Raw genomic sequence first — 71,478 nt, 5'->3', positions numbered from 1 at the left:
TGTAATGCAGTGTTTCCGCTGCACTCATTTAACTGTGGCGCTGTGCCACGGCAAGATCATTGCCGCCACGCCCCAAAAATATGAAACATAAATATTTCTGTCGAGGCACACTTTGATTTACTTTTCCCCTGCAAACAAAATGTAATGACTAGACAAATCAGATAACCGCATAGTAGAATAGTTAATCTATTTCCGTCTTGAGATTCATTCATGTTATGAGTGCTATAGGGAGGGAAACCTGCATTCTGACAAACGGATGCACAACAATTCTTGCAATCACAGAGAAAAAAAAGTTTTAATGGCCGTTTTAATGGCCTTTGTTAAAAAGAGGATGTTGCCAGCTTTCCATTCCTACTTTATTTATTAACTCCTGAATATGTGCGAACTGCACCACAGAGGTTTTAGCAGCATCATGGTTAAGCACATTATCACTGTAATTTGCTGTGACTGTATAGGGGAGAGTGGGGCTAAATGTAACACAGTCAATTGTAAGGTACCTTGGGGTGAAACACCACCCTACCTCACTTGTTTTTGGGGGGTGACAAAAACAATTGTGCTGAAACAGATGCCATTTTTAGTTGAGCAAGAGCAGTGGAAACAAGGGAAAGTGTTGGGGGGGGGGGGTGACATGAAGTGGTTTTGGTGAGAAGTAGAGGCGTTACCCCGGGTGGCGGAATACCCCAAGTTACCCTAACAGGTAGGCAGGGCTACATTATATTCACTATTTATGCAAGTTCTTTGGAACATACATTTCACTAATGGGATGCTAACTAGTTAAAAGATTACATTTGGGATCTAGCTAATGATTAGCCCAATAGGGTAAATGCAGATAAGCAACCCCATGCTTCAGCCTATTTATTTCTAGCCACTATGCTGCATCAGTTGGGCTACAGGTGATAATGCTTATTGCTAATAGCATACCTGATCATATGGACCATGCATACGCTATATGCATGGTCAAATAGTTCATATCTTTTTAACATATGTTATTGGGTCTCCCTCCAATGCAGTATTCCAGAGAAAATACTGTTGTAATGTGTTGCCTGACCAGCTGGAAATAACTATCTGTTGGTTAATATCGGTCACGTGTTTCTGCTATGAGATTGAGAAAACACATAAGTGTTTATTGTTTACAGTAGTAGGGGCCTATGTGATGTTCCGTTTCTGAACACATACCTTTTTTCCACTTGCAAAATGAATCCTACTGTACCTGAGCTGGTGCAGATAGTGGTACATATTTTACCACTACAACTTGAGTTCATCACAGTTTGGTTTGGAAGGCTTAAAGCGTGCTAATTAGGTATCCAAAATATCTGGTCCTGGCTGGCTTGTACTTGGTCAGTGATTTCTGTGTTGGGTCAGGAGGAACCACTGGTCTTCCCGGTGGTGGTACTGAAAAGCTTTTATGTGGGTCACCGAACAGAAAAGGTTTCGGAACCAATTTCTGCAAACTGGGCTGTGCCTCTTAGAGGTACGCTAAGCCTAATGCTGTTGTAATGCCACTTGACATGCATCATTTGCCCATGATTGCTATCTGATGGTTTACGTGGCATCGCAGTCTGCCTGGCCAAGCAGACTGCGAGGGTTGGAAATTGCCAGGGACCTCACAATACCATATTATCGCCATACTTTGGTGCTGATACTATGTGTATTGCGATTTTGACACAGATTTTATTGCGATTTGAAGTTCCAAACATATTGCTCAGCATATGTCCGCTGCAGAGGCACTAGAGGGCCATGAGAGTTTTGATCAGTCATGGAAATAAGTGCTGAAAACAATTGGTTCCCTATTTAAAATGATTGAGAACAAGCTATGGAAAAATACTGGAGTTTTGTTGCATGTGCAGCCAACTAGCCCAAATAATATTGCAACATTGTCAAAACGGTAAGAAATATCATCAAAAAGAATATCCTGATATGTAACTATATACACTGCTCAAAAAAATAAAGGGAACACTTAAACAACACAATGTAACTCCAAGTCAATCACACTTCTGTGAAATCAAACTGTCCACTTAGGAAGCAACACTGATTGACAATACATTTCACATGCTGTTGTGCAAATGGAATAGACAAAAGGTGGAGATTATAGGCAATTAGCAAGACACCCCCAATAAAGGAATGGTTCTGCAGGTGGTGACCACAGACCACTTCTCAGTTCCTATGCTTCCTGGCTGATGTTTTGGACACTTTTGAATGCTGGCGGTGCTTTCACTCTAGTGGTAGCATGAGACGGAGTCTACAACCCACACAAGTGGCTCAGGTAGTGCAGTTCATCCAGGATGGCACATCAATGCGAGCTGTGGCAAAAAGGTTTGCTGTGTCTGTCAGCGTAGTGTCCAGAGCATGGAGACGCTACCAGGAGACAGGCCAGTACATCAGGAGACGTGGAGGAGGCCGTAGGAGGGCAACAACCCAGCAGCAGGACCGCTACCTCCACCTTTGTGCAAGGAGGTGCACTGCCAGAGCCCTGCAAAATGACCTCCAGCAGGCCACAAATGTGCATGTGTCAGCATATGGTCTCACAAGGGGTCTGAGGATCTCATCTCGGTACCTAATGGCAGTCAGGCTACCTCTGGCGAGCACATGGAGGGCTGTGCGGCCCCGCAAAGAAATGCCACCCCACACCATGACTGACCCACCGCCAAACCGGTCATGCTGGAGGATGTTGCAGGCAGCAGAACGTTCTCCACGGCGTCTCCAGACTCTGTCACGTCTGTCACATGTGCTCATGTGCTCAGTGTGAACCTGCTTTCATCTGTGAAGAGCACAGGGCACCAGTGGCGAATTTGCCAATCTTGGTGTTCTCTGGCAAATGCCAAACGTCCTGCACGGTGTTGGGCTGTAAGCACAACCCCCACCTGTGGACGTCGGGCCCTCATACCACCCTCATGGAGTCTGTTTCTGACCGTTTGAGCAGACACATGCACATTTGTGGCCTGCTGGAGGTCATTTTGCAGGGCTCTGGCAGTGCACCTCCTTGCACAAAGGTGGAGGTAGCGGTCCTGCTGCTGGGTTGTTGCCCTCCTACGGCCTCCTCCACGTCTCCTGATGTACTGGCCTGTCTCCTGGTAGCGCCTCCATGCTCTGGACACTACGCTGACAGACACAGCAAACCTTCTTGCCACAGCTCGCATTGATGTGCCATCCTGGATGAACCTCACTACCTGAGCCACTTGTGTGGGTTGTAGACTCCGTCTCATGTTACCACTAGAGTGAAAGCACCGCCAGCATTCAAAAGTGACCAAAACATCAGCCAGGAAGCATAGGAACTGAGAAGTGGTCTGTGGTCACCACCTGCAGAACCATTCCTTTATTGGGGGTGTCTTGTTAATTGCCTAGAATTTCCACCTTTTGTCTATTCCATTTGCACAACAGCATGTGAAATGTATTGTCAATCAGTGTTGCTTCCTAAGTGGACAGTTTGATTTCACAGAAGTGTGATTGACTTGGAGTTACATTGTGTTGTTTAAGTGTTCCCTTTATTTTTTTGAGCAGTGTATATCCCCCCATCACTATGGCTTTGGAGGTTGAAACTTTAAACCCTCAGACGTGGACAGTTTGACCGGAGAGCGGGTGGCCCTGAGTATTCGTTGGTCTGTTGAAATGAGTCCGTGTCCACCTAGACTACGGTGTCCGCTGTAGTAGAACAGGTATTCCATCCAAGGCCCCACATTTACACCCAATCACATGTCCTAGTCCATAATCATTCTGCAATATTCTCAACTGAAGATTTGCAAGGATTCGTCTTTACAATATAGCTTAGGCCAGGGAAGGAAGCTGGGACCTGTTGCTATTGAAAGCGATTGTTTATTTTGAACTGTTTCCCCTTCCCCACCACTCCTGTGCAACTCAGACTTAGTTAGGCCTAGACTTCAGCAAGTTCTATTTTTTGACTCCAGGATCTTTTCGAAGAAGAGCTGTTTCATGTAATGAACTTAGGATATGAATTAGAACTCATTGTTACATTCATTGGATATCTTGGTGCTCTATTCAATCCACAGTGCTGGGCAAGTCAGTTAACTTTTTATGGCTGCAGGGGCAGTATTGAGTAGCTCTGTTTAAGGTGCCCATTTCAAACGGCCTCGTACTCAATTCTTGCTCGTACAATATGCATATTATTGTTATTATTGGATAGAAAACACTCTCTAGTTTCTATAGCCGTTTGAATTATGTCTCTGAGTGGAACAGAACTCATTCTACAGCACTTTTCCTGATATGGAGTGAGATTTCAGAAATCTTGGCCCCTGCTCCCAGGTCAGTTCATAAGTCCCTGTGAATGCTATGATGCTACAAACACTGCCTACGCCTTCCTCTAGATGTCAGTAAGAGGTGACAATTTGAATGGAGTCGATTGCGCAATCAGGGCCTGTATAAAAGGCCAAAGACCGGATGTACCGTTCTTTTCCTGCTGCGCCTGACGCACGATGTACGTCGGACCTGCTCTCTTTCCAAGCTTGGGTTTAGCCAGTAATATTTCGCCGGTCATGTTTTTACTCGTTATAGGTGTTAAAAACATCATAAGGTAGTTAATTTAAACCGTTTTATAGCAATTTATATCCGTTTAGTGCGATTTTGAGGCATTGCTGTGTGTTGCACTTTGAAGCGCCGGGCACATTTCGGGGTCCCGGTCGAACGTTAGTGGGCATTTCGACGGACAAGAGGACATCTTTCGACCAAAAGAAGATTAGACCCAAGAAAGGATACATTGCCCAAGATTCTGATGGAAGATCACCTCATAGTAAGAAATATTTAAGATGATAAATCGTTGTTCTGTCGAAAAATTTTAAACGCATATTCCGCCATTTTCTTTGGTATAGCTTCGTTTGGCGAACCCTGTATTGCACAGTAAGGATAATTTTAGAAATGTAATTCAGCGATTGCATTAAGAACTAATTTGTCTTTCGATAGCTGTCCAACTTATATTTTTTTAGTCAAGTTTATGAATAGTTATGCATGAGACAAGATCACTGTTAAAGATGGCGCCCGACATTTTCAGGCTAGTTTTGCTAGTATTGTCATTGTATAACCACGTTTTTTTGTGGCTAAATATGCACATTTTCGAACAAACTCTATATGTATGTTGTAATATGATGTTACAGGAGTGTCATCGGAAGAATTCTGAGAAGGTTAGTGAAAAAATTAATATATTTTGGCGATGATTACGTTATCGCTCTCTTTGGCTTGAATCAATGCTCGGGTAACGTTTGCACATGTGGTATGCTAATATAACGATTTATTGTGTTTTCGCTGTAAAACACTTAGAGCATCTGAAATATTGTCTGAATTCACAAGATCTGTGTCTTTCCATTGCTGTGAGCTGTGTATTTTTAAGAAATGTTTTATGATTAGTAATTAGGTAATTCTCGTTGCTCTCTGTATTTATTCTAGTCGAGTTGTGATGGTGGGTGCAATTGTAAACTATGATTTATACCTGAAATATGCACATTTTTCTAACAAAACCTATCCTATACAATAAATATGTTATCAGACTGTCATCTGATGAGGTTTTTTCTTGGTTAGTGGCTATCAATATCTTTATTTGGCCGAATTGGTGATAGCACCTGATGGAGTAAGAAACTGATGGAGTTAGAAAAGTGGTGTCTTTTGCTAACGTGGTTAGCTAATAGATTTACATATTTTGTCTTCCCTGTAAAACATTTAAAAAATCTGAAATGGTGGCTTTATTCACAAGATCTGTATCTTTCATTTGGTGTCTTGGACTTGTTAATGTGTGAAAGTTAAATATTTAAAAAAAATATTTTTTTGAATTTCGCGCCCTGCACTTTGAGCTGGATGTTGTCATAGGTGTACCGACCTCGGGCTTGCAGCCATAAGAGGTTTTAAGAACACATTCTTATTTACAATGACTGCCTACCCCGGCCAAACCCGTACCACGCTGGGCCAATTGTGTGCTTCCCTATGGGACTCCCAATCACGACCGGATGTGATACAGCCTGGATTCGAACCAGGGACTGTAGTGACGCCTCTTGCACTGAGATGCAGTGCCTTAGACCGAAGGGCCACTCGGGAGCCCATGCTGTTTGGTTTGCGTACTGTAGACAGCATAGAGCTTGTTGTTTTCTGTTCTGTGCTCAGTCTTCACCTCTTCCTCCCCTGGTTGTATACTTTCCAACTCGTCCTCCCTGAATGCATCTTCCCATGGGGAGTCAGGGGGGACGTTTCTCTCTCCTTTGACTTGCCAACCGTTCCCCACTTGGACTCAACTGAGATGTATGAAAGGCTTCTGCATTGTTATTGTATTGGTAATGTATCTCTGTTTATTTTGTTACCATTCACTAAGATATACCCTACTTAGTTGATTTACACTAGTCATCACAGCTGTCCTGCACAAGATGCTGAGGCTGTAGGGCGTAGGCTAATATCACTTTCAGTTTATCAATATGGCTTCAATGACCCTAATTGATATTGTGGGACTCGTACATACCGCTTCTAGTCTTGTCTGGATCAGAACCTGATCTGTGTTTGATTTGTGTCCGTTTTCCCTACACCATCAGCTGATCACTTTGAAATACCTTAACTCTGGGTGTGCAGGCTTTTGAATGTATGACATTCTCCAGCTTTGATTAATTTACATTCTTTTAATTACATGAATGTCATGAACATGAACTCTGTCTTGTGTCAGAGTGTGACAACGCTGTCTGCTCTGTTCATCTGTCTGAAAACAATGTGTCATGAATGAATAGGTGGCGGTGCTGAACATGATTGACATTGTGACTAGAGGTCGACCAATTATGATTTTTCAATGCCGATACCGATTATTGGAGGACAAAAAAAGCCGATACCGATTAATCGGCCGATTTCTTTAAAAAAAAACTTTTTTCTATATATATATATATCATACACACACATTTTTGTAATAATGACAATTGCAACAATACTGAATGAACAATGAACACTTTTGTTTTAACTTAATTGAATACATAAATACACACACACAGCTCTGAAGTGACAATGATACTGAAGAGTCTGCTTAGGAGACAAATACTCTCAACTGTTTGAATAAAAATAGAGTTTAAGTTACCTGTGATGAATGTTGAAAACAAAAACTTTAATTTCTATATGCAGGAAATCCTATTTTAATAATGGGCATGGTAAGAATTGACAACCAAAGTGCGAGTCATAATTCCCATGACACCTTCTAGCAAAATCTGAAAAGTGGTTCCTTCATTTATTCCATAGGATATTTTTAGATTCACTTAAAATAAGGTCTGTGTTTCGTGTAGGCTTACATCACCGTGCCAATTTTATAACTGTGTAGATATCCATAGGACAAGGTAACTCTGATCAATATTGGCTAAATATAAGCGAAGATACATTTTTTTGTAGAGTGGATATATGAAAATATGTTGACAAACGTTACCTTATCCTAGTGAGATTTACACGGGTATCAAAACGTTGAGGCGGTTTAAGCCTGCACGAAACACAGACCTTATTTGAAGTAGATCAAGACATTCTCTATGGAAGACATGAACGGTAAAATAACGAAGGAACCCCTTTCAAATTCAGCCGCAAGTTATTACAGGAATTATAACGCGTCGTCTATTTCTCTCTAAACCATATACCTTTGACTAATTCGGAAACTATCACCTCGAAAACAAAACGTTTATTCCGTTCCGTATTTTATCTAACGGGTGGCATCCATGAGTCTAAATATTCCTGTTACATTGCACAACCTTCAATGTTGTCATAATTACGTAAAATTCTGGCAAATTAGTTCGCAAAGAGCCAGGCGGCCCAAACTGTTGCATATACCCTGACTCTGCGTGCCATGAACGCAAGAGAAATGACACAATTTCACCTGGTTAATATTGCCTGCTAACCTGGATTTCTTTTAGCTAAATATGCAGGTTTAAAAATATATACTTGTGTATTGATTTTAAGAAAGGCATTGATGTTTATGGTTACGTACACATTGGAGCAATGACAGTCATTGATTGATTGTTTTTTATAAGATAAGTTTAATGCTAGCTAGCAACTTACCTTAGCTTACTGCATTCGCTAACAGGCAGGCTCCTCATGGAGTGCAATGTAATCAGGTGTTAGAGCATTGGACTAGTTAACTGTAAGGTTGCAAGATTGGATCCCCCGAGCTGACAAGGTTAAAAATCTGTCGTTCTGCCTCGTTCCTAGGCCGTCATTGAAAATAAGAATGTGTTCTTAACTGACTAGTTAAATAAAGATTAAATAAAAGGTGTAAAAAAAAAAATATCGGCGATTCGGCGCCCAAAAATACCGATTTCCGATTGTTATGAAAACTTGAAATCGGCCATTCCGATTAATCGGTCGACCTCTAATTGTGACTACCGTGTTGCATGCTGCATCTTTGAACATGTTCAACTGGATCTTCATATATTCAGGGAGGGAGATGTAAGAGCCTTTATATTGCCATTCAAGCTGTGTTTTCCCCCCCCCAACCACCAGGCTTCATTTATGTTGGACTCCATTTACCTGCATGACAAGCCTATTTGGTTTCCACGTCTTAGCCTTGCCTGTAACACAGGGCTTTAGTTGGAGAAGTTGTCAGTTGAAAAAAGTGTGCGCTGCAGTAATGACGTTTTGTCTGTGTGTTAATTATACTTTAGATAGAAAAGTGAATATCAGCTTGTCATGACATCTGACTGTCACTTAGTAAAAGCACTGCATTGTTTGTCATTTCAGTGAAGTTTCCCATCAACACTGGTTTGGTTTTGCTATATTTTCAGAATTGATTAGCAAATGCATGCATGAGCTAATAGGTCTTCCACAGGGCAGTCTAGGTTTAGGCTGGTCATCCACTGGGCGAGGGTGGTCTAGGTTTAGGCTGGTCATCCACTGGGCGAGGGTGGTCTAGGTTTAGGCTGGTCATCCACTGGGCGAGGGTGGTCTAGGTTTAGGCTGGTCATCCACTGGGCGAGGGTGGTCTAGGTTTAGGCTGGTCATCCACTGGGCGAGGGTGGTCTAGGTTTAGGCTGGTCATCCACTGGGCGAGGGTGGTCTAGGTTTAGACTGGTCATTCACTGGGCGAGGATGGTCTAGGTTTAGGCTGGTCATCCACTGGGCGAGGGTGGTCTAGGTTTAGGCTGGTCATCCACTGGGCGAGGGTGGTCTGGTCATCCACTGGGCGGTCTAGGTTTAGGCTGGTCATCCACTGGGCGAGGGTGGTCTAGGTTTAGGCTGGTCATCCACTGGGCGAGGGTGGTCTAGGTTTAGGCTGGTCATCCACTGGGCGAGGGTGGTCTAGGTTTAGGCTGGTCATCCACTGGGCGAGGGTGGTCTAGGTTTAGACTGGTCATTCACTGGGCGAGGATGGTCTAGGTTTAGGCTGGTCATCCACTGGGCGAGGGTGGTCTAGGTTTAGGCTGGTCATCCACTGGGCGAGGGTGGTCTGGTCATCCACTGGGCGGTCTAGGTTTAGGCTGGTCATCCACTGGGCGAGGGTGGTCTAGGTTTAGGCTGGTCGTCCACTGGGCGAGGGTGGTCTAGGTTTAGGCTGGTCATCCACTGGGCGAGGGTGGTCTAGGTTTAGGCTGGTCATCCACTGGGCGAGGGTGGTCTAGGTTTAGGCTGGTCATTCACTGGGCGAGGATGGTCTAGGTTTAGGCTGGTCATCCACTGGGCGAGGGTGGTCTAGGTTTAGGCTGGTCATCCACTGGGCGAGGGTGGTCTAGGTTTAGGCTGGTAATTCACTGGGCGAGGATGGTCTAGGTTTAGGCTGGTCATCCACTGGGCGAGGGTGGTCTGGTCATCCACTGGGCGGTCTAGGTTTAGGCTGGTCATCCACTGGGCGAGGGTGGTTTAGGCTGGTAATCCACTGGGCGAGGGTGGTTTAGGCTGGTCATCCACTGGGCGGTCTAGGTTTAGGCTGGTCATCCACTGGGCGGTCTAGGTTTAGGCTGGTCATCCACTGGGCGGTCTAGGTTTAGGCTGGTCATCCACTGGGCGAGGGTGGTCTAGGTTTAGGCTAGTCGTCCACTGGGCGAGGGTGGTCTAGGTTTAGGCTAGTCATCCACTGGGCGAGGGTGGTCTAGGTTTAGGCTGGTCATCCACTGGGCGAGGGTGGTCTAGGTTTAGGCTGGTCATCCACTGGGCGAGGGTGGTCTAGGTTTAGGCTGGTAATTCACTGGGCGAGGATGGTCTAGGTTTAGGCTGGTCATCCACTGGGCGAGGGTGGTCTGGTCATCCACTGGGCGGTCTAGGTTTAGGCTGGTCATCCACTGGGCGAGGGTGGTTTAGGCTGGTAATCCACTGGGCGAGGGTGGTTTAGGCTGGTCATCCACTGGGCGGTCTAGGTTTAGGCTGGTCATCCACTGGGCGGTCTAGGTTTAGGCTGGTCATCCACTGGGCGGTCTAGGTTTAGGCTGGTCATCCACTGGGCGAGGGTGGTCTAGGTTTAGGCTAGTCGTCCACTGGGCGAGGGTGGTCTAGGTTTAGGCTAGTCATCCACTGGGCGAGGGTGGTCTAGGTTTAGGCTGGTCATCCACTGGGCGAGGGTGGTCTAGGTTTAGGCTGGTCATCCACTGGGCGAGGGTGGTCTACGCTTAGGCTGGTAAAGGTTTTTGATGTGGTTAAACATCAGGCTTCTGAGGACCCACTAAACCTCTTCCTCCTCCACCTATTCTTCTTCTTCCCTGTCTTCCTCTCCTCCTTCTCTCCATCAGCGGACACCAACCACCGTCTGAATCTGTTCTATCTAGCCAATGATGTAATCCAGAACTGCAAGAGAAAGAACGCTTTCGTCTACCGCTCAGCCTTCGCTGAGGTGCTCCCCAACGCTGCACTAATGGTCAAGTGAGTGAGCTGCGCTGGATTATATGAATATTGTGAGGCATATCCTAACTTCCATTTGAGGCACGTTTTAATTGTCAATGGAGAGACTAAGTGAACATCTGATTTAGGTGGAAGTTAGGATTAGCCCATGTATGATGAAATTTACCACCAATCTCTTGCTGACTGAATCTGTGCCCTTCTAACCTCTTGCCCTTTAACCTGTTGTCTTGCCAGAGACCCGAAGGTGCGTAAGTCAGTGGAGCGGATCTTCACTATTTGGGAGGAGAGGAACGTCTATCCTGAGGAACTCATCACCCAGCTCAAAGCCAACCTGGCCAAGAAGGAGAGAGAGAGGGAGAAAGAGAAGCCTCCTCCGCCAGGTCAGTCTCCTATTTCTTTCTCTCCTCTGTCACCATCTTTTCCTTTTGCCGTCTCTCTCTATTTCTGTAACCTCTGAGTCTGTATGAGTCAACAGGTCAGTGTGTTGTGGTTTTGTTCTGTAGCCCCAGTCAACCCCAAAGCTGCCCTGAAGTCCAAGATTGTGGCTGATTTCATAGTAAGTGTATTTTTTTCTGTCCTCTACTAAATTGCTTTTACCCTTTTAAAGGGGTAATCTGCAGTTGCTACATCCATTTTTGGTTTTGATAAATTAATGATTTGTACCCATTGATTCTTGAAGAATATAACTTTTATAAATGCCTCATGAGCTTAGTTCAACTGTCACACCCCATCAGAACCCCAAATATAAGCTTGTTTTACTCCAATATTTGTAAACAACAAATGTAAACGAACACTATATAGACTCCAAACATGGTTAAACTGATAATGTTGGTATCATGGATGGTCAGTCCTTGTATCCATAGCTCTGTCTATGAATTTGAGTGGTTACATTTCTTCAGCCCTATCCCTCAGCTTATTACCCAAACAGTGGCGGGGATGATGCTTTATTGTTTCAACTGATGATTGGCCCTCGATGGAGATGCACACAATAATACTCTTTCCCTCCTTCCCCACGCCCTCCCTCTTTCCTTCCCCCTCTCTCTCCAGCCCCAGTCGTTCATCGAGCAGCTGGCGGGCTTCAAACGGGTGGTGGAGGAGGAGGAGCTGAGGGAGACCCAGCTGACAGCTCTCAGAGTGGACGTCTGCAGCACGGAGGCCCTCAAGAGACTCAAAGGTCAGTGGTCAAAACAGGGTTAAGGCCAGGGTTCATGCCTAGGGCTGTTACGGTGACCGTATTACCGCCACACCGGCAGTCACGAGTCATGACTGCAGTGAAATTCCATGTGACCGTTGAATCACAGTAACTAGGCGTCTCCAAAACTGCGCTCTGATGTCCCCTATAGTCATTAGTACCCTACCAAACGTGCTAATGGCCTGGTATTCAGCGCTCTATTGACCCTCAAATCACTCCGACATCAATGCAATGGAAAATCAAATGGAACACTTCATGAGAGCCCTGGCGTTTAGAGTTTGAGGGGAATAGGATCACCCGTAGTGTAGCAAGAGTCAGCTCATAGTTGGTTGATGCATAGAATAAAGTACATGTTCCTATAAGCCCATGTTGCACAACATTTCTATAGGCTATGCTATTCAATTGCGTGAGAAAACAGAGTTTTGATGGCCTCTAATAAAAAGAGGAGAATCCCATCAGCTTTCTATAGTCTAGGCCTCCTATATTTATTTCTCAACTTTCCTAATATTAAGCACATTGCTTTGCTTTACAATCAGAGTAGCCCTCCTGAGTGGTGCTGCGGTCTAAGACACTGGTCAGTGATCGAGGCGTCACTACAGATCCGGGTTCGATCCCGGGTTGTGTTGCAGCCGGCCGCGACCGGGAGACCCATGAGGCGGTGCACAATTGGCCCAGCGTTGTCTGGGTTAGGGGAGGGTTTGGCCGGCTGGGATATCCTTGTCCCATCGCGCTCTAGCGACTCCTTGTGGCGGCCGGGCACATGCACGCTGACTTCGGTCGCCAGCTTTGCGGTGTTATCTCCGACATATTGGTGCGGCTGGCTTCTGTGTACTCTTGTTTAAATTACTTATTTTACTCTAGTTCTCCGTCCATCTCTACCCCAGACAAGGCCGGAGGGAACAAGTTTGCCAAGGACTTTGAAGAGGGCAGTCAGAAGCTGCAGGAGTTTGTCAGTTTCCTGGAGAACCAGATGCCTGTAGGGCCCCCTCTGCTGGAGGCTCTGGGAAACGCAGACGTCTTCTATGAGATGCAATACAAGGAAGTCAAGATCGTGGCCAGCGTGAGTATCAACCAATCATTCAGGCAATCAATCTGATCGTCATCTATCAAATAAATAATCTAATCAAAATCTAATACATCTAATTCTATGGTTCTAATTTTCAAGGCCTACAAAACCTTTGCCAACCGCGTGGTCAACCTCAAACGTAAACTGGATGCAGTCAAGTCCTCCCTTCCCGGTCCCGAAGACTCTCCCATCCCCTCCCTCTCTGAGGACGCTCCCTCACCCACCGGCTCTGACTCCCCCTTCCTGGGGCTGGGAGGAGGCCGAGGGGGTAGGCTGGGCTTTGACCCGGACCTGGATGGGAGTGCCATGGACGAGAGGGACGTGGGGGTTGTGAGAGAGGGGGACAACAGAGATGTGGAGGACATGGATCTGTCTGAGGAGGACATGGAGATAGCCAACACAGGTGAAATGGCAGTAGGGAATTCTCAATGAGACTAAACCTTGTCAAAATAAACATTTTAACCCCTTGTCAAAATAAACACTTTAACCCCTTGTCAAAATAAACACTTTAAACCCTTGTCAAAATAAACGCGTTAACCCCGTGTCAAAATAAACGCGTTAACCCCGTGTCAAAATAAACGCGTTAACCCCGTGTCAAAATAAACGCGTTAACCCCGTGTCAAAATAAACGCGCTAACCCCGTGTCAAAATAAACGCGTTAACCCCTTGTCAAAATAAACACGTTAACCCCTTGTCAAAATAAACGCGTTAAACCCTTGTCAAAATAAACGCGTTAACCCCTTGTCAAAATAAACGCGTTAACCCCTTGTCAAAATACACACTTTAACCCCTTGTCAAAATAAACGCGTTAACCCCTTGTCAAAATAAACACTTTAACCCCGTGTCAAAATAAACGCGTTAACCCCGTGTCAAAATAAACGCGTTAACCCCGTGTCAAAATAAACGCGTTAACCCCGTGTCAAAATAAACGCGTTAACCCCGTGTCAAAAGAAACGCGTTAACCCCGTGTCAAAAGAAACGCGTTAACCCCGTGTCAAAAGAAACGCGTTAACCCCGTGTCAAAAGAAACGCGTTAACCCCGTGTCAAAAGAAACGCGTTAACCCCGTGTCAAAAGAAACGCGTTAACCCCGTGTCAAAAGAAACGCGTTAACCCCGTGTCAAAAGAAACGCGTTAACCCCGTGTCAAAAGAAACGCGTTAACCCCGTGTCAAAAGAAACGCGTTAACCCCGTGTCAAAAGAAACGCGTTAACCCCGTGTCAAAAGAAACGCGTTAACCCCGTGTCAAAATAAACGCGTTAACCCCGTGTCAAAATAAACGCGTTAACCCCGTGTCAAAATAAACGCGTTAACCCCGTGTCAAAATAAACGCGTTAACCCCGTGTCAAAAATAAACGCGTTAACCCCGTGTCAAAATAAACGCGTTAACCCCTTGTCAAAATAAACACGTTAACCCCTTGTCAAAATAAACGCGTTAACCCCTTGTCAAAATACACACTTTAATAACCCCTTGTGTTTCCATCAGCTGAGAAGCAGTCATCAGCCACCGTTTCCAAGGTGACCAGCTCCAAGACCGCAGCGAAACCCGCCCCTGTCACACTCATTCGAACCTCCACCGAATCCCCTCTCAAAAAGGCAGCCTCGTCTACCCCCACGCCAGTGACCCCCAGCACCCCTACGAGTGCGGGTGTGAGTGGTCCTAGCGGTCCGACCGCTCCTCTGGGAATGAACCTGGCCAACGTGGACCTAGGCAAGATCAGCTCCATACTGAGCAGTATCACATCAGCCATGAAGAACACAGGTGTGTGTGTGTATGGATTTAAGTTAATATATGGATTCTGTGACACACTGGTACAGAAATGTTATAACATGTTTGCATAAGATTGTTCTCTCTTTGTCTCTCTCTTTCTCTCTGTGTGTCTCTGTCTCTCTCAGCAGCCAGCCCTGTGTCTCGCCCCTCCCCTGGAACTCCCACCACCCCCTCTGGCCAATCATCTTCCTCCAAAACCCCAGTTGGCCCCACCCCTCCTAGCCCAGCCCTGGCCAGCATCCTGTCCAGAGTGAACGTCACCCCTGAAGGCATCCTCAACGCCCTGTCAAAGACCCACACACAGAGTGAGACACACATAAAATAGTAAACCAGACAGGCAGATTTATAGACAGACTTTGAGATGAGAAATGCAAGGCTTCTGTCGGAATTGTTTTGAGGGGCACTTTTTATGTTGAGTAACTTGTGTATCTGCTGGTGTAATTATCTCCACCCACCCCACTTTTTCTCTCTCTCCCTCCCCATATCTTTGTTTCTCTCCATCTTCTCTTCTCTCTCCTCAGGTCTGTCCTCTCTGCTGAGGCCTGGTAGCTCCTCCTCCCCTGCCCCCTCCTCACATGCCTCCCCAGACTCCTCAGCAGCCAAGGGCCCCCCCACACCCACCACTCCGAGCAACACCAAACCCCCCCTGACCAACAGTCTCAAACGAGACACACCTGAGAGGAGCAGAGGAGCCAGGGATTGGGAGAAAAACCGAGAGGCTTCCCCTCCTCCTCCTCCCTCTCTCCCTAGCCGCTCTGTGTCTCCTCCCAGCCTAGAGTCTAAGATCAACCGTTTCCTCCAGGGGAACCCAGGGTTCAGTCTGGGCCTGGGGGATGGGAGCCCTCTGCTGGGGGGAGACGGGGTAGACGGGACCCCCGTCAGGGATGAGAGCGGGGGCACCCCCACCCAGGACGAAATCATGGACACACCAGGGGGTGTCTCCTCCGACCCCCTTGGCCTCAACAGTGACCCCAAGAGCTTAGGCTCATCCATAGGTCATGATCTTTCACCCACGGCCTACCGCAGTGACCCTTGGGACGCCGTCATCACCCCAACAGGAAGCAGCAGCGACGTGGACTTCCTCTCTTCCTCTTCTCGTTTCCAAGGCTACGGAGCGGGGAAGAAGGCCGCCAAGCTGAAGGAGGAAGATTCGAGGAGGAAGATTAGCTCTTCATCACTGGGAAGCAGCAAGGTCAAGAAGGATGGACAGAACAGTCACGGGAAGAGTCACGGGAACGACAGATCAGTCGAAGGAGAGAGGAGAGCGTCCATAGGTTCTCGCAAGACCAGCAGCGGGTCAGAGGAGGGAGGAATGAGTGGAACGAGGGATGAAAAGGGAAAGAGGGGAGGAGAGGATGGTGGGGGCTCATCTGACGGGGAGGGGGGGCAGTACCACCGTATCGAGACTCTGGTGTCGCCTTGCACAGAGGGAGCACCTTTCCAATCACTGGGGGGCTTCTCAAACCGCCAGCCAACTGGAGAGCGCATCCAGACGGTGGAAAGTATACGCGTGATTGGCCAAGGGCTGCGTCGCGGTGGTGGAGGAGAAGGGGGGAGGCCAGGCGGAGGGATGTGGTACGATGAGGAAGGGTACCTGGATGCCCAGCCCCCCTCACCTTCCCCTCAGGGTGGCTCTGACGACATGACTTCACCCACCATGCCCCCCCCGACCTCACACCACCACCTTCCTCCTCATCCTCATTCTAATCACCCTCATCCGCACGGCCCCCCACCCCAGTTTCAGATGCCCCCCTACCATGGGGAGAACCCCCAGGGTCCCCTCCCCTCACACCTCCACCATCACCCCCCTCCTCCCTTCTTCAACTCCCCTCCTCCACCCATCCCACGCCCTCCACCCCCTCCCATGCCCCAGCTCCCTCCACCCCCGCGCAACTTCCTTCCCCCCTCGGCAGTCATGGTAGGCGGGGTTCTAGTCCCCATTGACCGCCAACTGCCCCTCCCTCCCCAGGTCCGCCCAGACGGAGGAGGAGCCCGAGGGGGGATGGGAGGGGGACCCAGGGGGGGTAAAGGTAGCCCCACTCCCCTCATGTCCTCTCTGTTAGGGGAGCCCCCTAAAATGCCTCGTCCCGGCACAGTTAAAGAGCATTTCGCTCCCCGCCACGCACCCCCTCTCCACCGCCCCGGCACCCCCGGTGCCCCGCCTCCCTTATTGGGCCGTGTCAAGGATGGCATCAACCTTCCTCCTCCATCCCCCTCTCCCTCCTCCTCCACCCCTCCCTCTCCCTCAGGCGACCCCCTGCTTCCTCGCCCCCAAGCTCCTCCGCTCCAGCACCCTCCAGCTAGCCCGCCTGCCCAGCCCCGACACCCCAACCCCAACCATCCCCACTGTCCCTCGCCCCCCCTCCTTCGCCTACCCTCCCCCAACCCCCGCCCCCCCATCAACTCCATCCCCCAGAGACCTCTACTCCACCCTCGCGGCCACCCTGTCCATCCGCACCTATACCGAGAGCCACCCATGTTCCGCGGGGGCAAGCGTCCTGGCCCTCCATTCGGCGGGGGCCGAGGAGGTCCCTTCTACCCCCCCAAGAGACCTTTCTTACCCCCACGCTATTGAAATGTTAACCCATGCTGAATGAAAAGCAACCCACACACCTAGCTACCCGACACGGGGAGAAGATGTGTAGAACCCTTATGGTATGAGCCCAGTCTGTCCTCACTATGTTAATCCTAGTGGAGTCATTTGTTTTACTACATTTAGTTGATCGCACCTTGACACAAACTAGCTCGTCACCTCACCACAATACAGTACCAGCTTAGCAATTATGCACAGTGTTATGGATGAAATAGGTAACCAAACCAAATCTTCCTCCCCCTCCCCTCCTCCAATCCCCAGGAGCGACAATGTTCTCTGCTTCCCCTCACTAAAGCAGTGAGGGAGTAATGGAGGTGTGAACTAGAAGGAAGACGACAAGCACAGATCAAATAGAAACAGGTGGTTATTCTATTTCACTAAAATTCTACTGACCTCCGGTATTGTGTGAATAAACTGATATAAACACTTTCAGAGAGAGAGGGAGAGAGGGATAGATTAGATGGGATGGATGGATAGATGGGATGGATGGATGGATGGAGGGATAGATGGGATGGGCTGGAGGGATGGATAGATGGGATGGGCTGGAGGGATGGATGGAGGGAGGGATAGATGGGATGGGATGGATGGAGGGATAGATGGGGTGGGATGGATGGATGGATGGGATGGATGGATGGAGGGATAGATGGGATGGGCTGGAGGGATGGATAGATGGGATGGGCTGGAGGGAGGGATAGATGGGATGGGCTGGAGGGAGGGATAGATGGGATGGGCTGGAGGGAGGGATAGATGGGATGGATGGATGGAGGGATAGATGGGATGGGATGGATGGAGGGATAGATGGGGTGGGATGGATGGATGGAGGGATAGATGGGATGGGATGGGCTGGAGGGATGGGATGGGCTGGAGGGAGGGATAGATGGGATGGGATGGGCTGGAGGGATGGGATGGATGGAGGGATAGATGGGATGGGATGGATGGAGGGATAGATGGGATAGATGGGGTGGGATGGATGGATGGAGGGATAGATGGGATGGGCTGGAGGGATGGATGGAGGGATAGATGGGATGGGATGGATGGAGGGATAGATGGGGTGGGATGGATGGATGGAGGGATAGATGGGGTGGGATGGATGGATGGAGGGATAGATGGGATGGGCTGGAGGGATGGATGGAGGGAGGGATAGATGGGATGGGCTGGAGGGATAGATGGGATGGGATAGATGGGGTGGGATGGATGGATGGAGGGATAGATGGGATGGATAGATGGGATGGGCTGGAGGGATGGATGGAGGGATAGATGGGATGGGATGGATGGAGGGATAGATGGGGTGGGATGGATGGATGGAGGGATAGATGGGGTGGGATGGATGGATGGAGGGAGGGATAGATGGGATGGGCTGGAGGGATAGATGGGATGGGCTGGAGGGATGGATGGAGGGAGGGATAGATGGGATGGATGGAGGGAGGGATAGATGGGATGGATGGAGGGAGGGATAGATGGGATGGGCTGGAGGGAGGGATAGATGGGATGGGCTGGATGGAGGGATAGATGGGAGGGGGTTTGATTGAGGAACAAAGTTGCTCCCTGAGAGTGTCCTAAATACAACAATTTTTCTCAATAGGATTTGGTTATCCAAATGAGTGCTGACTTTATGATCAGTGCTGTTGTGGAGTTTCTCCACCATAACCCCAACGTGCTCCCAGTGCATCGTATTGGAAATAATAACCTTGTTTCTCTCCTAGAGGTTTTCATGCTTAAGTCTCTCTTCCCTCTGTATATTTCTCAGCTTTTAAATGTATAGACTGAATGAGTTGGCTGTGTTGCGACTATTAAACCTCAGTTGTTTGTGTAAAGAGCAGAGTCATCGCTATTCGCTAACTTGTGATTGACGCCATTGTGAAGAAGCCTTAGCTTTAGTTACACACCGAGGCAGAGATGTTCGTGCTTCTTATTGCTCGAACAAAACACCACTCTGTCCATCTCCATTTTTCCAATCTGAGGGGGGAGGAGAGTGAAGAATCGTCCAGTGTAAAGACGCATTTAACTGATAATGATGAGTTGTGGAGACTCAGTAGTTGAAGCGGATGCTTTAGAAGTTGGAACTATGAGCCCGCTGTGTCTCTACTAGGCCATCGCTACCTGTATTGTCTTTAATAAAATCCAGTTTCAACCCAACCAAGGGGAGGGTACTACTTTCTTTGATACTGTCATGGATACCGGTAAGACCAGTCGCAGCAGTTGTCATGGCTGCTGCTGTATGATAGATGTTATTTTGGTCTAGTTATTCAAAGCTGAATTGAAATGCTGAAACATTACTTATAACAGTACAAACAATGTCATTTTTTCCCACAACTGCTCATTTGTTCTGAGTTGTTTTGGATTTCTTGCTGTGATTTTTGTTGTGGCTGTAACTTCATGTCAGATGTAAAATATCTATACTCGCCTATGCATGTGCAGTGCACTGTCTGTCCAGTCCAGAAGTTTTTGTTTGTTTGTTACTTTTGACCTTTTCCCTTCGCTACCTTTCCTAGATTTAGTCTCTTCTTTCCTTCCTCTGACGCTGTACATTTACAACTGTAGAATACCAAATAACACCAATGAAGAAGTGATGAGTGAATTATCTGTAAACATTCATTACTCATTAAGATAATGGAAAACTATGTAAATGCTCCTCTAAATTTCCCATCAGTGTTAGTTTATCAGTTTTATAGTGTTCTGCTATACATTTCTGAATGGAAGCGATGCTGTTCTGAATCAATGCTACAGAGCAGATCCTACTCTCACTCTGACTGTATGGTGTGATGCTTCTCTCTGTCACTGCTGATAATGACCAGATTAACGCAGGCAGGTTGGTTTGTGCACGTTTCCCTGCTGTACAGTAGACTAATGACTTCCCTTCTAACTCATACCTCAGTTAGACAGAGATAGCCACCAGGATGGATTCAGAGATGTAATCATTTTCTTTGAACAGTTTGTTTAAATAATATTGTCATTCAATGTACTCTTGAGTTTGAAATATGTTTGTTTGAATAACTTTTGAGTGAAAATGCTTAAGATTTGAGGAATCTAATGGTGTATGTGTGTATAGTATGCATTAACTATGTAATGATTCAGTCATGAAGGGGGTGGTTGTGTTCTCCTTGTTTAGATGCATTGCTATTCTTTTTATGATCATCAATGATGTTCTATCATTAATCTTTTGAGTGTCCAATCCTTTCCGATGCTACTGCTCTCCTCTCTCTACCACTGAGCCATCCTGTAGTTCAGGGATTTACTATGTTTACCTATGACTGTCACAATTTAGACATACAGCCAGGCATTTACTTCATATTAAGACTTTACAGTTTAAACCACACTCCATGGAGTCCTACTGCATGTGTTTTTGTTTTAAAGACGGCCTCTGCAATTATGAATATTCAATTCATAATCTCAACACCTTGGCCTTACCTTTTAGGCACTTGTCAATCTGGGAGGATTACATACGTGTAAGCCAATCAGAGGCATGGTGCAGCTATTACCGTATTGCACCTATCCAATCCTTTCATATACGTGAAGTGTGTAGTAGAGACTAGGGGTTGATTTGGTGACCGGAACAGGCCACAGAGCACTGACATGAAGACAGTACTGGACCATATCGGTTAAGACCAGTGGTGGCTGGTGGCACTTTAGATGGGGAGGACGGGCTCATAGTAATGGCTGGAACGGAATAAATTGAGTGTTATCAAACACCTGGTTTTCCATGTGTTTTATACCATTCCATCCATTATTATGAGTTGTCCTCCTCACCAGCCTCTGGTTGACTGAGGTAGTCACTGCCATGCTATTACACCCATTGTGAATTTAGTTATATTATTAAGTCTGAAGATCCTAACCCAGAAGTGGGTTACCATTTTATTGTTTTCTATGCACACACACACACGTGATTCAATCCAACAGCATCTACCATACCCATCTGCATTCAACCTTTTCGATTGACACTGATTTTCTTGGTTGTGTAGCTCACATCCTTGCACAGAGCTCTAGTCCACATGTCTTTGCTGTCACATCCATAGTTCCTCCCAAACCAGTCCACTGCATGTATGACGCACCTTGACTGATTTCACGGTCTGGCGTTGAAAGCATTGAAGTCTGTAACCCACCCACCCAATATTCAGTGCAGTCACTGCACAGTACTTTAAATGTATTACCCCTATCCCATTTAATGAAAGGCAATTGAGATCATATTGTAATATTACCACATCTCAAAGTGGCTTCCTCTCATCACCTTCATATACTGTTCTGAGAAGACCGGATAGGTGAAAGCAATGTGGGGGAAGTGTGCTAAAAGTATTTATTTCACCGGTTTCCTTCATTCAGATCAGTGTAGATGAAGGAAAGGATGCGATGAGAGCCATTGAGATGCTCTTCATACAAACATAAATAGGTTTCACCTTATGAGAGTACACACGTCTCTTATCTGTGTGGTGGTGGGTTTCCAAGTATGAGATATTTACGGTGAACAAGTATTTAATTGTGCTTCATAATGGTCCATATTTCAGGTAGTAGCCAATGAGAAGGACATTGCCCCTAGACACTGATCTAATATCATTTTGGAGTTTTACCCCTAATGAGATTTTGGAATCAGTATTTGGGGTAACCTGTGAATTTTAGAGCAACCTGATTTCTAGGGCTTTAACTCAATTTGTCTTTCTGTGATTCCTTGTGTCCTATCTCCTCACCCCTCAAATGTATTTGAGGAGAAGGTCCAAGGTCCCGCTAGAGCATTCTACCCAGGGACCTACCCATTTCAGTGACACTTTACAGGTGGTCCTAAATCCCCAGTTAAATTACTCTAGCGCCCCCAAGCGTTCTTTCAATGTTTTTTCTTATACAAGCCAGTCTGCGTCACTTGCAAATCCCCTTTTCTCTAAAATCATATTGACGTTTGTTAGTACATCAACACTATGTAACTCTTTGAAGTATATTTTACTTAAGTTATTTACATTTATGTAGAATAAATTAAACCATATTTACGTGTATATCGGTCAAATAAAATGACCAAGTTGTGTCTTAACTATTATACACAAAGACGTCTACAACCACTTTGAGCTTTGAACCAATATACCTTATGTGGAAAGAAATAACGAAACCCTATTGATCATATCACCACGCGCTCGTTACTGGTGTCTTGAATGTACGAATTGAGATGCCAGTGGCAAGGCTTCTCAAACTAATCCTAGTTATATGCTACTTTATATTAAAACAATGTAAACGAAATAGGCTATTCATACTATTCCTTCCAGAAGTCTGTTGAAAGTAGCCTAATTTATGCCCCACGTCAGAGGCGAGTACTTTTGAGCTATGTGTGTGTAATAGCCTAATAACGGTGCTCTGAGCTACAATATTCTCTGCTGTTCCTCTCTCTTCATGCGGCCAATCAATGAATGGATGTGTGTTACTGGCTGGTTCTCACAGGGACCAACCCGGTTGCCTCACCGTTGATCAATTCTCTTCAGGCGCTGCACAGATGCAGTGATCTACTCATATTGCGATGGGTTTCTTGAACACTCCACTCTTGATCTTGGGCGTAATTTGACAAAATGTAGAAATTGAGCATACCTATGTTAAATAGATTCAGGTCATTTTCATGGAAAGTCGGTTTTAGATTAATGCTGTGAAGTTAGTCTCGTGTACCTGAAAGTGATCTATCCGAATTTTAAATACAGATTAGTGGGCGCCACTGAGGTGTATAACTGAACGGTGAGCGCGCTTTCATTGTTGACGCTCACCAACGTGCGCGCACTTGCCAACGTCACGTTTCCGCCCTCTTCCCCATCTACTTCATTCTTCCGGTATTATGACCGCTTGCGGTGTAAGGGACAACGAGTGTGAAATGTTATGATTATGTAAAGTTTTCGGTGAAACTGGTGGATTAAGGATGCTCGTGACCGTGATGTTACTGTTTCCCGTCTGTCGGTCGTCAGTTCGGGCAGTGCTTTACTGTCAGAGGCGCTTTAGCAAGGTGTGCAAGCTTATTCAACCGTTTTCTGTTATGAAAAGTAGCTGTACTGGCCTGCTGAGTACAGTATCATTGGGTTGTGGAGCCAGCCTTCTCCAAATCAGTGGTGTAGCATTGTCCTATGACCGCTCAGGTACATAGGTGTGGGCGTGTCCTCTGACAAACCATTGGATGGATCTATGAATAGCCCTGAAAGTGTTCTGACGGCCAAACAAGACTGCGCTGTAAACTGTCATGTCATTTGTGTCTGTGTGTGACCACAAGGTTATAAATTTTTTTTTAGGGGTGTTTGGTGGGAGGGGACAGTTCTCAATTAAGCTTATTATTGGGTCCTCTCGCTCTGAAATATGCAACTACTAATGTATGTATGATAATACCATACGTTTTGTTATGAATGCCATATTGTGCGAAGATTTGATATAAAACGATTACATGGTAATGGTATGATCCCCGTTGTCTGTATTGTTGTTGTTCATATAGACCCCTGTGCTCTCTTCTTTCCTAATTTCTTCCCCTCTGCCTTTAGATACAGGTATCCCCTGCTCTGTCTGAGCGTGTGCGGGTCTTTGAGTCTCTCAGAGAGAGGCAGGGACAGCAGAGGACAAGCGGTGCCACGAAACAGGCCTTCAGCGTCCGATTGGCTGATGGCAGGACAGTGAATGGCACCACAGGTGTGACCACGCCCTCAATCATCGCTCAGAACGCACGGTTAGCCTCAGACATTGTGTGTGTTTTTATAATGTATTATTCAGAATCCTAAAAGTCAGGGAAGGGTTATCCCCAGTGCTTGACTTGGAATTCAATAGGTGCTGGTACTTATTTTGAGTGCCGGTACTGTTTTATATTTAGGTAAAGGAACTCTGCAATACTTTTGAGCTAATATTCTATAAGAGGTGCAGGAACTCAAGCAGCAGAAATGTTGAGGTGCCGGTACTCTGCTCCATTGAGCTTCTGTCCAATTCAAGCACCGTTTGTTTATCCCTCAGAACACGTGCCGTGTTTAGACAGTCAGCCCAAGTCTCTTATTTTTCCCCACTAATTGGTCTTTTGATTCATCAGATCTTTTCACATCAGTTCGTTTTCAGAGCTGATCTGATTGGTCAAAATTAGTGAATTAATTGACCAATTAGTGGAAAAAAATATCAGAATTGGGCTGCCTGTCTAAATGCAGCCTTAGTAACTCCCTGCAGAGTCCTACAGGCCTTTCTCAGTCCCTGGGACACCTATGTGTCCAATCTCTTTGCTTTCAGATTGGAATTTGGTGAAATTGGATAGGTGTAAGCAAACATATTGACATTGTCTCTAACCCTCCAACACTCCATGTCTGTGCAGTGTGAAAGGTGCTCTGGTGTGCAGGGTGAATGGAGAGCTGTGGGAGCTGCTTCGCCCCCTGGAGGCTGACTGTGAACTACAGCTACTAGGCTTCGACACCACAGAGGGCAAACAGGTACTTACTAAGGACATTCTCATTCATCTAGAAGATCTTACATGTAGAGCAGTCAGAGGCAGAGGTGGACCTCTTCTCTCTCTTATCCCCTCTCGCTCATCTCTTTCATTTTCTCCCTTCCTGCCTCCCTTTCTCCCCCAGGCGGTGTGGAGGACAGGAGCGTGTGTTGTGGGGTGGGTGTTAGAGAGGGTGTTTGGGGTGAATGTGTGCAGAGAGGGCGTGTCAGAGTCCAGCCTCTACTGTGACCACCTCCTGGAGAACAAGTAAGACATCTCCCCCTCTTTGTAATATAATATCTGCCATTTTGCAGATGCTTTTATCCAAAGCAACTTAGTCATTACATTTTACCCCACTAACCATCCCCTCACCTTTTGGCTCCCCTTCAAGACAGAAAAGCTGCTTTGAGGGAGGGAGGGAGGGATGCATTTGTTCTCTAACAGCCCCTGGGAGGAGCTATCATGTAAACGGGATAAAAAAAAATATATATATATATATAAATTTGCTAAAATGTCTAAACCTGTTTTTGCTTTGTCATTATGGGTATTGTGTATAGATTGAGGGGGAAAAAACAATTGAATCAATTTTAGAATAAGGCTGAAACGTAACAAAATGTGGAAAAAGTTGAGTGGTTTGAATACTTTCCGAATGCACTATATACACAGAGAAACAGTACTTACCCCTGGTCTCTCTCCCAGTGCCCTGTCCCTAGCTGAGCTAGAGGAGAGATGTAAGGAGGCCGCTGGCCAGAAGCTTCCTCTCTCCAGACTGGAGCTGAACAGGCAGGAAGTTACAGAGCTCTTCCAGGTTAGAGGTCATTGGCCCTGTTTGTCTGTCATTGGCTGCATCTGAAATGGCATCCTATTTCTTATGTAGTTCCCTATATAGGGAATAGGGTTCCATTTAGGACATAGCCATTGTGGTTGGAAACAAGCATTTGGATCAATACCAGTACTATTTTGTACCTTACCTGCACTAAATGTATTTGGCTTAGTGTTTGGTTAGTCGGTGTAATGATGCAGGGATAGTATGAATTTGGTACAGAATGAAACATTAGATGGCATTACGGTTATGGCCCACAGTATTCTAGAATGTAGGTGTGTTGCTTTGCTCCTACCTGTAGCAGCTTGTGGAATGACTGTTTACATGTGTTGTCTTTAACCTCTGACTGTAATGGTCATCTAGGAATGTCTGTAATTCAAGGGGTGTGGCTGTGATACACGAGTGTGTATGTGTACTAACTGAGTGTGTTCTGTCATCTAGAACAATGCTCTGAGACTCCAGTTGATTGAAGAACAGATGAGTGGTCCTACTGTCACAGTCTACAGGTTTGTTGCTCAGCATCTCACAGCCTGATAAAACACACCACATGGTAATGCTACAGTCATGGTCTGTTTTTATGGAGAAATGACTGTACACTAGGATGACATGTCCATCTCTTCCTGTTCCGTGTGTGGATCAGGTGTGGAGACAGCATAGGAGTCTGCAATGGTCCTCTCCTCCCTCACACTGGTCTCCTCAAGGTCTTCAAGATGCTGCAGGTATGTGTGTTTGTGTGTGTGTCAACCTGCCTGCCTTCCTGTCTGCAGTTCAGTGAGGAATATACAGTTCTTGTCTTCTCCTCATGACATCTAAACTATGCTGGATGTAAAAATTGAATGTACAGGATAAAAAAAAACACATTTAAATGGGTTTTCATCGCATTTTCATCTCTACTGGCGAATTTGCCAATCTTGGTGTTCTCTGGCAAATGCCAAACGTCCTGCACGGTGTTGGGCTGTAAGCACAACCCCCACCTGTGGATGTCGGGCCCTCATACCACCCTCATGGAGTCTGTTTCTGACCGTTTGAGCAGACACATGCACATTTGTGGCCTGCTGGAGGTCATTTTGCAGGGCTCTGGCAGTGCTCCTCCTGCTCCTCCTTGCACAAAGGCGGAGGTAGCGGTCCTGCTGCTGGGTTGTTGCCCTCCTACGGCCTCCTCCACGTCTCCTGATGTACTGGCCTGTCTCCTGGTAGCGCCTCCATGCTCTGGACACTACGCTGACAGACACAGCAAACCTTCTTGCCACAGCTCGCATTGATGTGCCATCCTGGATGAGCTGCACTACCTGAGCCACTTGTGTGGGTTGTAGACTCCGTCTCATGCTACCACTAGAGTGAAAGCACCGCCAGCATTCAAAAGTGACCAAAACATCAGCCAGGAAGCATAGGAACTGAGAAGTGGTCTGTGGTCACCACCTGCAGAATCACTTCTTTATTGGGGGTGTCTTGCTAATTGCCTATAATTTCCACCTTTTGTCTATTCCATTTGCACAACAGCATGTGAAATTTATTAGAAATGCTCACTAACAGGGATGTAAACAAATTTGTTCACAAAAATGGAGAGAAATAAGCTTTTTATGAGTATGGAACATTTATGGTATCTTATTTTAGCTCATGAAACATGGGAACAACACTTTACATGTTGCCGTTTATATTTTTGTTCAGTATATTTCTCGTTTCTGCAACTCTATCTCTCTTTCTCTGTCCCCCCTCTTTCTGTTCAGGTGTCTCCCGTAACGTTGACCAATCCTGTTGGCACATCAGGCGTGATGCGTGTGATGGGTGTGGCCTTCCCAGGAGAGAGGGAGAGGGAGGAGTGGGAGAGGGAACAGGAGGAGACACGGCAGAGAGACCACAGACGCATCGGCAAGGTGAGGTTGACGGGGAGAGGGAAGAAAAAAGATCTAGGCCCAATAAGCTTAGAAATATAAACAACCGGAGACAGGTTATTATTGGCACAGCAGCGCTACTGTAGCTAGCCGAGTAGTGTAGAAACTATTGCAAGCGAACGAACCTATTTTAGCAGGCTAGCTTAGCATCTTGGCTAACTGTGAGGCAACTGCGACGGTGTCTCATGGAGCGTATATTGATATGGGGGGAGGTGTGTGTGTGTTTTGCCTCCAGGACCAGGAGCTGTTCTTCTTTAATGACGTCAGTCCTGGAAGCTGCTTTTTCCTGCCTAAAGGAGCTCACATCTACAACACACTCGCTGACTTTATCAAGGTAACACGTGCACACACAGACGCATCACAATTTTTTTGCTTGAAATATGATTTATTTTTATTGATATATAATAGACTAACTTATACACAAATGTACTATACTTACCAATCCTATCTTACTAGCTACTACTTCTACAAAATAGATCAGATATTCACAGGAAGCCTATCTCTGCAGCCAACTCCAACACCCCCGGAATGGCTTGTAGTTTCTCCATCAGAAAAATGACATTTGTCTCCTGGTCCCAGTTTTTCACAAGTTGTCTATCTGTATTTCGTCTATCGGATAGTGTTAAATGCATAGAAATAGAATGGTCAAACCATCAACTTGAATTAAGAGTCCAGTTCTATTCATTTTATTTCTATGCATTTAACACTTTCTGACAGGCCAAATCCAGAACTGGGCCCTGAGCTCACACGCTGCTCGTAAAACCCCCTCCTAACTCTCCTGTAAAACTCCACCTTGTGCTTCAGCTCCATGTGCTTGTGAAACAGATGTCATTTCTCCTGCTCAGGCAGGTGCTGGTTGTGATGCCAGCAGCTGGCCATGTGGGGGCTTCCAGTGCCATGGGGGCTTCCAGTGCCACTCACACTGCAAGATCTCTGAGAAACTCGGTCAGGACCAGACCTAAATTCACACACAAAACCAGTTCTATATGTACCCAAATGTATGCTAAACAAGGAATGTTGAGAACTACACCAAACTCAACAATGAACCAAATCTTCGTGAGAATACACCAGGATTCGCACCATTGATGATGGGATTTGAAGGTCTTGCAGGAAGATACTGATGCCTCAGTGCCATCCATGTTACAGACGGGTGAAATCGCTGGATGTAGAAGTGCGTTGTTGAAAACTTGATAATCTAAGATGGCAGAAACCAGAGTAAACAGTCTAGAGAGTTGGGCCAATGTGGTCTCTGTCTGCACGTTCCGAGAGCACCACTTTCTCCTCTATAGCCGTTGCTAAGTGATAATTGACACTTCCACATTATGCTGTTTAATTCTGATAGTTTTCAAAACCGATGAAGATGCAATTTGTTGACACAAACACAATACCGACTTGGATACACATTATCCCAAACGCTAATCAGTAAAAATTTATTTTAAATTCGCTGCACTGTTTTGTTTGTTTACAGCGGGTCATTTCATAGGGAACTGTCAGACACTCTCGTATTGTTACATCAGCATCATGTCAAGAATAAGGTGCTAACATGTCAGCTGTTTTAAAACCTGGCAGAAATATCTTCATATATGGCTCTGGCAGAAACAAGTCCCTCGTCTTGGTGTTGATGCCACCAAAACAGTTCCATATCAACATTGGTGCCTATCAATCAAACATTCTAAATTTGCTCTTTTCAATTGTGAGATCATCATATTCAAATGTAAGTATTCTTATGAATAGAATGACCATGGCAAGGAAATAGAACAAGTTTCAAATCAACACTTACTCTTATCAGTCAAACATTCTACCAACTTTGCTTTGGTTGACTTAGCCAGAGTGAATTAACTAACACACCCTATCTACTCTCGTCTGAGTGTGCCAGAGCGCAGAATAACTGATGAATTAACAAACGCGCAACACCCGTTGAATATGACCGGTGTCAGTAAACTTCGTCAAATAAACGTAATTTAATTGTTGCAAGCAGCACAGTTAGTCAACACTCTGGATAACATGCAGACAGCCTAACCAGCTCTGCTAGGGTGAGTAAAATGGTCAGTGAGGTGTTCTCTCATTTGTGTCTGGAAGTAGCTAGCAAGTTAGCCAACTTTAGCCAGTTAGCTTGGGTGATTAACTGCTGTTGTGAGGTCAGAATGCTCGATCAACCCTACTCCTCGGTCAGCACGTCCAGTGTGTTTTTATTTCACCTTTATTTAACCAGGTAGGCTAGTTGAGAACAAGTTCTCATTTACAACTGCGACCTGGCCAAGATAAAGCAAAGCAGTTCGACACATATAACAACAGAGTTACACATGGAGTAAAACAAACATACAGTCAATAATACAGTAGAAAAATAAGTCTATATACAATGTGAGCAAATGAGGTGAGATAAGGGAGGTAAAGGCAATAAATAGGCCATGGTGGCGAAGTAAATACAATACTGATATTAAAACACTGGAATGGTAGATTTGACAGTAGATGAGTGTGCAAAGTAGAAATACTGGGGTGCAAAGGAGCAAAATAAGTAAATACTAGAGGTCGACCGATTAATCGGAATGGCCGATTTAATCGGGGCCGATTTCAAGTTTTCATAACAATCGGAAATCTGTATTTTTGGGCGCCGATTTGCCGTTTTTTTATTAATTTTTAATTTTATTAATTTTTTTACACCTTTTATTTAATCTTTATTTAACTAGTCAGTTAAGAACACATTCTTATTTTCAATGACGGCCTAGGAACAAGGCAGAACGACAGATTTTTAACCTTGTCAGCTCGGGGGATCCAATCTTGCAACCTTACAGTTAACTAGTCCAATGCTCTAACACCTGATTACATTGCACTCCATGAGGAGCCTGCCTGTTAGCGAATGCAGTAAGCTAAGGTAAGTTGCTAGCTAACATTAAACTTATCTTATAAAAAACAATCAATCAATGACTGTCATTGCTCCAATGTGTACATAACCATAAATATCAATGCCTTTTCTTAAAATCAATACACAAGTATATATTTTTAAACCTGCATATTTAGCTAAAAGAAATCCAGGTTAGCAGGCAATATTAACCAGGTGAAATTGTGTCATTTCTCTTGCGTTCATGGCACGCAGAGTCAGGGTATATGCAACAGTTTGGACCGCCTGGCTCTTTGCGAACTAATTTGCCAGAATTTTACGTAATTATGACAACATTGAAGGTTGTGCAATGTAACAGGAATATTTAGACTCATGGATGCCACCCGTTAGATAAAATACGGAACGGAATAAACGTTTTGTTTTCGAGGTGATAGTTTCCGAATTAGTCAAAGGTATATGGTTTAGAGAGAAATAGACGACGCGTTATAATTCCTGTAATAACTTGCGGCTGAATTTGAAAGGGGTTCCTTCGTTATTTTACCGTTCATGTCTTCCATAGAGAATGTCTTGATCTACTTCAAATAAGGTCTGTGTTTCGTGCAGGCTTAAACCGCCTCAACGTTTTGATACCCGTGTAAATCTCACTAGGATAAGGTAACGTTTGTCAACATATTTTCATATATCCACTCTACAAAAAAATGTATCTTCGCTTATATTTAGCCAATATTGATCAGAGTTACCATGTCCTATGGATATCTACACAGTTATAAAATTGGCACGGTGATGTAAGCCTACACGAAACACAGACCTTATTTTAAGTGAATCTAAAAATATCCTATGGAATAAATGAAGGAACCACTTTTCAGATTTTGCTAGAAGGTGTCATGGGAATTATGACTCGCACTTTGGTTGTCAATTCTTACCATGCCCATTATTAAAATAGGATTTCCTGCATATAGAAATTAAAGTTTTTGTTTTCAACATTCATCACAGGTAACTTAAACTCTATTTTTATTCAAACAGTTGAGAGTATTTGTCTCCTAAGCAGACTCTTCAGTATCATTGTCACTTCAGAGCTGTGTGTGTGTATTTATGTATTCAATTAAGTTAAAACAAAAGTGTTCATTGTTCATTCAGTATTGTTGCAATTGTCATTATTACAAAAATGTGTGTGTATGATATATATATATATATATATATTTAAAAAAACTTTTTTTTTTTTTTTATCGGTATCGGCTTTTTTTGTCCTCCAATAATCGGTATCGGCATTGAAAAATCATAATCGGTCGACCTCTAGTAAATACAGTAGGAGAAGAGGTCGTTGTTTAGGCTATTTATAGATGAGCAATGTACAGGTGCAGTGATTTGTGAGCTGCTCTGACAGCTGGTGCTTAAAGCTAGTGAGGGAGATAAGTGTTTTCAGTTTCAGAGATTTTTGTAGTTCGTTCCAGTCTATGGCAGCAGAGAACTGGAAGGAGAGGCGGCCAAAGGAGGAATTGGCTTTGGGGGTGACAAGTGAGATATACCTGCTGGAACGCGTGCTACGGGTGGGTGCTGCTATGGTGACCAGCGAGCAGAGATAAGGCGGGACTTTACCTAGCAGGGTCTTGTAGATGACCTGGAGCCAGTGGGTTTGGCGACGAGTATGAAGCGAGGGCCAGCCAACGAGAGCGTACAGGTCGCAGTGGTGGGTAGTATATGTGGCTTTGGTGACAAAACGGATGGCACTGTGATAGACTGCATCCAATTTGTTGAGTAGGGTGTTGGAGGCTATTTTGTAAATGACATCGCCGAAGTCGAGGATTGGTAAGATGGTCAGTTTTACGAGGGTATGTTTGGCAGCATGGGTGAAGGATGCTTTGTTGTGAAATAGGAAGCCAATTCTAGATTTAACTTTGGATTGGAGATGTTTTATGTAAGTCTGGAAGGAGAGTTTACAGTCTAACCAGACACCTAGGTATTTGTAGTTGTCCACATAAGTCAGAACCGTCCAGAGTAGTGATGCTGGACAGGCGGGCAGGTGCAGGCAGCGATCGGTTGAAGAGCATGCCTTTAGTTTTACATGTATTTATGAGTAGTTGGAGGCCACGGAAGGAGAGTTGTATGGCATTGAAACTCGTCTGGAGGGTTGTTAACACAGTGTTGAGAGAAGGGCCAGAAGTATACAGAATGGTGTTTTCTGCGTAGAGGTGGATCAGAGACTCACCAGCAGCAAGAACGACATCATTGATGTATACAGAGAAGAGAGTCGGCCCAATAATTGAACCCTGTGGCACCCCCATAGAGACTGCCAGAGGCCCGGACAACAGGCCCTCCGATTTGACACACTGAACTCTGTCGGAGAAGTAGTTGGTGAACCAGGCGAGGCAATCATTTGAGAAACCAAAGCTGTTGAGTCTGCCGATGAGGATGTGGTGATTGACAGAGTCGAAAGCCTTGGCCAGCTCAATGAATACGGCTGCACAGTATTGTTTCTTATCGATGGCGGTTAAGATATCGTTTAGGACCTTGACCGTGGCTGAGGTGCACCCATGACCAGCTCTGAAACCAGATTGCATAGCGGAGAAGGTACGGTGGGATTCGAAATGGTCGGTGATCTGTTTGTTAACTTGGCTTTCGAAGACCTTCGAAAGGCAGGGTAGGATAGATATAGGTCTGTAGCAGTTTGGGTCAAGAGTGTCCCCCCCTTTGAAGAGGGGGATGACCGCAGCTGCTTTCCAATCTTTGGGAATCTCAGACGAGACGAAAGAGAGGTTGAACAGGCTAGTAATAGGGGTTGCAACAGTTTTGGCAGATAATTTTAGAAAGAAAGGGTCCAGATTGTCTAGCCCGGCTGATTTGTGGGGGTCCAGATTTTGCACCTCTTTCAGAACATCAGCTGATTTGGGATTTGGGAGAAGGAGAAATGGGGAAGACTTGGGTGAGTTGCTGTGGGGGGTGCAGTGCTGTTGACCGGGGTAGGGGTAGCCAGGTGGAAAGCATGGCCAGCCGTAGATAAATGCTTATTGAAATTCTCAATTATAGTGGATTTATCGGTGGTGACAGAGTTTCCTATCCTCAGTGCAGTGGGCAGCTGGGAGGAGGTGCTCTTATTTTCCATGGACTTTACAATGTCCCAGAACTTTTTTGAGTTTGTGTTGCAGGAAGCAAATTTCTGCTTGAAAAAGCTAGCCTTGGCTTTTCTAAATGCCTTTGTATGTATATTGGTTTCTAACTTCCCTGAAAAGTTGCATTTCACGGGGACTGTTCGATGCTAATGCAGAACGCCACAGGATGTTTTTGTGTTGGGTAAGGGCAGTCAGGTCTGGAGAGAACCAAGGGCTGTATCTGTTCCTGGTTCTAAATTTCTTGAATGGGGCATGCTTATTTAAGATGGTGAGGAAGGCATTTTTAAAGAATAACCAGGCATCCTCTACTGATGGGATGAGGTCAATATCCTTCCAGGATACCTGGGCCAGGTCGATTAGAAAGGCCTGCTCGCTGAAGTGTTTCAGGGAGCGTTTGATAGTGATGAGTGGAGGTCGTTTGACCGCTGACCCATTACGGATGCAGGCAATGAGGCAGTGATCGCTGAGATCTTGGTTGAAAACAGCAGAGGTGAATTTAGAGAGCAAGTTGGTTGGGATGATATCTATGAGGGTGCCCGTGTTTATGGATTTGGGGTTGTACCTGGTAGGTTCATTGATCATTTGTGTGAGATTGAGCGCATCAAGCTTAGCTTGTAGGATGACCGTGGTGTTAAGCATGTCACAGTTTAGGTCACCTAGCAGCACGAGCTCTGAAGATAGATTGGGGGCCATCATTTCACATATGATATCCAGAGCACAGCTGGGGGGCAGAGGGTGGTCTATAGCAGGCGGCAACGGTGAGAGACTTTTTTTTAGAGGTGGATTTTTAAAAGTAGAAGTTCAAATTGTTTGGGTACAGACCTGGATAGTAGGACAGAACTCTGCAGGCTATCTCTGCAGTAGATTGCAACACCGCCCTCTTTGGCCGTTCTATCATGTCTGAAAATGTTGTAGTTAGGGATGGAGATTTCAGAGTTATTGGTGGTCTTCCTAAGCCAGGATTCAGACACGGCTAAGACATCCGGGTTGGCGGAGTGTGCTAAAGCAGTGAATAAAACAAACTTAGGGAGGAGGCTTCTAATGTTAACATGCATGAAACCAAGGCTTTTACGGTTACAGAAGTCATCAAAAGAGAGCGCCTGGGGAATAGGAGTGGAGCTAGGCACTGCAGGGCCTGGATTCACCTCTACATCACCAGAGGAACAGAGGAGGATAAGGGTACGGCTAAAAGCCATGGGAATTGGACGTCTAGGACGTCCGGAACAGAGAGTACAAGGAGCAGGTTTCTGGGGGCGATAAAATAGATTCAAGGTATAATGTACAGACAAAGGTATGGTAGGATGTGAGTACATTGGAGGTTAACCTAGGCATTGAGTGACGATGAAAGAGATATTGTCTCTAGAAACATCATTGAAACCAGGTGATGTCATCGCATGTGTGGGTGGTGGAACTGAAGGGTTGGATAAGGTATAATGAGCAGGGCTAGAGGCTCTACAGTGAAATAAGCCAATAAACACTAACCAGAACAGCAATGGACAAGGCATATGGTGTGCTCTGAAAGCTCCTAGAGCGGAACGCTCTGAATTTACGAATGGAGAATCTGACAACACTCTGAATTTACGAATGGAGAATCTGACAACACTCTGAATTTACGAATGGAGAATCTGACAACACTCTGAATTTACGAATGGAGAATCTGACAACACTCTGAATTTACAAACGCCCAGAGCGCACTCTGGAACTCCAGTGTGAAGCTACTAACACCCCCTTTGTAATTTTTATGATTTTAGAATAGAATGGCCAAGACAATCAGCCAAGTACGCTTCCGTGTGCACTCACACACACACACACACACACACACAGCCGCTCATTCAGACATCTTTACTCTGACGGTAACCTCAGGACACTCCTGTTGTAGTCAGGAAATCACCGCAATTACTACACTGTGACTGTCTGTTTTCCAAATAACCCTGGATGACACGCACAGAGAAGAATTCTGTAGAGAAGAATTCTGTCTGTAATAATTAAGTTGTTACATCCCTCTGTTCCTCCCTTTCTCTCCACCCCTCCCTTCCTTCTCTCCATACCCCCCCCCCAGACTGAGTACAGGAGGCGTGGCTTCCATGAGGTTGTGACCCCTACTCTATACAGCACTGCACTGTGGGAGCGTTCGGGTCACTGGGAACACTACAGTGAAAACATGTTTACTGTGACCGGTGACACACACACCTATGCACTCAAACCCATGAACTGCCCTGCACACTGGTGAGAACACACACACCCCTACATTCTCTCTCATACTCTGCCCCACACACTGTTCAGGACATCTCAATAACAGCTCTCTCTGTTCCAGTCTGATGTTTGAGCAGCGTGTAAGGTCATGGAGGGAGCTCCCGTTGCGTTGGGCCGATTTCGGGGCACTGCATCGGAACGAGCTGTCCGGCGCTCTGGGTGGTCTCACCCGGGTCCGCAGGTTCTGCCAGGACGACGCACACATCTTCTGCACTCCTGAGCAGGTACACACACGATTCCTGTCATTTGAACCTTTTTGGATATTTGTCTCACATTTTCAACCCTGGAATTCCTAGGACAGCAGACAGTGGGAGAAAGTGGGATTGTATCCCTGACTCCCCCAATGATTCCCTTTCCCATTAAACCACACACACTTATGCTTATACACACACTGATTCACATGATATTGTGAGGTTTGTTTTCCACTTTGGCTAATCCAATCACTGGAGCAGTCAATACATCAACTGTTCCTCCTCACTCATCTGAGTTAACCCTTAACCTGTCTAGGACTGGGGAACCCCTCGCCAACAGCTAATGAAATTGCAGGGTGCCAAATTCAATCAACAGAAATCTCATAATTCAAATTTCTCAAACATACAAGTATTAGACACCATTTTAAAGATAAAATTCTCGTTAATCCAACCACAGTGTCCGATTTTCAAGAAAGCTTTTCGGCGAAAGCAGAACATATCATTATGTTAGGTCAGCAACTAGTCACAGAAAGCATACAGCGATTTTCCAACCAAAGAGAGGAGTCACAAAAAGCAGAAATATTGATAAAACATGTTACACAATACATGTATGTTCGATCAAGTTCATATTTATATCCAAAAACCTCAGTTTACATTTGGCTTTGCCTCTGAAACATCCCGTGAATTTGCACAGAGCCACATCAAATCACAGAAATACTCATAATAAACATTGATAAAAGAGTTATTCACAGATTTAAAGATATACTTCTCCTTAATGCAACCGCTGTGTCAGATTTCAAAAAAACTTTACGGAAAAAGCAAACCATGCAATAATCTGAGTACGGCGCTCAGAGACCAACACAACCCAAAAAGATATCCGCCATGTTGGAGTCAACATAAGTCAGAAATAGCATTATAAATATTCACCTACCTTTGATGATCTTCATCAGAATGCACTCCCAGGAATCCCAGTTCCACAATAAATGTTTGATTTGTTCCATAAAGTCCATCATTTATGTCCAAATTACTCCTTTTGGTTCGCGCGTTCAGTACACAATCTAAACTCACGACGCGCGGGCAGGTCGTGAGTTTGCAAAAGTTCAGACGAAAAGTCATTTTACAGTCCGTAGAAACATGTCAAACGAAGTATAGAATCAATCTTTAGGATGTTTTTAACATAAATCTTCAATAATGTTCCAACCGGAGAATTCCTTTGTCTGTAGAAAAGCAATGGAACAGATCTCGCTCTCACGTGAACGAGCATCACGAGCTCAAGGCATTCTGGCAGACCTCTGACTCATTCCCCTCTCATTCGGCCTCACTACACAGTAGAAGCATCAAACAAGGTTCTAAAGACTGTTGACATCTAGTGGAAGCCGTAGGAAGTGCAAAATGACCCCATAGATACTGTGTATTCGATAGGCCAAGAGTTGAAAACCTACAAACCTCAGATTTCCAACTTTCTGGCTGGATTTTTCTCAGGTTTTTGCCTGCCATATGAGTTCTGTTATACTCAGACATCATTCAAACAGTTTTAGAAACTTCAGAGTGTTTTCTATCCAAATCTACTAATAATATGCATATATTAGCAACTGGGACTGAGTAGCAGGCAGTTTACTCTGGGCACGCTTTTCATCCAAATGTGAAAATGCTGCCCCCTATCCATAACAAGTTAACCCCTGAAGCCCTGGACTCATCTCTAAGTTAACCCTTAACCCCGAAAGCCTTGGACTCTCCAGTTTCACATCTGTTTGTTTATACTGTCTTTTACAATATTGCATTTACATTCTCTATTCTGTCTCCATCACTCTGTCCTCCTTTTCTGGCTGGACTCCTGCCCCCCCCCCCCCCACACACTCTCTCTGTCAGTTGGAGGAGGAGATCATAGCGTGTTTGGACTTTGTGAGGAGTGTGTATCGAGTTTTTGGATTCTCCTTCCACTGTCTCCTCTCCACCCGACCTACACCCTGCCTGGGGGAGCCTGCACTGTGGGATCACGCTGAGCAGGTACACCACACCGACACACACACACACACACACACACACACACACACACACACACACACACACACACACACACACACACACACACACACACATACAGACAGACAGATGTACACACACAGAGCCAGCTGTGTAAATGTGTGTTTACTGTCCCACAAGTGATGTCTATAAATCCCAGTACATAGCCTCTATTGTAATCATAATGACGGACACTTATCCAATCAGTGTTGATATATGGCCATGTGGATGTGACGAACTCAAAGCCCTGTCTGTTCTGTGGCTGCTGTCTATGCTCCCTGCCTCTTCCTCTGTGGAGTAAAGCTCAGGAAATTAACACAGAGAGGAGAAGCTCAATGAAGAAATGAGATCCTTTCTTTCCATTTTTCTCTTTCCCACTTTCTTCCCCTCTTCCCTCTTTCACTCCCCTCCCTCTTGTCCCCCCCGCTCTCCTCTCTCTCTACCTCTCTCTTTCTCTCTGAGCAGCAGTTGGAGAGGAGTCTGCAGCAGTTTGGGGAGCGCTGGCAGCTCAACCCAGGAGATGGAGCGTTCTACGGGCCAAAGGTCAGTTACACAAGACCCTTCTGTCTGAATGTTGTGTAACGCTGCAACCCGCCCTGAACAGAGCCATGTTATCAACACTCACACATCTTCCTGTTGTCCTAGATTGACATCCAGATCAAGGACGCCATTGGTCGACAGCACCAGTGTGCCACCATCCAATTGGACTTCCAGCTACCAATCAGATTTGACCTGCAGTATGTGGGGTGAGTCACTCATCTATGTCAGTTCAACCTGTGTGTTCTGGGATGTTCCCTGATGCAGCTTCTGCTCTTATCGAACTGATGGTACATTTAATTGGGTTGCACATGGCTGACAACATTATTAGACTGAGGGAATTTAAAGCTAGAATCCTAAGTTGTTGCGTCCATTTTTGGACTTATAAATGATTTTTATATATATTATATAATCTCAGCAAAAAAATAAACATCCCCTTTTCAGGACCCTGTCTTTCAAAGATAATTAGTAAAAATCTAAATAACTTCACCAATCTTCATTGTAAAGGGTTTAAACACTGTTTCCCATGCTTGTTCAATGAACCATAAACAATTCATGAACATGCACCTGTGGAACGGTCGTTAAGACACTAACGGCTTACAGGCAGTAGGCAATTAAGGTCACAGTTATGAAAACTTAGGACACTAAAGAGGCCTTTCTACTGACTCTGAAAAACACCAAAAGAAAGATGCTCAGGGTCCCTGCTCATCTGTGTGAACGTGCCTTAGGCATGCTGCAAGGAGACATGAGGACTGCAGATGTGGCCAGGGCAATAAATTGCAATGTCCGTACTGTGAGACGCCTAAGACAGCGCTACAGGGAGACAGGGCGGACAGCTGATCGTCCTCACAGTGGCAGACCACGTGTAACATCACCTCCACAGGATCAGTACATCCGAACATCACACCTGCGGGACAGGTACAGGATGGCAACAACAACTGCCCGAGTTACACCAGGAATGCACAATCCCTCCATCAGTGCTCAGACTGTCCGCAATAGGCTGAGAGAGGCTGGACTGAGGGCTTGTAGGCCTGATGTAAGGCAGGTCCTCACCAGACATCACCGGCAACAATGTCGCCTATGGGCACAAACCCACCGTTGCTGGACCAGACAGGACTGGCAAAAAGTGCTCTTTACTGATGAGTTGCGGTTTGGTCTCACCAAGGGTGATGGTCGGATTCACGTTTATTGTTAAAGGAATGAGAGTTACACCGAGGCCTGTACTCTGGAGCGGGATCGATTTGGAGGTGGAGGGTCCGTCATGGTCTGGGGCGGTGTGTCACAGCATCATCAGACTGAGGTTGTCATTGGAGGCAATCTCAATGCTGTGCCTTATAGGGAAGACATCCTCCTCCCTCATGTGGTACCCTTCCTGCAGGCTCATCCTGACGTGACCCTCCAGCATGACAATGCCACCAGCCATACTGCTCGTTCTGTGCGTGATTTCCTGCAAGACAGGAATGTCAGTGTTCTGCCGTGGCCAGCGACGAGCCCGGATCTTCCATTGAGCACGTCTGGGACCTGTTGGATCGGAGGGTGAGGGCTAGGGCCATTCCCCCCAGAAATGTCCAGGAACTTGCAGGTACCTTGGTGGAAGAGTGGGGTAACATCTCACAGCAAAACTGGCAAATCTGGTGCAGTCCATGAGGAGGAGATGCACTGCAGTACTTAATGCAGCTGGTGGCCACACCAGATACTCACTGTTACTTTTGATTTTGACCCCCCCTTTGTTCAGGGACACATTATTCCATTTCTGTTAGTCACATGTCTGTGGAACTTGTTCAGTTTGTCTCAGTTGTTGAATCTTGTTATGTTCATACAAATATTCACACATGTTAAGTTTTCTGAAAATATACGTACATACAGTGGGGAGAACAGGTATTTGATACACTGCCGATTTTGCAGGTTTTCCTACTTACAAAGCATGTAGAGGTCTGTCATTTTTATCATAGGTACACTTCAACTGTGAGAGACGGAATCTAAAACAAAAATCCAGAAAATCACAAATTTGTTGGCAGAACTGAAAAAGCATGTGCGAGCAAGGAGGCCGACAAACCTGACTCAGTTACACCATCTCTTTCAGGAGGAATGGGCCCAAATTCACCCAACTTATTGTGGGAAGCTTGTGGAAGGCTACCTAAAACGTTTGACCCAAGTTAATCTATTTAAAGGCAATGCTACCAAATACTAATTGAGTCGATGTGAACTTTTGACCCACTAGGAATGTGAAGAAATAAAAGCTGAAATAAATCATTCTCTACTATTATTCTGACATTTCACATTCTTAAAATAAATTGGTGATCCTAACTGACCTAAGACAGGGAATTTACTAGGATTAAATGTCAGGAATTGTGAAAAATGAGTTTAAATGTATTTGGCTTAGGTGTATGTAAACACACACACTACCGTTCAAAAGTTTGGGGTCACTTAGAAATGTCCTTGTTTTTTTCTTTTGGGGGGGGGGGGGTGTATATATAACATAAAATTGATTAGAAATAGGGTGTAGAGATTGCTAATGTTGTAAATTACTATTGTAGCTGGAAATGGCTGATTTAAAAAAAAATATATATAAAAAAATTATGGAATGTCTACATAGGCGTACAGAGGCCAATTATCAGCAACCATCACTCCTGTGTTCCAATGGCACGTTCTGTTAGCCTTTTCAAATGATAAACATGTATTAGCTAATTGGTCATTAGAAAACTCTTTTGCAATTGTTAGCACAGCTGAAAACTGTTCTGATTAAAGAAGCAATAAAACAGGCCTTCTTTAGACTGGTTGAGTATCTGGATTATCAGCATTTGTGTACAGGCTCAAAATGGACAGAAACAAAGAACTTTTTTCTGAAGTCTTTTCAGTCTATTCTTTCTTTTCAGTCTACTTCAGTCTATTCTTGTTCTGAGAAATGAAGACTATTCCATGCGAGAAATTGCCAAGAAACTGAAGATCTTGTACAAGATCTGTGTACTACTCCCTTCACAGAACAGCACAAACTGTCTCTAACTAGAATAGAAAGAGGAGTGGGAGGCCCCGGTGCACAACTGAGCAAGAGGACAAGTACATTAGTGTCTAGTTTGAGAGACCGACGCCTCACAAGTCCTCAACTGGCAGTTTCATTAAATAGTACCCGCAAAACACCAGTCTCAACGTCAGCAGTGAAGAGGAGACTCTGGGACGCTGGCCTTCTAGGCAGAGTTGGGGAAAAAAGAAGCAATATCTCAGACTGGGCAAAAGAACAGACACTGGACAATGTTTGTAAACAACATAAATTAACACTGTATAGCCTCATAACAAGGTTAAACAAATGTTGATATCATGGATGGTCAGTCCTTGCATCCATATCTCAGAATTTCACTCATTACTTCCGGCGCCGACAGAGATGGCCGCCTCGCTTCGCGTTCCTTGGAAACTGTTTATGTGTTATTTCTTACATTGGTACCCCAGGTAATCTTAGGTTTCATTACATACAGTCGGGAGGAACTACTGAATATAAGAGCAACGTCAACTCACCATCATTACGACCAGGAATATGACTCTCCCGAAGCTGATCCTGTCTTTTGCCTTCCACCCAGTACAATGGATCGGATCCCAGCCGGCGACCCTAAACAACGACGCCATAAAAGGGGCAAACGAAGCGGTCTTCTGGTCAGGCTCCAGAGACGGGCACATCGCTCTCCACTCCCTAGCATACTACTCGCCAATGTCCAGTCTCTTGACAACAAGGTTGATGAAATCCGAGCAAGGGTAGCATTCCAGAGAGACATCAGAGACTGTAACGTTCTTTGCTTCACGGAAACATGGCTTACTCGAGAGACGCTAACGGAGTCGGTGCAGCCAGCTGGTTTCTTCACGCATCGCGCCGACAGAAACAAGCATCTTTCTGGTAAGAAGAGGGGTGGGGGGGTATGCCTTATGATTAACGGGGGGTATGCCTTATGATTAACGAGACGTGGTGTAAGCATAACAACATACAGGAACTCAAGTCATTCTGTTCACCTGACTTAGAATTCCTCACAATCAAATGTCGACCGCATTATCTACCAAGGAAATTCTCTTCGATTATAATCACAGCCGTATATATTCCCCCCCAAGCAGACACATCGATGGCCCTGAACGAACTTTATCTGACTCTATGTAAACTGGAAACCACACATCCTGAGGCTGCATTCATTGTAGCCGGGGATTTTAACAAGGCTAATCTGAAAACGAACTCCCTAAATTCTATCAGCATATCGATTGTGCTACCAGGGCTGGTAAAACCCTGGATCATTGTTATTCTAACTTCCGCGACGCATATAAGGCCCTCCCCCGCCCTCCTTTCGGAAAAGCTGACCACGACTCCATTTTGTTGCTTCCAGCCTACAAACAGAAACTAAAACAAGAAGCTCCTGTGCTCAGGTCTGTTCAACGCTGGTCCGACCAATCTGATTCCACGCTTCAAGACTGCTTCGATCACGTGGATTGGGATATGTTCCGCATTGCGTCCAACAACAACATTGACGAATACGCTGATTCGGTGAGTAAGTTCATTAGAAAATGCATCGGCGACATTATACCCACAGCAACGATTAAAACATTCCCAAACCAGGAACCGTGGATTGATGGCAGCATTCGCGCGAAACTGAAAGCGCAAACTACTGCTTTTAACCAGGGCAAGGTGACCGGAAACATGACCGAATACAAACAGTGTAGCTATTCCCTCCGCAAGGCAATCAAACAAGCTAAGTGCCAGTATAGAGACAAAGTAGAGTCGCAATTCAACAGCTCAGACACAAGAGGTATGTGGCAGGGTCTACAGTCAATCACGGATTACAAAAAGAAAACCAGCCCCGTCGCGCACCAGGATGTCTTGCTCCCAGACAGACTACATAACTTTTTTGCTCGCTTTGAGGACAATACAGTGCCACTGACACGGCCCGCTACCAAAACCTGCGGGCTCTCCTTCACTGCAGCCGAGGTGAGTAAAACATTTAAACGTGTTAACCCTCGCAAGGCTGCAGGCCCAGACGGCATTCCCAGCCGCGTCCTCAGAGCATGCGCAGACCAGCTGGCTGGTGTGTTTACAGACATATTCAATCAATCCTTATCCCAGTCTGCTGTTCCCACATGCTTCAAGAGGGCCACCATTGTTCCTGTTCCCAAGAAAGCTAAGGTAACTGAGCTAAACGTCTACCGCCCCGTAGCACTCACTTCCGTCATCATGAAGTGCTTTGAGAGACTAGTCAAGGACCATATCACCTCCACCCTACCTGACACCCTAGACCCACTCCAATTTGCTTACCGACCCAATAGGTCCACAGACGACACAATCGCAACCACACTGCACACTGCCCTAACCCATCTGGACAAGAGGAATACCTATGTCAGAATGCTGTTCATCGACTACAGGTCAGCATTTAACACCATAGTACCCTCCAAACTCGTTATCAAGCTCGAGACCCTGGGTCTCGACCCCGCCCTGTGCAACTGGGTACTGGACTTCCTGACGGGCCGCCCCCAGGTGGTGAAGGTAGGTAACAACATCTCCACCCCGCTGATCCTCAACACTGGGGCCCCACAAGGGTGCGTTCTGAGCCCTCTCCTGTACTCCCTGTTCACCCACGACTGCGTGGCCATGCACGCCTCCAACTCAATCATCAAGTTTGCGGACGACACTACAGTGGTAGGCTTGATTACCAACAACGACGAGACGACCTACAGGGAGGAGGTGAGGGCCCTCGGAGTGTGGTGTCAGGAAAATAACCTCACACTCAACGTCAACAAAACAAAGGAGATGATTGTGGACTTCGGGAAACAGCAGAGGGAGCACCCCCCTATCCACATCGACGGGACAGTAGTGGAGAGGGTAGTAAGTTTTAAGTTCCTCGGCGTACACATCACAGACAAACTGAATTGGTCCACCCACACAGACAGCGTTGTGAAGAAGGCGCAGCAGCGCCTCTTCAACCTCAGGAGGCTGAAGAAATTCGGCTTGTCACCAAAAGCACTCACAAACTTCTACAGATGCGCATCCTGTTGGGCTGTATCACCGCCTGGTACGGCAACTGCTCCGCCCACAACCGTAAGGCTCTCCAGAGGGTAGTGAGGTCTGCACAACGCATCACCGGGGGCAAATTACCTGCCCTCCAGGACACCTACACCACCCGATGTCACAGGAAGGCCATAAAGATGACCAAGGACAACATCCACCCGAGCCACTGCCTGTTCACCCCGCTATCATACCGAAGGCGAGGTCGGTACAGGTGCATCAAAGCAGGGACCAAGAGACTGAAAAACAGCTTCTATCTCAAGGCCATCAGACTGTTAAACAGCCACCACTAACATTTAGTGGCCGCTGCCAACATACTGACTCAACTCCAGCCACTTTAATAATGGGAATTGATGGAAATGTATGTAAAAATGTATCACTAGCCACTTTAAACAATGCCACTTAATGTTTACATTACTCATCGTATATGTATATACTGTACTCTATCATCTACTGCATCTTGCAATCTTTATGTAATACATGTATCACTAGCCACTTTAAACTATGCCACTATGTTTATATACCCTACATTACTCATCTCATATGTATATACTGTACTCTGTACCTTCTACTGCATCTTGCCTATGCCGTTCTGTACCATCACTCATTCATATATCTTTATGTACATATTCTTTATCCCTTTACACTTATGTGTGTATAAGATAGTAGTTGTGGAATTGTTAGATTACTCGTTGGTTATTACTGCATTGTCGGAACTAGAAGCACAAGCATTTCGCTACACTCGCATTAACATCTGCTAACCATGTGTATGTGACAAATAAAATTTGATTTGATTTGGTTACATTTCTCCAGGCTCATCCCTTAGCTTTTTACCAAAACAGAGGTGGGGTGTCCGCTTTGTTATTGTAGCTTTAAGACTGAAGTGATCTCCTCTCCCCTACCCCTTTCTCACCACATCTTTCTCTCTTCCCTCACCCTCTCTCTCCCTCGCTCTCTTTCACCCTTTCTCTCGCTCTCAGGGGGGATGGAGAGACCCACAGACCAGTGATGGTTCACAGAGCTGTTCTGGGATCACTGGAACGCATGATCGCTATATTGGCTGAGAATTTTGGGGGGAAATGGTGAGAAGAGTGTCTGTTTGTATGTCTGTGATTTGATTAATCTAAAATTATACCGTTTTGGTTACCCACATTTCTCTTCCTCTTACTCACTCAGTTTCTCTTTCCTTTCGGTCTCTTTCAGGCCTCTGTGGTTGTCTCCAGCGCAGGTCATCATTATTCCTGTAGGGGGAGGTAGTGAGTCGTATGCGCAACAGGTCAGGACTCATAATATCAGATCTGGGGCCATATGTATCAAGCGTCTCAGAGTAGGAGTGCTTATTTAGGCTCAGTTTTGCATTTTGGATCTCAATTCTTAAGATTAAATGGAAAGCAGGAAACTGGTCCTAGATCAGCACTCCTGCTCTGAGACACATTATACACATGGCCCTTGTACTGCAGGCTGAAATCAAACCCCCCCCCCCCATACACCCACACACGTGACCAAACACAACATGACTCAGCACACATCAAAAGCTGTACCCCTCAGTGACTCCAGAGGTCGAAGGCTAATCCAGCACTGTACCCATACACGGTTCATCATGACTCTGAAAAGGACTTGATTTGAGGTTAATTTTGTGATCAGGTTTTCGTTTATTTAACACATGGGAACCAACAATGAAACAAAGCTACGCACGTACATGCCACTACTCACATATCAATATATTCTACAAGTTCCATCTGCCACATGATGAATGAGCCAGCAGCAGGTAAGACCAGACACAGGAGATAACATGGAATATAGACATGTAATGTTTCTGAGGCCTTTATCAGGACACGGCTCCTATTTCTCTCTTGACTTGTCTTGTAAAAAGTCTGCCAGTCACAACATTGCCAATACATCCTCCTGTATGTAATGCATATGTAGCCCCAGGGGAGGAGAATCTATCAACACTGCTGATCTGGGGTCTGTCATGATGATACATAGCCAGGTAATACAGCCACCAGTGTCTCGGCCCTCAGGGTGGAATTTAAAAGGTGTCGTCCTTACTGTTATTCTACCGTAGCCTGGTTCCTGTCTCCTCTACCACCACTGTGAGTGATGTGTGTTTTGCTCTTGTTAAGGTGGTCCGACAGTTCCGCGAGGCCGGCTTCATGGCTGACGTGGATGATGACCAGGGTGCCACCTTAAATAAGAAGATCCGCTCTGCACAGCTGGCCCAGTACAACTACATATTTGGTAAGAGTGCGTGGGTGAACACGGATTAGATTACCGTACTGTAGATTCAAATTAAACTGACACGGCTTGGAAACATATTGATTCAATAATTGTTTATTTCTGTGTGTGTGTGTGTGCGTCCCCAGTGGTAGGTGAGAAGGAGTGTGTGAGTGGCACGGTGAGTGTAAGGACCAGAGGGGGGAAGCAGCTAGGGAGGAGACCGACAGAGGAGGTCCTGGCATCACTCACACACCTACGAGAAACATGGAGCAACCAGGATGACTTCTAACACACACACACCTGTTGTGGATGAAGAATTGCTCACTGTACTTATATAATAACTTAAATTATAAAACTCTTCTGGACATCTTTTGAACACACTTTTTCTGTGTGTGTAACTGTCATTATGGACATGGGGCTGGTGTTACTGTCCCAACAGTAAGTGTTTCATTGTGCAGTACTGGTTGGAGAGACATCCATTTTAGGAGTCTTATCAGGGTTTTCAGGCAACAGTTGTGATTGGTTGTTAATCCTTAAGACTGTCATCACTACCTTTAAAAGACTGGAATAAGAAAGGGTAGGATACGCAGGGAGTGTGGGGGGATTTGACTAAAAAAGGAGAGGGAGCCCTGTGTTTAGTGGAAACAGGAAAGGCAGAACGAAGGTCGGAAGGTTTGAAGTTTTTCCCTCTTTTTAATTGAGAGAGGGAGCGACGGAATGGAAAGGACATGAGTCACAACAGTGACAGAACAGCTAGGAGAGACAGGGAGGAGGGGGGGCATTATAACCCGGGAGGGGGGGGTCACAGATCAAACAGACTGGACAAAGAACCTCTTCAACAAAACGGCTATTGGCCAAAGGCGGCGGTTTTGTGTGCTTAGTTCTACGCGAGCACTTCACTGCCGAGATGGAAAGAGAGGGAGGCCGATAGGAGTTGAATTGGGTTCAGGCCAGGGGGCTTTTGGTGTGTATCAGTCCCTAGAGCCAGACACTGTAAGTGGGGGACCAGACCGTGAGCATTACCAGAGGAGGAGAGTTTGGACTTGGCTCCACGTTCCAATCACACAGATTAACGGTCAGGCGATTAAAACAGACCAAAGAATGAAGCTTATTTCCAATACGCAGAATAAATGCCTTAAATTCCTTGTCCCCCTCTTGATTGACTTTCTCTGAAATGATTAAAGTCGGGGAGTTGTTTGGTCCGGTAAGTGTTCCACAGTAGTTCCAGAGTGGTGACATGGACCATTAGTATCAGTGAACATTCCCAAAACCATTAGTTACTGATGACTACAAGCCCATCAGTCAGTCACTCCCCTCCTTACAGCATTCCTTCCCCCTATCTCTCTCCCTCTAATCTCTTTCTCCCTACTCTTTCTCTCACTACTCTCTAGTTGCTTTCTCTGAACACACAAAGCAATCCTTCATTTGACAGTTCGAGTCGCACAGAGTTCATTCTGAAATTATTTTTAGCCAGGGAGTTGAGAGAGAGGTGGGTTGGGGGGCAGAAAGAGAGGCGGACCTTTTGACGTTAAAGACAATAACAAAGGGAGCTGCTGAGGGAGGTATAGATCACTGTCTCCAGTCCTAGGACTGCCTATAGGCTACAATGTAACATGTCAATAAGGCTATAGGAGGATGAAATTAAATAATTTGTTTAGGGGGTAGTTTATATAAATATAGTAGGTAGCCTACAAGTCCAGGCAGGTACATAAATGACCCAGGATGCATCCCAAATGGCACCCTATTCCCTTTGACATGTCCCAAATGGCACCCTATTCCCTTGACCTGTCCCAAATTGCACCATGTTCCCTTTGACCTGTTCCAAATGGTACTCTATTCCCTTTGACCTGTCCCAAATTGCACCATGTTCCCTTTGACCTGTTCCAAATGGTACTCTATTCCCTTTGACCTGTCCCAAATGGCACCATATTAACTTTGACCTGTCCCAAATGGCACCCTATTCCATTTGACATGGCCTAAATGGCACCCTATTCCCATTTGACCTGTCCCAAATTGCACCATGTTCCCTTTGACCTGTCCCAAATGGCACACTATTCCCTATGTAGTTCACAGCCCGGTGGGTTCTGGTCTAAAGTAGTACACTGTATAGGGTGCCATATGGAACGCACTCCAGTTTCAGGTCATCCTTTCTGTGGGAGGGAGGCAGGGTGACCGTGACCAGGGGAAGTCAAACAGAACGGTGGTGTGACGTCCTCATGGTGGTATTGTTCTGTTCTGCTGGTTTCACTGAGAACCTGTCAGACAATGATTGGTGGGACGGGGACCTGAAAATAGACCCCTGTGCCTGGACTCCCTTTCCCCTCCACCTCTGTAGAAAGAACCTTCCTGTATTGTGTGTATGTATGTTTAACTATCCTTGTGAGCACCAGAAGTCCTCGCAAGGATAGTAAAACAAGGAAAATTCATTTTGCCAGTCCCCATTTTGCTGGCCCTCTGAGGAAAAATGCTATTTTAGGCATAGGGGTTAGGTTTAGGGTTACAATTAGGGATAGAATTAAGGTTAATGTTAGATTTAGGGATAGGATTTTGGATGGGAATCAATTATTTGATCCTCACGGGGATAGAAATGCAATAGTGTGTGTGTGAGAGGGAGAGAGAGAGTTTGCTGCCAGGTGGACTGAGAGTCCAGCCACTGAAAACAATAACAGGAGGTCTGTTGGCCTTTGCAGCAAACAGTGACAACAACCTAGCAGTCTAGAGCCCTCGCTCTCTTCTCTCTCTCGTGTGGGTGTGGGTTTGCTGGTAATGTTTGGATAGGGGTAAGCCAATTAGTGAAGGGAATATTATTATTATTTCTGACGGGTGTGTGTGTGGTGGATGGAAGACACTTAGTTGGAGCGGTATAGCTCACTGTTACACGCTCCAGTTGACCAGCTTCAGTCCCTTGAAATGAATTCCTCATTGAGAAACAGACTGGGGGAATAAATCATTTGGATATTTAAAAAATGTGGATATACACCAAACCATGGGCCCACCCGCACTGATCACTAGACACACACACAGAAGCAAACTCCCCTCTACACCCCCCCCCACCCCCCCAATATTTCCCAACTTCTGTCCTGATCTAGTAGTTGAGGAGGTTTTCTAAAGTCTTTATTTGATCCAGTCGTCTCTCCCAGTCAGCTGGTTTGTCTCTCTAATCCTCCTGTGTGGACTTCACACCTTTCACTGGAGCTGTTTCCATCTGGCCCTGCATATACAGTGCCTTGCAAAAGTATTCACCCCCTTGGCATTTTTTCCTATTTTGTTTCATTACAACCTGTAATTTAAATGTATTTTTATTTGAATTTCGTGTAATGGACATACACAAAATAGTCCAAATTGGTGAAGTGAAATAAAAAATAAAAACTTGTTTCAAAAAAATTCTAACATAGAAAAGCAGTGCGTGCATATGTATTCACCCCCTTTGCTATGAAGCCCCTAAATAAGATCTGGTGCAACCAATTACCTTCAGAAGTCACATAATTAGTTAGATTGCACACAGGTGGACTTTATTTAAGTGTCACATGATCTGTCACCTGAGCTCAGTATATATACACCTGTTCTGAAAGGCCCCAGAGTCTGCAACACCACTAAGCAAGGGGCACCACCAAGCAAGTGGCACCATGAAGACCAAGGAGCTCTCCAAACAGGTCAGGGACAAAGTTGTGGAGAAGTACAGATCAGGGTTGGGTTATAAAAAAATATCAGAAACTTTGAACATCCCACGGAGCACCATTAAATCGCCTCCCGGGTGGCGCAGTGGTCTAGGGCACTGCATCGCAGTGCTAGCTGCGCCACCAGAGTCTCTGGGTTCGCGCCCAGGCTGGGCTGGGTTCGCGCCCAGGCTCTGTCGCAGCCGGCCGCAACCGGGAGGTCCGTGGGGCGACGCACAATTGGCATAGCGTCGTCCGGGTTAGGGAGGGTTTGGCCGGTAGGGATATCCTTGTCTCAGTATGTAAAATGTAATAAAAAAATGTATGCACTCTACTGTAAGTCGCTCTGGATAAGAGTGTCTGCTAAATGACTAAAAAAATTAAAAAATCCATTATTAAAAATGGAAAGAATATGGCACCACAACAAACCTGCCAAGAGAGGGCAGCCCACCAAAACTCACAGACCAAGCAAGGAGGGCATTAATCAGAGAGGCAACAAAGAGACCAAAGATAACCCTGAAGGAGCTGCAAAGCTCCACAGCGGAGATTGGAGTATCTGTCCATAGGACCACTTTAAGCTGTACACGCCACAGAGCTGGGCTTTACGGAAGAGTGGCCAGAAAAAAAGCCATTGCTTAAAGAAAAGAATAAGCAAACACGTTTGGTGTTCACCAAAAGGATTGTGGGAGACTCCCCAAACATATGGAAGAAGGTACTCTGGTCAGATGAGACTAAAATTGAGCGTTTGGGCCATCAAGGAAAACGCTATGTCTGGCGCAAACCCAACACCTCTCATCACCCCGAGAACACCATCCCCTGCTGTGGGGATGTTTTTCATCGGCAGGGACGGTGAAACTGGTCAGAATTGAAGGAATGATGGATGGCGCTAAATACAGGGAATTTCTTGAGGGAAACCTGTTTCAGTCTTCCAGAGATTTCAGACTGGGACGGAGGTTCACCTTCCAGCAGGACAATGACCCTAAGCATACTGCTAAAGCAACACTCGAGTGGTTTAAGGGGAAACATTTAAATGTCTTGGAATGGCCTAGTCAAAGCCCAGACCTCAATCAAATTGTGAATCTGTGGTATGACTTAAAAATTGCTATACACCAGCGGAACCCATCCAACTTGAAGGAGCTGGAGCAGTTTTGCTTTGAAGAATGGGCAAAAATCCCAGTGGCTAGATGTACCAAGCTTATAGAGACATACCCCAAGAGACTTGCAGCTGTAATTGCTGCAAAAGGTGGCTCTACAAAGTATTGCCTTTGGGGGGTTGAATAGTTATGCACGCTCAAGTTTTCAGTTTTTATGTCTTATTTCTTGTTTGTTTCACAATAAAGTGGTAGGCATGTTGTTTAAATCAAATGATACAAACCCCCCAAAAATCCATTTTAATTCCAGGTTGTAAGGCAAGAAAATAGGAAAAACTCCAAGGGGGGTGAATACTTTCGCAAGCCACTGTAGCCAGTAATGGCTCTCACAAACACACACAAGCACATGATCTGTGAAGGTTTCATGCCTGTGGAGGCACACACACACACACACACACACATATTTACGCTTGCACACACACAAACCCAATGAAAGTGCCAGGTCTGGAGAGGTCCTGCATATAGCCATTAATGGATGCACCCACACACAAACACACACACACCTCGGTACAGTAAGGTACAGTTCTAGCTCTGGCTTCACTTTGCTCTCAAATATGTCTGCTATGTTCAACAACACACAGCTGACCTGATTTCCTATCCTCTTCTCAGCAGAGAGAGAGAGAGGAGGAGGAGGAGAGAAAGAAAGAATGATTTGACAGGAGCAAGGATCGAAGTTGAAAAGAGTGTGTGTGTGTGTCCGTCGGCCCGTCTGTCTCTTCTTTCCAACCACCCTGTGAGAGAGGCGTTTGGTTTATTTTCTCTCCCCAGCGTGGTGAGATGATGCCAAGAGGGAGAGCGAGTTCTCTTCTCAGTTCAGAGGAAGGTGAGGAGGCAAGGAGGCTTGGACTAGTTTAGGAGACTGCGAGAATAAACCTGCTTTCTGCCTCTTTATAAATATTTACTGTATGACTCCTCTCGAAGCAGCTAGCTGGAGGTAAATTCCGGCTTTATGAAAGAGACAGAAAGAGGCAAGTGGAGGGTTAAAGAGCGAGAGAGAGAATGAGAGAGAGAACTGGAGAGTGAGCGAAAAGAGAGGCCATCGGTTTTGAATTCTGCTGTGTGAGCTGGTGCCAACCTGTGGAAAGCCCTCGTGTTCTGACATCTGATATTTCTCATGTCGCTATCCAAATCACACTCGTGGCTGGAGACACTGGAGATTTATGTGCGATTAGAGGGACAGAATAGTGAGAGAAGACAAAATAACAGACCTGCACAAATAACACACCTGCACACACTTGTACCTGCATATTTAACCTTTGACATAATATAACCACATTTGTTGGAGGTAAAAACAGGAGCAAGTGATCAGTGTGTGTACAAGTGCTTGTATGAATGCAACAGAATATATTAGATGGATATGTGTGACATTGACCTAAAGAGGGGGGACATTTTTGAGAAGGGGAGGGAGGGGGACAGCGCAGAGAAAGAGAGAAAGTGGGAAACAGTTTTGGAGACTGATCTGACTGGTGGTCTGTCAACGCTTCACAGTGAACTTCCCACTATGTCCTTCTAGCCAACCAAACCACATCAGAATGTCCTAGCCCAACCAAACCACATCAGAATGTCCTAGCCCAACCAAACCACATCAGAATGTCCTAGCCCAACCAAACCACATCAGAATGTCCTAGCCCAACCAAACCACATCAGAATGTCCTAGCCCAACCAAACCACATCAGAATGTCCTAGCCCAACCAAACCACATCAGAATGTCGTAGCCCAACCAAACCACATCAGAATGTCCTAGCCCAACCAAACCACATCAGAATGTCCTAGCCCAACCAAACCATATCAGAATGTCCTAGCCCAACCAAACCACATCAGAATGTCCTTCTATGCTTCATATGCTATTGTATGACTGGTTAAAACGTATGATACTATACGTCCTCAAAGTGTTATGATATGGAACGACCGCAATTCCATTCATGATGTAACCTAACGTAACATATCATACTAAATTAAGTGTCACAGATTTATATACAGAATAATATGAATTGTTTGAGACCACATTGCATTTTCACATGCCTTGTCTAGACAAACTGTATTGAAGAGCTTTGTTGTTGAGGTTGTTGACTCAGTACAGTAAAGTGTCAAAGAAAGTGTTGGTGCAGCATGTTTATCACTTGACCATTAAGCCAAGATGATACAGCAATATATTCCAATCCTTAACATGAACATCTCCTAATCCATCTCAGAACCATTCTTGTGAGCACAGTTGTAGGAGCTTAATTTGACCACTCTTTTGTTGAGAATTTTCCTGCACCGCAGGAAATGCAGATCAGCTTTGTGATTTACATAAATTCCCTGAAAACCCACACTAACACAAGGTTAAATATCAGTATTGAACTTTTCATGTAGTCTACTTTTGGCCAGCCAATAGCCTAACCACTGATCAAGCAACATTATGCACTAAACATTCAAATCCTGTTGCTGCAGGATTATTTTGCTGTGACAATATAGGTCAAATTAAGATCCTACACCTGTAGCTATGTTTTGAGTCTTCCCATGCAATCCCCCCTTGGTGGGTGTGAGAGTTAATGTGGAGTTAATGTGTTTATGTGGAGACAGACAGAGAGAGTGGAACCACAGGAGGCTGCTGAGTGGAGGACAGCTCATAATAATGTCTGGAACGGAACCAATTAAATGGTATCAAACACATGTATTTCATACCATTCCACCGATTCCGCTCCAGCCATTTAACACAAGCCCGTCCTCCACAATTAAGATGCCACCAACTTCCTGTGATATACACTACCTCCCCTCCTAGCCTTTTCTCACCTGCCAAAAGACCACCCATTCTATTGGCCACCTCACTTACTGTCCAACTACCTCCCCTCCCTCCCTCCCTCCCTCCCTCCCTCCCTCCCTCCCTCCCTCCCTCTCCTTCTGTTCAGACTCAGCTATTCTTTCCTTTCCTCTTTTCCCACTCTGTTAAGAATACACAGTCCTCCTCTTTGATCTGTCCATCTATAAGATGCCTCTGGAATGGAACAAATATTGACTCCATCTGACCCAGACAAATCCCTCCCTCCTCCCTCCTTCCCTTTCCAGCTCTTTCAATTCAATTCAAGGGGCTTTTTTGGCATGGGAAACATAACATTGCCAAAGCAAGTGAAGTAGATAATATACACAGTGAAATAAACAATAAAAATGAACAGTAAACATTACACTCACAGAAGTCACTCTCTCTTTCTCTCTCTCAATTCAATTCAAGAGGCTTTATTGGCATGGGAAACATATGTTTACATTTCAAGTGAATAACAAGTGAACTGGATAAACAAAAGTGAAATAAAATATGGTCATACATTTGGCAGGAGGTTAGGAAGTGCAGCTCAGTTTCCACCTCATTTTGTGGCCAGTGTGCACATAGCCTGTCTTCTCTTGAGAGCCAGGTCTGCCTATGGCGACCATTCTCAATAGCAAGGCTATGTTCACTGAGTCTGTACATAGTCAAAGCTTTCCTTAAGTTTGGGTCAGTCACAGTGGTCAGTTATTCTGCCACTGTGTACTCTCTGTTTAGTACCAAATAGCATTCTAGTTTGCTCTGTTTTTTTGTTAATTCTTTCCAATGTGTCAAGTGATTATCTTTTTGTTTTCTCATGATTTGGTTGGGTCTAATTGTGTTGCTGTCCTGGGGCACTGTGGGGTCTGTTTGTGTTTCTGAACAGAGCCCCAGGACCAGCTTGTTTAGGGGACTCTTCCCCAGGTTAATTTCTCTGTAGGTGAAGGCTTTGTTATGGAAGGTTTGGGAATCGCTTCCTTTTAGGTGGTTGTAGAATTTAACAGCTCTTTTCTGGATTTTGATAATTAACAGGTATCGGCCTAATTCTCCTCTGCATACATTATTTGGTGTTTTATGTGGTACACTGAGGATATTTCTGCAGAATTCTACATGCAGAGTCTCAAATTGGTGTTTTTCCCATTTTGTGAAATCTTGGTTGGTGAGCGGACCCCAGACTTCACAACCATAAAGGGCAATGGGTTCTATAACTGATTCAAGTATTTTTGCCAGATCCTAATGGTATGTCAAATTTGATCTTCCTTTTGATGGAATAGAATGCTCTCTCTCTCTCGCTCTGTCATTCATTGTTTCTCTACCCCCTCTTTGTCACTGTCTCCCCCTCTTTTACCCCTTTCTGCCTCCACCCTCTCGCCCTCTAACGTTGGGCCCCTTTCTCTCTCTAATTCATTACCCCTTCTCTGTGTGTGTAGTATAGTATTAGGTCAGCCTTCCCCTGGGTAAAGGTTTATATAAGACTCTCCATGCCTGTTGATATGGCTGCCTGTCTAGACCTTGAGCCTCTCTCTCTCTCAATTCAATTCAAAGGGCTTTATTGACTTGGGAAACATGTTTACACTGCCAAAGGGAAATAAACAGTAAAAAATGTACAGTAAACATTACACTCACAAAAGTTCCAAAGGAATAGAGACATTTCAATTTCAAATGTCAACTCTCTCTCTCTCTCTCTCTCTCTCTCTCTCTCTCTCTCTCTCTCTCTCTCTCTCTCTCTCTCCTCTCTCTCTCTCTCTCTCTCTCTCTCTCTCTCTCTCTCTCTCTCTCTCTCTCTCTCTCTCTCTCTCTCTCTCTCTCTCTCTCTCTCTCTCTCTCTCTCTCTCTCTCTCTCTCTCTCTCTCTCTCTCTCTCTCTCAATTCAATTCAATTCAAGGGGCTTTATTGGCATGGGAAACATGTGTTAACATTGCCAAAGCAAGTGAGGTAGATATTATACAAAAGTGAAATAAACAATACAAATTAACAGTAAACATTACACATACAGAAGTTTCAAAACAATAAAGACATTACAAATGTTATATTATATATATACAGTGTTGTAACAATGTACAAATGGTTAAAGCACACAAGTTAAAATAAATAAGCATAAATATGGGTTGTATTTACAATGGTGTTTGTTCTTCACTGGTTGCCCTTTTCTTGTGGCAACAGGTCACAAATCTTGCTGCTGTGATGGCACACTGTGGAATTTCTCCCAGTAGATATGGGAGTTTATCAAAATTGGATTTGTTTTCAAATTCTTTGTGGATCTGTGTAATCTGAGGGAAATATGTCTCTCTAATATGGTCATACATTGGGCAGGAGGTTAGGAAGTGCAGCTCAGTTTCCACCTCATTTTGTGGGCAGTGTGCACATAGCCTGTCTTCTCTTGAGAGCCATGTCTGCCTACGGCGGCCTTTCTCAATAGCAAGGCTATGCTCACTGAGTCTGTACATAGTCAAAGCTTTCCTTAAGTTTGGGTCAGTCACAGTGGTCAGGTATTCTGCCACTGTGTACTCTCTGTTTAGGGCCAAATAGCATTCTAGTTTGCTCTGTTTTTTTGTTAATTCTTTCCAATGTGTCAAGTAATTATCTTTTTGTTTTCTCATGATTTGGTTGGGTCTAATTGTGCTGTTGTCCTGGGGCTCTGTGGGGTGTGTTTGTGTTTGTGAACTCTCTCTCTCTCTCTCTCTCTCTCTCTCTCTCTCTCTCTCTCTCTCTCTCTCTCTCTCTCTCTCTCTCTCTCTCTCTCTCTCATATTAAACGCAGCACTCTGGCAATGAAAGGGTCAAGGATATGTGGCCAGAGTAAGAATGCCCGAGGTGTGTAGTGGGTTGGTGTGTGAGGTAGCAGAGGTAGTTAGAGGGTAGTTAGGGCGAGGGGGTTATTGTTCCCCTGGGGTGGAACTGCCCCGGACCACAGTGCTATTACTCACTACAGTCACCCGAGACAAATAACAGATCTACAGTTATATACAGCACACACACACCCCCTCCTGTGTGATATGGTGATTGCTTGCTAATCAGGGCTGTGTGGTTGGCCGTGCGTGTCCAACAGGTCCCACACTCTGGTTACTGCCTCTCAGATACAGGAAGAGGGATGGAGAGAAATAGAGAAGAGAGAGAATAATCCAGAGGAATATAGAAAAGGGTGTGGAGAAAGGGTCAGGAGGGTCAAGAGAGAGCGAGAACAAGAAAGAAAGGGAGAGCGATGGAGAAGGGCACACAGCACTGGAGAGATTACCACGGTGACCACACACACAACCTGTTGTTACACTTTGATAATGGATCAGTTCTGTTGAGTATCAATACGACAGCAGGTCTTTCACACACTCTCTAATACAGTGTAGTTAGTTACAGTATAGGCTACATCCTGTGATACTGTGTGTGTGTGTGTGTTTACCCTCATCATTTCATCCAACAGAATGTTAGTGTGACAGATGTAATCATAAACCAGTTGTATAATGTGGTGCAGGCTTTAGATTGGTTTAGAGCAGTGTTTGATGTAGCTAATCTCCATCACCATCTCTGTACTGTAGTCATGTTGTGTTTCTGCTGGCCAAGAAAAGCACACTGTCCTCTGAGACCAGTAGCTCTGTGTTAGATCATACATACCCATCTCTCGCTCTCGCTCTCTCGCTCTCGCTCTCGCTCTCGCTCTCTCGCTCTCTCTCTCATATATCTATATACATATACTGTATATAAACCTGTGGCAAACGCAGCCGGAGGCAGTGACTATTCACTCAGGCCAGTCTTATCGGTGTTTGCAGACAACAAATAATGTCACTAAACTTACTGCCGCGCCAGTTCCAGTTATGCTTTTGACCCGAAAATCATCGCCGCTCCTCAACCACTCTCTCTCTGATGTGGTACCGCGCGCGCTGCGCTTTGGGTCCACTATTATTATCGCCCCTCCAGATTTGGAACGCACCGCGGTCAATGGCTTCCCTCGGGAACGCTCGCGCGCTGTACCATGTCGCTTCTATTCCTGATTAAACCGTTATAAAAACGGATTGGGACCGATGCATGCCAATAACAAACACATCAGAACTAAAACATCCACAAAGACGGACATTTCAGAAGTTAATAACAATAAACTATGTGGGTGTGTCTGTTTGGTCTGTCGACTATTCTCATAAGATATTTGCATGATTGATACAGTTCTGTGGAAGGATTCAGCCCCCCTAGTTCCAATAGACCTACGTTTTATAGTCGATGTTGTAAAACAATAGTCTTGAATTGTTTTTATTTAATTTATTGGCTCTAAAACAATAAGGAGGTTGCGTGCGCGCCACGGGGTGCTACTGTCAGCGCTGCCAACTCTGAGCCCTGAGCAGTTGTCAACAATGAGTTGATGATTATTAGTGATCAGAACAAGTCTGTACAATAGAACATTCTTATAGAGGGTTGTTGTGCAACTCAGAAAGCGGCTCTCGGTTACTCAATTATAGATTAGTCAGAGTGGTGCCCGCAGTTTGGTGTGTGCGTGTGTGATATGGAAGGGAGAGAGAGAGGGAACGATAAGAGAGAGAGTTGTGTAATCTGTCCATTTTGTATCGCTCTTTTTCTCCCCTTCAGGCCCCCCGGCTGCCAGACGTCACACCAGTTTAAAACAAGGACAAAAAAAGTTGTCGGGTGAACGAGAGAAAAAAAACTCTGAACCCTTTCCCGATCCGAATCCAGGGAGGAGTGGGTGAGTGTGACAGAACGAGGGGGACCGAGAGAGAGAGCACGCGAAGGAACCCTCTCTCACAACCACACAGAAGACACAACGATTGTTCTGTCTATCACCGAAAGGAACGGATAATAACTCACCCCGGGAATCAACAAAAACACATATACGGTGGTCAGAAAGTCGTTACCGGAGGGGAAATACTTCAGGGCGAGGCCACCGAGAGAATGCGTCTCAGGTTTCTGTGCAGGTAAATTGGGGGGACTCTACTGACCGATAAGCTGCTCCACGCTTTCATGTGTGCGAAAGGTTTCTAACCAAATTGTATTTCAGTGGCGATGTAGCCTACAGTAAGTGTAGTAGTGTACAGTAAGTATATGTTATCTACACGCATTTAAAACTATTGAAAAGTCAACTGTTGTGAATAAAGATCCCGTGTGTGCTATAGCATATAGGTGAAGCGTACACGCGCATGTGTTGCGTTGCATGGGCACGATATGTAGAATGAATTTTCCCTCGGGCTGGGGTTGAGGTTAAAACTCACTATGTCTGGGCAGATTTAGTAACAGTTCCCACTCTCCCTCCCTGTCTTTCCTCTCTCGCTCTCTCTCTCCGTTTTTATTCTACAATGTGCCACTGTAAAGAGAAACGTGGACGCGGGTAGGGGGTCGTTAGTTCAGGCTGAGCGGATCTGTTGTGTCAGGCTGTGCGGGACCTTTGTCTGTGGTTTTGGGATAATTGTTTAGTCTAGTGTGGGCCTGGGGACTGTGGGGAGGGTTTCAGTCCGAGGGGAGACGGTGGCGGTACACACATTGGAGAAACTGCACCAGTCACAGCGGTCACATGTGGCCTGCGGATTTGTGATTGCGGTGATGTTATGGGATTGTGGTGTGTCTTCACAGTTCACACAATAATTGTGTTGGTGCATCTCAAATTATCTACTTTAGCCCAGTGCGCATGCGTCCGCGTCCTGAGTTTGTATATATAAAAGCACTTTAAAGGAACCTATAATCATGTGACCAACATAAACCAACACCAAAGCCGCAGGCCCCTCTCTCCAAGTCTCAAACTATTGAAACAAATGTACATGATGAGTTGGGATTGCGAGTGATTGCGTTTGGATGTGGGCTTGTGTGTTTAAAGCCACAGGGTGTGGACAGGTGGGAGGAACAACACGGCTGATGTTTGGGCGCATTAGTTTGTTTGCACCTTCTCGGCGCGGTCAGATTGATTGAGATGTATGCCGCTGAACCGCTGCTGAACCGCCAGGTCAAATAAACAGTTATTTCTGAATTCACACGCGGCGCCGGGAAAAAACGACGCATGGTGTGAACCTCTAATATAGCAAGGTCAGGAACATTCGAAAGAATGTCAACTGAACTGCTGAGAGTTAGTTTTACAGTATGTCCTATAATGAAAGAAACATTACGCACGGTGCTTTTACTCATGATAGAACGTTTATTAAACAGCTACTAGACAGGCTCTGGACTGTTAGGGAAAGAGAAGTATGTGTTGACTATTAAATGATATCGTTTATGAAGCTACTGAGGCGTTTTGATAGTCTTAGTATATGAGGATATACAGTGCATCCCCATAATACATCCTCTGTTAGGAAAGTCATCATATCTGCTTCTGTTTACTAAACCCCTCTTCACTCTTCCTCTCTATCCCCGTCATCGTTTTATCTCCTCTCTCTCTCTTCCCTCCCCCTCTCTCAGGATTTATGTGCTGTGGGGTTTTGTGGCAGTCACATCCTCTCTGACCAAGGCTGAGAAGAAAAAGGTGAGTAGTGGTTTTACCATAGTGATGGTGATTCGAGGCGATTAGTGTCTGTAATCGTAGTTTAGGGTCCTGGTGGATTAGCCCATGAAAGCCTGTAGTGAGTGGTGCACCATCTCACTGTGTGAGCACCAGTGGTCATTTCTGGCGCCGGGTCAGTGGCCGTGAGTCAGTAATGGTCTTGGCTCTGTGGCAGCTGTATTTTTGTGATGTCACTCATTACCCAAGTCCCCTGGTGGCGGAGTGGTCCCCTGACACAGAGACAGAGACAGGTGTGGCCGTTATTTGACCTATTGTAGCCCTGGACATGCTCAGAAATAGAACACACACACAGAGGGACACCTACTATTACATACACATACAGGCATGTACGCTCTTTCTCTCAGAGTGGTGGTGCGCAGACTCAAGTTTTGGTTTTTGCTGAATGGAAACAGTTGTTCAGGTCTCTCTCTAGCTGTTCTGCCAACCAGGCAAGGACACACACGGACACACACGGACACACACGGACACACACGGACACACACACACGGACACACACACACGGACACACACACACACACACACACACACACACACACACACACACACACACACACACACACACACACACACACACACACACACACACACACACACACACACACACAGAGAGAGAGAGAGCTCTGAGTTATGAAATGAGAAACATTTAAACAGATCCACAGAGGAACACATCAAAGCCTTGCCTGTTACACACGCACATGCACACATAGCACACTGCGTTCAGCATGCCAGGCCAGAGCTGGCTGTGCCACAGCACTTCCACAAGGCCATCCATCCATATTCCACACAGTTGATGATTTTATTCCTCAGTTCATAAAACTGCTTTAAAGCTACTTAGCTTAGACGTCTTCTATTTCCTAGCCCGCTGAACAACATCCAGGGATTCTGGCACTGAAACTTTGACACCAATTGAAGGCAGATTTGCTCAGGCAGGGGCCAACAGAACTAGAGAGGCCTGTCTAGGAAACACTTGAATATGTTTGTTACATGTTTACTACATGTTTATCCAACAAGCTCTCACAGTCTCACGTCAGAATTAGACGTTCATCCATGTTTCTCAAACGTCAATCCATGTTTCTCAAACGTCAAACTTCAAAGATGTTCCAAATGTCAAATTTCAAAGTGTTTAAGGGTAAGTTTAGGCATTTTTTTTATTATTTTTTTTTTAATGTTTTGTTAACCCATCCTCCACCCCCCTCTTAGGAAGACAAACATATATATATATTTTTGTACAGCTTTTCTGCTATGTATACATACATTTTACATATACATTTTACATACACATCTTTCATACACATTTTACATACATGGTACTTTTATATAAAGCAATCATATAACAATAATACATTACCAAACAAAAAGCTATTTAATCCCACCCCTCAGCCACTCTCAGCCCATCCCACCTATCACCCTCATTTGGTTTCCATGTGCCATATATTTTTCAATTGTGCTGTGATGTTTACATACATTTTGAATCTTTCTAATTCTATAGTATCCACAGATTGTGAGCTAAAGATGAAAGCCTTTCCTACGAGTATTATTATGTTATTTATTTATTCAAAATCGCCCCAAAACCGCTATTTGTAAGGTTAATTTTAAATTAATGTTGTGATTTTCTTCACCATTCCTGAACCTGTGACCAGAAACAAGCTACATAGGGGCAATACCAGAATAAATTATGTAGTGATTCTGTCTCATCGCAGCAAAATCTACAGAGCTGAGATTGTTGTATGCCCCATATATAAAGCATTCTGTTGGTGGTAAGAATTTTGTATAATAATTTAAATTGAAAAACTCGAAGTGTTGTTTTTTGTACCAGTTCATAAACCATGTGCCGTGGAATCGGTACATCTAAATCTCTTCCCATTTATTTTGCTACCTGTATGGCACAGCTGTCAACATTTTTGGCCTCAAATGAAACTGGTATATTTTCTATTTATGCCAATTCCTTTCAGCCAATTTGTGTCTTTAATTTATGGCAGGCAAACAAGTTTGTTACCTTCTCCCTTTTCCACTTGTCTCCTCCATATTTGTGGTAATGCTGCAATCAGTTTGTTGTAAGTTTGGATTGAGCAGACATTCTCATATATTTTCAATAGCAGCTATTGAAAATATATGGGAATGCCTGCTCATAACTACACTGTTTTTATTCATAATATCATTAATAAATATAATACCATTTTTTTTTTTATCCATAAAGAATGTGTTTTTATTCATCAGTATATTTGAGTTGAACCATAACATTTGTTGTAATATTTGTTCTACCTTTTTTCGAGAATAAAACTGAAATTGTAACCAGCTTTGTATGGCTTGTTTAAGAAAGGGCGTTACTTTAAACAAAATGTCATTTTCAATTACAGAAAATTACAGCTTCTTGGAAATTAGAAGTTGTAATCTGTATAAAGGTAAAAGGACAATTTTTGAACAAAGGATGAACCTTTCTTAATAATCTACTGGAGAACCATTTTGGGTTTTAATATAACTTATGTATGAGTAAAGCTTTTAGTAAGAGGTTTAAAGCTTTAATATTTAATAATTTTAGCCCCCCAAACTCATATTCATTACATAAATAAGCACGTTTAATTTTGTCTGGCTTAGCATTCCAAATAAAATGTAATATTTTTTGCTCATATGATTTAAAAAACGACTCGTCTGGAGTAGGCAGCGCCATTCGTAAGTAAGTAAACTATGTTAGGACCAAAGAGTTAATCAATGTGATTTTTCCATAAATAGACAAGTGTTTGCCTCTCCATGGTTGCAGAATCTTTTCATTTTTGCTAACTTTTTATTGAAATTGATTGTGGTAAGTTCATTTATATTTTTTGTGTTGTGAATACGAAGTATGTCTAATTCACCATCCGCCCATTTTATTGGTAAACTACAAGATAGTGTAAACACTGTGTCTTTTAACGATCCAATATGTAATATGGTACACTTGTCATAATTAAGTTTTAGTCCAGAGAGGCTAGAAAAGTGATCAAGATCTTCATTGAAACTGTGCAGGGATCCAGATTGCGGACTTAAGAAAAAACTTGAGTCATCAGCGTACATTGACACTTGTTTTTATCCCCTGGATTTCTAACTCCTTGATGTTCTTGTTGGATCTAATTTTAATAGCTAGCATTTCAATGGACATAATAAATAGATATGGAGACAACGGACAGCCTTGTTTTACTCCTCTTAAAAGCTCAATACTCTCTGAGAAGTAACCATTATTTACTATTTTACATCTGGGGTTGCTGTACATAACTTTAACCCATTGTATAAGAGATTCACAGAAATTAAAGTAATCCAGGCATTTATATATACATTCTAGTTGTTCTTTATCAAACACTGTTTAAAAATCTGCTATGAAGACCAGGCCTGGTGTCTTTGATGTTTCATAATGTTCAATTGTTTCAAGTAATTGTCGTATATCATCCAAACCTGTCTGATCGGGATGAACAATATCTGGTAAAACGTTTTTATTCTAGTTTTTTAAATGGACTAGATCTTTATACTTACCACCAGGGTCCTGTTTTAGTAGTAATGAAATCAGACCTTCTTGTTGAGTACCTGAAAGTCTACAAATTTTAAATATGCTAATAATGGAGAAATTAAAACATGCTAATAATGGATCTTTGAGTACACCAAAAAAGGTCTGATATACCTCTACTGGTATACCATCAAGCCCTGGTGTTTTTCCAGACTGAAAAGATTATATTGCCTCAAAAAGTTCCTCTTCTGTAAGTTGGCCTTCACACAGGTCTTTCTGTAAATTAAATATTAATAATAATTATTATTATTATTATTAGGAAATACATCTTTACAGTTAACATCATTCAGTGGAAATGGAGGAGACTGAAAAGAAAACATTATGCTTAAAATATTTTGCTTTCAAAATATAATTTGGTGAATCATGGATGACTCCATAATTTGTAACGAGTTTCTGTAAATTCTTTTTGGTAACATTTCTATGATAAAGATTCAAGAAAACACTTTTCCATCCAATTCGCTTTATTCTTGTAAAACATTACACTTGATCGTTCTTGAATAAGTACCTCCAATTCTTTTTGTTTTTTCTCTAACCAATTTTGTGCCTCTTTAGGCATTAACTCTGCATTTTTAAGGTTAGAGTTAAGGTTTGGGATAGGCTTAAAAAAAAACTTCAAAAACAACTTTCTATCACTGGATTTCAACATGCAACCTTTTGCATCAGAGGCAGACGCCCGTCCACAACACCCTAGCACCACCCTTGAATGTAACAGCGCTCACTGTTGCCCCTTGTGGCTGGTTCCCACATCATCTCCCGACGTCCTCAGACATGGATGGACGTCTAAACTGACTTGTATCACGGGTGACCTGGCTGATTTATCATATGTCTGATGTGTTTTTGTGTGTTCGTGTTCCAGGCGACGGGCAGAAGATCTCGGCAGGTGGACAATAGTCCGGACGGGGTGTGGTCTGCCTGGGAGGAGTGGTCAGGATGTTCTCAGAGCTGTGGAGTGGGCGTGTCACAGAGAACCAGAAAGTGTGAAGCCCCTCCCCGTCCTCTAACTCCTCCTCTCTCCCACTCTCCTCCAAACTGGGGGGGTTCATCGTTCCTCCCAAGGAGGGCCGGGGGTCCCAACCATGGCTCTGTCATCTCCGCCATCCGCCCCTTCTACCCCCCTCATTACTCTAGCAACCAGCCATCCCAGTACGGGGGAGGAGGTGGGGGAGGGACAGAGAGACAGCCAGCCCCCTTCTATCCCCCCTCACTCCCATCATCCAATCAGAACCCAGGACTGTCTCTCTATCGGGACACTCCTATAGGAGGAGGGACAGGAGCTGTGCCAGCGCAGTCCTCCAATCCCACGTCTCCCCTCTATCGCCCGGAATTCTCATCACCCAATCAGGAACCAGGTTCTGTTTACCGTTCCACCTCATTTCCTGCCCCCCCATCCAGCTACAGCCAACCAGCACAGGCCGCCCGCCGGCCAGCCAATCCTGGAACAGGGAGGGTGGGAGGAAGTGGGAGCAGAAGGTCAGTGTTGCCCAATAGGGGGGCTCTGCCTGCTAGTAGGTGAGTATGATTGGATGATGGTGTTGGCAAGGAAACTGTTTACTGTAGATGTTGTTTTAGACGTCATGTAAATGTTAAGACGTTGTTGTTAAGGTGTTAGTAGTATGAGTTGAGTCATTCGGTTGATGTGAGTCATGGTAGTGTGAGTTGCTGTGCCATTAGATCACTAGTTCTGCTCAATATCATGACCTCCATACAGATAGACTCCTTAGGGCTCTCACTCTCGTGTGCTCTGCCTCTAACTCTCACTGTAGGCTGTAAGCTCTTGGCTCCAGTTGTGGAGAATGTCAATCATTTTAAGAGCAGATAAGAGTTCTGTCATCATGTGTAATATTTCCCTGTCTAATCCCCCCTCTCTCTCTCTCTCTCTCTCAGGTCCTCTTCTATCCGTCCGGGTCAGTTTGGTTACGGCAGGGTTCCCTTCTCTCTGCCATTACACCGGCAAAACCGGCAGGCCCGCCACACTGAGCACGGCAATGCTACCATAGCAACCCTGGTACTAGAGACCGAGGGGCAGGAGGGAACTGTTGTTAACATTGACCAAATGGACAGACCCGGAGATGGAGAAGAGAAGAGGAGGGGAGAGAAGGAGAGGGAGGGAGGCAAAAACCACAAAGGGAACAAGGGAGAGAGGGAGCATGAGAGGAGAGAGGAGGAGAGGAAGACAGAGGGGGAGAGTACGGAGTCACCTGTCGCTAAGGCATTGCTAACAACAACCATAGCTAAACCAGAAAGGAATGGACAGAGGGACACGGACACTCACAGACAGATGGACAGACAGAGACAAGCTGCTGCGGAGCGAGGGAGGGAGAGAGGGAGAGAAAGAGAGAGAGTGCCCTCGACCCTCCCTCACTCACACAGGCCATCTCCCTTCCAGCCCAACCACGACAGAATCATTGACAGACACGCCCCTCCTCCCCTCCCCCCTCTGCCTCACCCCTACTCCCCCTCTCTTTCTCACCCCTACTCCCCCCCTCTCCACCACTCCTCCCCCCATCACAGAGAGAGAGAGTCCCCCTATGGCTTCAACCCTCAGCTCCAATCCCCTCACCCTGGACCCCCCCAACCCAACATCTACCCCCTGCAACATCAGCAGCATCCCCACCCCCTGGCCGAGGGGGAGACAGGGGGACAGAGATTACCCCCCCAGAACTACAGGTGTTCGGGAGCAGAGCATAAGTATCGTCGGTGCTTCTCACAGGTAAGAGCTAACTAGGAGGTGGTTCTCACCAGTAGTAAACTAGGAGGTGGTTTCTGTATGAGTGTATAGTTAGTAACACCAGTAGTTAACTAGGAGGTGGTTCCTGTATGAGTGTAGAGTTAGTAACACCAGTAGTTAACTAGGAGGTGGTTCCTGTATGAGTGTAGAGTTAGTAACACCAGTAGTTAACTAGGAGGTGGTTCCTGTATGAGTGTATAGTTAGTAACACCAGTAGTAAACTAGGAGGTGGTTCCTGTATGAGTGTAGAGTTAGTAACACCAGTAGTTAACTAGGAGGTGATTCCTGTATGAGTGTATAGTTAGTAACACCAGTAGTTAACTAGGAGGTGGTTTCTGTATGAGTGTATAGTTAGTAACACCAGTAGTTAACTAGGAGGTGGTTCCTGTATGAGTGTAGAGTTAGTAACACCAGTAGTTAACTAGGAGGAGATCCTGTATGAGTGTAGAGTTAGTAACACCAGTAGTTAACTAGGAGGAGGTTCCTGTATGAGTGTAGCGTTAGTAACACCAGTAGTTAACTAGGAGGTGGTGCCTGTATGAGTGTATAGTTAGTAACACCAGTAGTTAACTAGGAGGTGGTTCCTGTATGAGTGTAGAGTTAGTAACACCAGTAGTTAACTAGCAGGTGATTCCTGTATGAGTGTATAGTAAGTAACACCAGTAGTTAACTAGGAGGTGGTTCCTGTATGAGTGTAGAGTTAGTAACACCAGTAGTTAACTAGGAGGTGGTTCCTGTATGAGTGTATAGTTAGTAACACCAGTAGTTAACTAGGAGGTGGTGCCTGTATGAGTGTATAGTTAGTAACACCAGTAGTTAACTAGGAGGTGGTTCCTGTATGAGTGTAGAGTTAGCAACACCAGTAGTTAACTAGGAGCTGGTTCCTGTATGAGTGTATAGTTAGTAACACCAGTAGTTAACTAGGAGCTGGTTCCTGTATGAGTGTATAGTTAGTAACACCAGTAGTTAACTAGGAGGTGGTTCCTGTATGAGTGTAGAGTTAGTAACACCAGTAGTTAACTAGGAGGTGGTTCCTGTATGAGTGTATAGTTAGTAACACCAGTAGTTAACTAGGAGCTGGGTCCTGTATGAGTGTATAGTTAGTAACACCAGTAGTTAACTAGGAGCTGGTTCCTGTATGAGTGTATAGTTAGTAACACCAGTAGTTAACTAGGAGCTGGTTCCTGTATGAGTGTATAGTTAGTAACACCAGTAGTTAACTAGGAGGAGGTTCCTGTATGAGTGTATAGTTAGTAACACCAGTAGTTAACTAGGAGCTGGTTCCTGTATGAGTGTATAGTAAGTAACACCAGTAGTTAACTAGGAGGTGGTTCCTGTATGAGTGTATAGTTAGTAACACCAGTAGTTAACTAGGAGCTGGTTCCTGTATGAGTGTATAGTTAGTAACACCAGTAGTTAACTAGGAGCTGGTTCCTGTATGAGTGTAGAGTTAGTAACACCAGTAGTTAACTAGGAGGTGGTTCCTGTATGAGTGTATAGTTAGTAACACCAGTAGTTAACTAGGAGGAGGTTCCTGTATGAGTGTATAGTTAGTAACACCAGTAGTTAACTAGGAGGTGGTTCCTGTATGAGTGTATAGTTAACAACACCAGTAGTTAACTAGGAGCTGGGTCCTGTATGAGTGTATAGTTAGTAACACCAGTAGTTAACTAGGAGCTGGTTCTTGTATGAGTGTATAGTTAGTAACACCAGTAGTTAACTAGGAGGTGGTTCCTGTATGAGTGTAGAGTTAGTAACACCAGTAGTTAACTAGGAGGTGGTTCCTGTATGAGTGTAGAGTTAGCAACACCAGTAGTTAACTAGGAGCTGGTTCCTGTATGAGTGTATAGTTAGTAACACCAGTAGTTAACTAGGAGCTGGTTCCTGTATGAGTGTATAGTTAGTAACACCAGTAGTTAACTAGGAGGTGGTTCCTGTATGAGTGTATAGTTAGTAACACCAGTAGTTAACTAGGAGCTGGTTCCTGTATGAGTGTATAGTTAGTAACACCAGTAGTTAACTAGGAGCTGGTTCCTGTATGAGTGTAGAGTTAGTAACACCAGTAGTTAACTAGGAGGTGGTTCCTGTATGAGTGTATAGTTAGTAACACCAGTAGTTAACTAGCAGGTGATTCCTGTATGAGTGTAGAGTTAGTAACACCAGTAGTTAACTAGGAGGTGGTTCCTGTATGAGTGTATAGTTAGTAACACCAGTAGTTAACTAGCAGGTGATTCCTGTATGAGTGTAGAGTTAGTAACACCAGTAGTTAACTAGCAGGTGATTCCTGTATGAGTGTAGAGTTAGTAACACCAGTAGTTAACTAGCAGGTGATTCCTGTATGAGTGTATAGTTAGTAACACCAGTAGTTAACTAGGAGGAGATCCTGTATGAGTGTAGAGTTATTAACACCAGTAGTTAACTAGGAGCTGGTTCTTGTATGAGTGTATAGTTAGTAACACCATTAGTTAACTAGGAGGTGGTTCCTGTATGAGTGTATAGTTAGTAACACCAGTAGTTAACTAGGAGCTGGTTCCTGTATGAGTGTATAGTTAGTAACACCAGTAGTTAACTAGGAGCTGGTTCCTGTATGAGTGTAGAGTTAGTAACACCAGTAGTTAACTAGGAGGTGATTCCTGTATGGGTGTATAGTTAGTAACACCAGTAGTTAACTTGGAGCTGGTTCCTGTATGAGTGTATAGTTAGTAACACCAGTAGTTAACTAGCAGGTGATTCCTGTATGAGTGTATAGTTAGTAACACCAGTAGTTAACTAGGAGGTGGTTCTTGTATGAGTGTATAGTTAGTAACACCAGTAGTTAACTAGCAGGGCATTCCTGTATGAGTGTAGAGTTAGTAACACCAGTAGTTAACTAGGAGGTGGTTCCTGTATGAGTGTATAGTTAGTAACACCAGTAGTTAACTAGCAGGTGATTCCTGTATGAGTGTATAGTGTTGTGGAACATCGTCTCAGAAATATAACACTTGTAAGAACTTGTGAAATCAAATAGACTTTTTAATACAATTTGTATAGCAAGCCGGAATGTCCCGCGGAACACACACCGCTTCCCAGCCCCGGCTCCAACATTTATACACAAATAGCATATGGGTCCACCCCATATGCAAATAAGCATACTTCCCCTAATTCTTCCTGCCATCATTATCTTTTTAGTTCAGGCTTCCTGCTTGTTCACGCCTACTAACGCCCATTATCTGCTTTCAGTTAAATTATAATAGTGGCCAGACCCGTGCTTGTCTTAAAAATAATATATGTTCATCTATCCTATAAGCCTATGACTCAACCCTGTATTTAACTCAGTGCCCCAGCATGTTCTCTGGTATGTGTCCTTATTGGAATTGGCAGACTATGTGTCTCTTCTATCATTAGTGTCCAGTTGCCTTAGGCATATTTCTCTGGTATGTGTGCTTTTAGTGGAATGGGTAGACTATAAGTCTAGTGTGTCCAATTGTTTTAGGCGCCTATTTGTCTGGTATGTGTGCTTTTAGTGGAATCAGCAGACTATGTGTCTCTTCTCGTCATGTGGTCTGCCACTTCAATGTTCAGCTGTCCTATGCCTCCACATGCCATCCATGTGTCTCATTTTACTCCTACAATCCCTCCTCTGGGGCTAATCAGCCACATAAATCATACAAATATGACTTTGGGATAGTAAATGAGAATACCTATGATAAACAAGAAAATACAAAAACAGAGTAAAACACATAAACCAACTGGACCAAACATCTCCAAATGATTAAAACTAAAATAGGAGTAAAAGATCCAATTAGAAACATTAATGAAAACCTAACTAGACCAAACATCTCCAGTTTGCATAAGAGTAAAAGATCTAATTAGGTGTAAAAATTAGAAAGATATAATATTACATATTTGATGAAGCATGAGCGTGTAGGTACTTAGCCTTGCCTGTGTTTATCTCAGTTATGTGAAAATTAAAAATTAAAAAATTAAAAATAATACAATGAGTATAATAATAAATGAATATGAGAAAATCAGAGACCTACATGCAGTTACAAAAGAAAATTGACACAACATCATTCTAAATTTAAGCATTTCAACATGATCCTCCCTTGCAGACACCTCTCTAATAAAGTGATATCAATGATACCAACCTTAGTTAGAAGATTTAAGGACATGGTCCGTAGACACTTGTAACCAGAATACCCTCTGTCACCTAACATGTTCTTGAAATTAACCTAGTTTTTTAGAAGGCATAACTAGCTTTAATTAAAGGAAACCAGATATATTCATTGATATACATATCTAAAAATTCAACCAAACATACAAAAACACAAGGCCTTAAGCAAAAAATAGATATACTAAAATCCTTACATAGGTGCACAGTCCTCATCCTTACAGATACTACAATCTCCTCTTTGACATTTCGCGCAAAACACGGGGTCTCCGTGATGGTCATGGCCTTCCACATTAA

General features: G+C 44.8%; 3 protein-coding genes across 5 annotated transcripts in view; all 3 read left to right on the top strand.

Moving 5' to 3' along the window:
- The window catches only part of LOC120030758 (regulation of nuclear pre-mRNA domain-containing protein 2-like), a 20,850-nt gene extending 2,979 nt beyond the window's left edge, over positions 1–17,871 (top strand). The window contains exons 2-11 of one of the 3 annotated variants that reach the window (XR_005473682.1): positions 10,662–10,791; positions 11,005–11,150; positions 11,274–11,326; positions 11,818–11,944; positions 12,847–13,022; positions 13,128–13,431; positions 14,514–14,789; positions 14,924–15,103; positions 15,320–17,453; positions 17,653–17,871. Coding sequence is in view for 2 of the 3 variants with exons in the window: in XM_038976177.1 (XP_038832105.1) it covers positions 10,662–10,791; positions 11,005–11,150; positions 11,274–11,326; positions 11,818–11,944; positions 12,847–13,022; positions 13,128–13,431; positions 14,514–14,789; positions 14,924–15,103; positions 15,320–17,373 (3,446 nt within the window). In the remaining variant the exon portion in view is untranslated. Of the gene's footprint in view, positions 1–10,661; positions 10,792–11,004; positions 11,151–11,273; positions 11,327–11,817; positions 11,945–12,846; positions 13,023–13,127; positions 13,432–14,513; positions 14,790–14,923; positions 15,104–15,319 lie in introns of all 3 variants that reach the window. The other 2 variants (XM_038976178.1, XM_038976177.1) reach the window with 2 other exon arrangements.
- A 5,309-nt stretch (positions 17,872–23,180) lies between these two features.
- LOC120030760 (threonine--tRNA ligase 1, cytoplasmic-like) lies at positions 23,181–47,851 on the top strand. Its single transcript, XM_038976180.1, has 18 exons — positions 23,181–23,353; positions 23,877–24,058; positions 24,683–24,797; positions 24,939–25,060; positions 25,493–25,601; positions 26,058–26,122; positions 26,257–26,335; positions 27,344–27,490; positions 27,744–27,842; positions 35,514–35,680; positions 35,769–35,931; positions 37,768–37,905; positions 38,386–38,463; positions 38,566–38,666; positions 45,466–45,567; positions 45,689–45,761; positions 46,609–46,723; positions 46,849–47,851. The coding sequence occupies exons 1-18, from the start codon at positions 23,270–23,272 to the stop codon at positions 46,989–46,991; spliced, it is 2,082 nt and encodes a 693-aa protein (XP_038832108.1). The 5' UTR covers positions 23,181–23,269; the 3' UTR covers positions 46,992–47,851.
- A 10,895-nt stretch (positions 47,852–58,746) lies between these two features.
- On the top strand, positions 58,747–67,043 carry LOC120031480 (max-binding protein MNT-like). Its single transcript, XM_038977257.1, has 4 exons — positions 58,747–59,200; positions 60,669–60,732; positions 65,160–65,812; positions 66,188–67,043. The coding sequence occupies exons 1-4, from the start codon at positions 59,178–59,180 to the stop codon at positions 67,026–67,028; spliced, it is 1,581 nt and encodes a 526-aa protein (XP_038833185.1). The 5' UTR covers positions 58,747–59,177; the 3' UTR covers positions 67,029–67,043.
- The last annotated feature ends 4,435 nt before the right edge of the window (positions 67,044–71,478 follow it).

The sequence above is a fragment of the Salvelinus namaycush genome, chromosome 37, assembly GCF_016432855.1.
Source record: "Salvelinus namaycush isolate Seneca chromosome 37, SaNama_1.0, whole genome shotgun sequence".
NCBI lineage: Eukaryota > Metazoa > Chordata > Actinopteri > Salmoniformes > Salmonidae > Salvelinus > Salvelinus namaycush.
The sequence above is the reverse complement of the archived record's forward strand: the minus strand, read 5'-3'. Positions and strand labels throughout refer to the sequence as shown.

Coding starts and splice junctions, on each gene's coding strand:
- LOC120031480 (XM_038977257.1), top strand. CDS start 59,178: ATGCGTCTCAGGTTTCTGTGCAG. Junction 59,201..60,668: donor CGTCTCAGGTTTCTGTGCAG/GTAAATTGGGGG, acceptor CCCCTCTCTCAG/GATTTATGTGCTGTGGGGTT. Junction 60,733..65,159: donor CCAAGGCTGAGAAGAAAAAG/GTGAGTAGTGGT, acceptor TTCGTGTTCCAG/GCGACGGGCAGAAGATCTCG.
- LOC120030760 (XM_038976180.1), top strand. CDS start 23,270: ATGCTCGTGACCGTGATGTTACTGTTTCCCGTCTGTCGGTCGTCAGTT. Junction 45,568..45,688: donor GAGAATTTTGGGGGGAAATG/GTGAGAAGAGTG, acceptor GGTCTCTTTCAG/GCCTCTGTGGTTGTCTCCAG. Junction 46,724..46,848: donor CCAGTACAACTACATATTTG/GTAAGAGTGCGT, acceptor GTGCGTCCCCAG/TGGTAGGTGAGAAGGAGTGT.